The sequence below is a fragment of the Populus nigra genome, chromosome 1 (assembly GCF_951802175.1).
Source record: "Populus nigra chromosome 1, ddPopNigr1.1, whole genome shotgun sequence".
NCBI lineage: Eukaryota > Viridiplantae > Streptophyta > Magnoliopsida > Malpighiales > Salicaceae > Populus > Populus nigra.
In genome coordinates, this window is record NC_084852.1 from 38,178,628 (window position 1) to 38,250,716 (window position 72,089).

General features: G+C 32.4%; 4 protein-coding genes and 2 long non-coding RNA genes across 10 annotated transcripts; 3 read left to right on the forward strand and 3 right to left on the reverse strand.

Moving 5' to 3' along the window:
- The first annotated feature begins 15,763 nt into the window (after positions 1 to 15,763).
- On the forward strand, positions 15,764 to 21,042 carry LOC133674739 (probable ADP-ribosylation factor GTPase-activating protein AGD8). 2 transcript variants are annotated; one of them, XM_062095951.1, is made up of 7 exons: positions 15,769 to 16,150; positions 16,252 to 16,370; positions 17,062 to 17,494; positions 17,606 to 17,890; positions 19,418 to 19,540; positions 20,201 to 20,299; positions 20,444 to 21,042. In XM_062095951.1, exons 1-7 carry the CDS (start codon positions 16,082 to 16,084, stop codon positions 20,549 to 20,551), a joined length of 1,236 nt encoding a protein of 411 aa, XP_061951935.1. In that variant the 5' UTR covers positions 15,769 to 16,081; the 3' UTR covers positions 20,552 to 21,042. The 2 variants fall into 2 exon arrangements, with proteins under 2 accessions (XP_061951944.1, XP_061951935.1); XM_062095960.1 differs by lacking the exons at positions 20,201 to 20,299; positions 20,444 to 21,042 and having other exon boundaries at positions 15,764 to 16,150; positions 18,615 to 19,462.
- Positions 21,043 to 25,101: 4,059 nt separating this feature from the next.
- LOC133679920 (ubiquitin carboxyl-terminal hydrolase 21-like) lies at positions 25,102 to 37,688 on the forward strand. 2 transcript variants are annotated; one of them, XM_062102669.1, is made up of 9 exons: positions 25,102 to 25,532; positions 25,620 to 26,110; positions 26,221 to 26,335; positions 26,437 to 26,547; positions 26,881 to 27,053; positions 27,213 to 27,551; positions 27,876 to 28,001; positions 36,551 to 37,109; positions 37,193 to 37,688. In XM_062102669.1, the coding sequence occupies exons 1-9, from the start codon at positions 25,292 to 25,294 to the stop codon at positions 37,456 to 37,458; spliced, it is 2,421 nt and encodes an 806-aa protein (XP_061958653.1). In that variant the 5' UTR covers positions 25,102 to 25,291; the 3' UTR covers positions 37,459 to 37,688. The 2 variants fall into 2 exon arrangements, with proteins under 2 accessions (XP_061958653.1, XP_061958646.1); XM_062102662.1 differs by having other exon boundaries at positions 25,102 to 26,110.
- On the reverse strand, positions 28,319 to 36,182 carry LOC133679935 (uncharacterized). 3 transcript variants are annotated; one of them, XR_009836237.1, is made up of 4 exons: positions 35,934 to 36,182; positions 34,960 to 35,031; positions 29,375 to 29,446; positions 28,319 to 28,620 (listed from the first exon to the last, which is right to left on the reverse strand). It is a non-coding gene; the product is annotated as an uncharacterized LOC133679935 (long non-coding RNA). The 3 variants fall into 3 exon arrangements; XR_009836235.1 differs by lacking the exon at positions 28,319 to 28,620 and having other exon boundaries at positions 28,629 to 29,446; XR_009836234.1 differs by lacking the exons at positions 28,319 to 28,620; positions 29,375 to 29,446 and adding an exon at positions 30,415 to 34,199.
- On the forward strand, positions 28,912 to 35,743 carry LOC133679947 (uncharacterized). The gene is made up of 2 exons (XR_009836239.1): positions 28,912 to 29,030; positions 34,595 to 35,743. It is a non-coding gene; the product is annotated as an uncharacterized LOC133679947 (long non-coding RNA).
- A 4,300-nt stretch (positions 37,689 to 41,988) lies between the features above and the next one.
- On the reverse strand, positions 41,989 to 43,532 carry LOC133701732 (glycine-rich cell wall structural protein 1.8-like). Its single transcript, XM_062125785.1, has one exon. It carries the CDS (start codon positions 43,229 to 43,231, stop codon positions 42,170 to 42,172), a length of 1,062 nt encoding a protein of 353 aa, XP_061981769.1. The 5' UTR covers positions 43,232 to 43,532; the 3' UTR covers positions 41,989 to 42,169.
- Positions 43,533 to 48,806: 5,274 nt separating this feature from the next.
- On the reverse strand, positions 48,807 to 49,974 carry LOC133700857 (glycine-rich cell wall structural protein 1.8-like). The gene is made up of 2 exons (XM_062124560.1): positions 49,279 to 49,974; positions 48,807 to 49,152 (listed from the first exon to the last, which is right to left on the reverse strand). The coding sequence occupies exons 1-2, from the start codon at positions 49,952 to 49,954 to the stop codon at positions 48,959 to 48,961; spliced, it is 870 nt and encodes a 289-aa protein (XP_061980544.1). The 5' UTR covers positions 49,955 to 49,974; the 3' UTR covers positions 48,807 to 48,958.
- Positions 49,975 to 72,089: the final 22,115 nt, after the last annotated feature.

A 72,089-nucleotide genomic window follows, 5' to 3' on the forward strand; every position in this document is an offset into this window, starting at 1 on the left:
AAAATAGACGAATGCAAAATCAAGTGTCAAATCAATATTGAGACTTTTTTTTTAAACTATGATAACCTCATAGAAAGCAAAATGAAATAAATTATGAAATTGAATTTCTCAATCAATCTAATATTGAAAGATGAAAAAAATAAAATTTTAAAAAAAGTTAAATTCGCTAAACCATCAATAGGCCCATGAACTTTCTAAAATATAATAATATCTTTTTTTTGGAAACTATTTTTTATAACTATATGATAAAAATAAAAATAAAAGATGATAACATAATCAAGTTCAATTAGAAAAAAAAAATACTACACTACCTTGCCAAACTCGCAAACCAATCATCGACTCCACAAAATTTAATAACCTAGTTTTTTTAAAAAAAAAATTTTATTTAACTGAACTTTTTTTAAAAATAAATCATACATCGATGCTAGCAAATTGAAATAAATTATTAACTCTAAATTTCTATAAACACATCATATAAAAATTAAATAAAAAAATCAATAACCAAAAAAAAAATGAAAAAAAAAAAAAACAATAGCACCGTGGATTATCTTTTTTCACATCTTTTAGCTTTATTCTTAACATTTAAGGTGGTGTTGTTTATTCATGGCAGCTAATATTGGACTTTTTGACGAAGGGCTTCACCATTACAATTATAAATAAGGGGATTTTAGAAACTATTATAGATTCAAGAAAATTTAACATGGACATAACAATAAAAATGTAACATGAATAATTTTAGAATAGTTTTTTATACTTTCAAAATAAAAGATACAAATAAAACATCTTCATATACAAAAAAAAATTATTTCTAAAGTATTATTTTAAAAAAACCTTGATTCTAAAATTGTTTAAATAAAACATGTAAAGATAAAAATAGTTATTATTATAATTTTAAAAGTTAATATGAGAATTCACTCAAGACAAACCTGTTAATCCTGGTGTACCAAAAAAATTCTTAAAATACAAATCTAAATTATGTCATTTAGATCAAATGATGTGATCTAAGAAATACCAAGAGAATCTTTAGAAGATATACAAATGTAAAAAATAATAATTAAATATTTTCTGCATGATTTTGACAAAACTTACCATTGTTTACATTAATCCTATATGTTTCTTCTTCTTTTTTTTACCGTTTATAAATTTTAAAATAAAATAGATAAAAATATTAAAGTTGAAAATAAGTTTAAAATATAGGAATTTAATATATAATTCTTGAAATCATAAAAAGTAATCAATTAGTTTTGTTACACACACACACACAAAATATATATATATATATATATATATATATATATATATATAAACTAAGGGGAAGACAAAAACACTGCACTAAAATTCAGTTTACTATTATTCACTACAATAATAAAATGATGATTTTGTCATTCTAAAAGAAAACCTCTTACCTTTGATATGGGGATATATTTATCTTTCTACAAAAATGTATTAGTCATTGAAAGATTGTTCATAGGTATAATTGTATTTTCTATTTTTTAAGCACAATAAAATAATCTAATTACCCCCATAAAAAAATTATAACTTTAACAAAGAAGGCATAAATGTCTTTTCATTTATTCATGTATAGTAAATTGACAAGTATATCTTTGAAATAAAAAATTTAAACCATAGGTTCTAGTGCCTTTTGATCTTTTCCTTTAGATTATTTTTGTAATTACTAGGGTAGTCATGGATATTTTTTGTCTATTAACATCGATCAAATTTTATTTAACTATAAAAAGCTATAGACACCTACAATACATATGCCACTACGAGTGACATCTCCTAATAGTATAAAATGCTCTTTTATTGTGTTATTAGAGGCATTGCCTCTTCTTCTTTCTTCTAGTGCGGTATGTTTCGACAACGATAAGGTAGTTTATCGTCGGTCAACCTTTTTTTTTTCTTCTTCTTTTCTCTTTCACACCTTAAAAAACACAAGTTGGTACTCTTGTTGTTGATATTTCAACTTCAATTCTTATTTTTTTTTTATTTTATTCCTTGGCTCCTTTGTTAAAGTTTTATTTGTTTTTAAATTAATCCTTCAATTACATTTTATCATGTATAAGTTTTTCCATTTAGTCATTCTTTTTTTTTATTTCTAGTTTTTTTCTTGGTCCTTTTGTAAAAGTTTTGATGTTTTTAATTTTATCATTCAATACAAGTTTATGGTGTATTGTTTTTCCTAATTTAGTCCTTATTGTTTTTATTTTTTTGCTTTTTTGTCAAATATATTTTTCTTTTTAGTTTCTTCCAATAAAAAAAAGATTCTTACCCTCTAATTTATTTTTCATTTTGATTCTCACCCTCGTTATTTTAATTTCTTTATTTTATTTTATTTTATTTTGGATCCCTTTGCGTGGTTGTGTTTTTCTCTCGATTTCATCCTTCAACATTTAATTTGTTGGGGATTGAGTGTCGTGGTTTTTCCATGTATGATACTTTCAATTTAATGACTCGATTCATGAGTTTGAAAAATTATTTTGGATCGACATCCTCTTTGTTTTGACTTATTTTCTTTTTGATTTCATCATCCAACAATAGTTTTTTTTTTAAATAGCTCTTTTGTTTTCTTCAATTATTTTTCTATCAAGTTATCTCGATCTCATAACCTAAGCCAACCACGGGTTTTATGGTTTAACTTAGATTGGTTCGGTCTCTATTACTTAAGTTACATGTCTATCATACTACCTTAAGTTGACTCGAATTAATTTTTTTTCTCTCTCTTTTTTATCTAGTTACTTTCTTATGAGGTTTTTTTTCTTCAAGTTATTGTGGTTTTTTTCAAGAAATTTTTTGTCCATTTATTATCATTGCCAAAAAAACATTATCACTTGATTAAAATAAAACAAAGTTATTAGACCTAACTGGGGATATAACGAGTCATTTGTTTTCATATTTCTTTGAAATGCACTTACATCACCTAAACATTGTTTTTTATGCAAAAAAATACATACCCACAACGCAGGGCGAGCCCGTGTCTAGTTATACATACAATTAAAAGATATGGGTTTTCATAAAGAGCTTCATTGTTTTATATAAAGAGTTAAGCTCCTCAACTTTTTTCTCTTTTTTAAACTTTTTTTCTTCAGTTGAATCCTTCTTTGGCCTAATTACGTAAAATTAAGCTTGAAATCATGTTCAACATAGCAAATTAAAAGAAAGATAACTAAAATGTAAAACACAAAGAAAATTATGTGCATAATCCCAAGTTCTCAATAATTTTAATTATGGTTTAGAAATTCATTTTTGATTCCTTGACTAGGAGATGGGATAGATAAGTCATCTAAAAATAGCGAGGAAAGAGAAAGTCATTAGTTTGACTATTTTGCCATGATAAAACTCATCGTCATTAATGTTAGCGGATTCTATTCAATGAAAGGAGTTTGATGGTAATTATATTTTTCTCTAAACATCTCTTAAAAAGAAGATGGAGTCCGTTTTAGATTTTTTAATTTAGTTGTTTTAGTTTTTTTTAAGTGATTTTAAGGTTATTAGATGGCATGTAAATGGTTTTATGGTATTTTTATTTATTAAAAAATTATTTTTTTAATTTATTATTTAATATTTGATTGATTTTGAATTGATTTTTATAATTTTTTCTATGATAAAATAAAAAAATAATTGAATCGTCGATGACCCACTATCCAATAAAATCAATTACCCACTAGGTTTTAAAAAATATTGGTTAAACAGCACTATCATAAAATAAATTATAATAATTAAGTCACCACTATCATGTGCGTACCTGTTATTTGATTGGCTGTTCTATTAACGACATGGTGGAGAAAATAGACAAGAAAATTAGGGGCAAATGTTCCAAAGCAGTCGTTTTCCTTATTCCAAACCAAAGTGGTCCAACGGAAATCCAAAATTATCATTAATATGCTCCACAAAGGCGAAAGCTATTCACAAGTTTCTCCTGCAATTCCCACCTCATCGTCCTAATTCCTTTGCGGGCTTCATGAAATAGCCGCCACAACTAACAAGACTCAAGAACTCGGCAGCCATCTTCCAAATAATCGCCAGGACATGGGATCCTGATAAGCTCCAAGCTGATTGGTCTTCCTGTGCGTGGCAGTGTCCTCTAGCTGATAAAGACAACATTAAAAAAAATAAAATACAAACGGGAATTAAATAACTAAAAAAGAGTTTTCCACTGAAAGGAAAGACAAAGAACGCTTTGGCGTCACGAACTATGATCATGGCCCTTGATTGGGTCGTCTTTCATTGTCGGGTTATGTTATAAAAAAAAAATATATTATTTTCCGGGTTGTTTAATCCTTGTTTTATTATAAATCCAAGAATAAATTATTGAAGCACGTTTTGCTTGACGAGTATTTGCAAACCACGCACATACATGTTTTTTTGCAGTATTTATATTCTTAATTTTGTTTTTTTAATGCTAAAAAATGAAAAATATTACCCTCCCGTGATTTTGTTTATTTAATATGATGTCCTTACGGTCTTTCGCCTCTTCTTTGGAGAATATGATTTTGTTTTTTACTACTAAATATGCAAAATATATTATATTTTTCACAAGATATATACATGTGAAAATACAAATATCAAAGGTGGGTCTATTTGTACGAAAAACACTTAGCATATTATTTTCTCAAGTAATGTCTCGTCCTTTTTATTCTGTGAACTTCACGCAATGTCTTATATCCCATATCTAAGAATTATGAGAAATTTAAATTAGATAGAAGAAATAGCTAATAAATCTACGTGCGACAGGACATACAAATTCTTGAGATTATTATTGGTCTTGACTACTTAATAGTCAAGGCATACAAATTTGAGGTAATTAATATATAGATAGAAAAATAAAATAAAATAAAATAAAAAATAATATTAAAAGTATGTTTGACAGTATGATAGTGGTTGCTTTTCAAATAACTTTTTATGTCGAAATGCATGTAAATAATAATTTTTTATTTTTAAAAAAATATTTTTAATATCAGCACATTAAAACAATTCAAAATATATAAATTATATTAAATTTTTTAAAATTTCAGTTTTTACTGCGTTTCTAGATGATTTCTAACTGATTAATAAGACAAAACAAGAAAAAAAGAAAGAGAGTAGAATGTCTTCGATGAGGAACACGGCTAAATGACTGCTTTGGATCCTAAGGTTGCTTTTACTTGAGAGACAGGAAAGGGGAGGGATGACGGTTATGGGATAACAAATTGCATATTTTATTTGATTTTCAACGACTTATTAAAAAAGGCCCGTCAATCATGCAAGGCAACGGACGGTCCAGATAAGAGCATCACAGTACGACACTGTTTTTATTTTTTATTTTTATGTTTCAAAAATATTTCTAAAAAATTTAATTTTTTTAATTTTTTTTCTTATATTAATATTTTTTTAATCTTTTCAGATCATTAATAATTTTAATATATTAGTAACAAAAATAATTTTAAAAAAATAAAAAAATATAATATTTTAATATATTTTTAAATAAAAAATACTTTAAAAAACAATTATTATAAATTATTCTCATTGATTACCCTGCTTTCCATGAATTGGCCCCGGAGTCAAGGAAGTCTCCATCCTTCAACATCACTAGTTTAGATCGATTTTGGTAATGACTGATTTCAATCAAATTCTTTGAATTTCGTGGGAAAAAAGTGACTAGACTTGAGCAATGACTGCCACTATAGAAGAGGTTCAAACCACCATGCATATTGCTCGATCACCACACAGGTCCCAGTTATGATTGATTGCCCAAGCATGGTGGAACCTTCCTTTATTGTTAAAAAAATAAATCTTCTCTTCGGCTTTCAAGTGCGACGGTGTTACGCCCGTGAAGAAATCACAACCAAGATCTATTCTGTATCAAAAATCATTTTAATTAAATAGTTTAAGTATTAGATAAAATTATAGAATGTAATTTATATTATTTTTTAATATTTCTCTTGAATGAAAGTTCTTTAAATTTAAAACTTGTATAAATTCATATTACCTTATATTTAATTTTATCAAATAAATAAAAATGGTAAAATTTGAACTCATGACCGCTTGATCATCAAAACTTTGATGTCATGACAAAGAACCATCTCAACTTAAAAAATTAAACTATTAGGTAAGGTTCCAGAAAATAATTTATATTATTATTTAACATTTTATAATAAAAAAAATGAATGTTAACAATGGATGGAGAAGAGAGGAAAAAGAATGATTGAGTAAGCTAGGGATTTCTTGGTAGATAATGATGATATGTAATTTTGTGTTTGTTTTTGTATTTTGATAATATTTTTAAAGATTTTTTATTTTAAATGATTTTGATATATTGATATTAAAAATAAATTTTAAGTAATAAAAAAATATTATTTAAATATATTTTTAAATGAAAAATATAAAAAATATATTATGATTTTATTTTATTCATGTGGTTTGGTTGGGAAATCTAAGAACGCTCGTAACGACACAGGTTTCGATGTCGAAAATATATTTCCAGACCCCGCAGAGAAATTGACCGAAAAGGAGAGGACAGTTGCGAGAGATAAACGTGGATTAAAAGGGAAGCCTGGGAGAACCAAAAATGGTAGGCCCTACAAATTTATTTATTGACCCGTGGACGGCAGCTGCACGTGATTCACGACTTCTCTCTTTCTCCTTGAATTTTTTACTCAAGCGTGTCGTCAGCTTTTGCCACGCGCCTACTTGTCGTGACGCTTGTAGTCTTTACAGCCGCCTTTGTCACCTTATGGAGAAAGAGAAGCCTCTCATTCTGTTTACTGCAACCTCTGTACTGGCGGCGACGGCAAGTCTTTCGAGTTCTTTCGTCGCCTTCTGGAAAGAGAGAAGCCTGGATCGCTGATGGATCGATCTGCCTCCCTAATTGCATGTTCCCGTTCAGAATGAGCGCTATCATTTTCTGTTGAGGCCGTCTCGAGATGCTCCGCTTTCTCAATCTCTTAAGCTCCAATACGGTAGTCAATAGTAGTCTTCCTTTTTTTGAGAGTAGTCAAACGTCCTTAATTCTCTTGATGAATGCCGTGTTCTCTCGAAGCTATGAGTTGGGATTTTAGGTCAGATTTTTCTTCTTGACTTCTCAAATTTACTTGTCCTATTATTACGATAGAACTGCAAGGTGTTTAGTACAGGGTTAAAGGTTAAATCCTACCTTTCTCAAATTCAAGTGCTTTTAGTAAATTTATTATTAAGGTGCTAAGTAATTTCAAATGATGTTTTTGGAGAATAAACAATATTATCCTCCAAGCTCATAGGTTAATTATTACCCTTAAAGAATTATTAATTTTTTTATCCCTTTATTTTTATTTAAAAAATAAATCTAATTAATTTTTAAATATTTCCCACCAATCATCACTAATAATTTAGTTATTTTTTATTTTTAACTATTTAATTTATAAAAATATCAAACATGTTTTTTTTTTAAATGTACACTTGTAATTACTATTGAAACAATTTACCTTTATTCTTTTTACCTCGTATCAAATGCTACCAAGGAAGGTAAAAGTTTTTGCTAACTAGTTTTTTTCTATATATATATATATATATATATATATATATATATATATATATATATAACTAGAAAACTAGTTGGTGGAGTTCTGTCTAGCAAGGAGAAGTGGGCATAGGGTAAAAAATGGAGAACGAGAAATACGACCATCTTATTCTCCAGTACCATTTACAATAAATAATGCAAGGTAAATGGATAAATTTGCCCTCATACTACAACCATATTCTAGATCAAGTCCCTCTTTAAACAACTTTTTCAATTGAATCCCCCATGTTATTACACGCCGTCCATTTTCCCGACTAAACTTAGGGCCACAATTAAATGCATGGCTAGACTAATTAGTTAATGTCTAATTAGATGGAGGACTTCATTGAAAAACTGTTTGTTGGGGGCTAAATCGAGAATGGTTATTAGCTTCGGGGCATATCTGTTCTTTCCCCATAAGATAATTATTTAGCCGGAGTTTTTTTGTGGCTTCTCCGGCCAGAAAGGTTCCAAAATCTTTGTCTAGACAATCAATTAAACTGCTTCAAAATAGGTTTACCAACCTCATTAACTCAAGTTATTCAAGCTGAAAACAACTGATTAACTTATTATTAAGTGCGATGAATGAGTAATTAAAACTTAAAAATGTACAAATTACAGTCCAAAATTAGTTAATTTAATCAAGTGATGAAAGACCTTTGTTCATGCACCTTTCAGTGTCACTCCCGAAATGATAAGATCAGTCGGACCCATACTGGCAAGCCTCTCCTGCTTTGTCTCCTCCCACTTGTATACATTACCCACAACAACTCGGAACCCATATTCGGCCACACGTAGTGGATATAAAGGTTTCTTCATGTCATAGATATAACCGATCAAATATAAATTATTATGCTTATAATCTTAGCATATCTTGATCCATAGCAAGCTTTTAAAGAGAATGAGATTCTGGATATTATTTGATAACAAATATGTATTTCTCTTCCGACCCTCTTTTCCCCCCCAAGTACGTACGTTGATAATGGAAGAAAATATATAATCAAATAGAAAGGTAAATTATTTTTGTAAAAGACAATTCATATATCATCATACTGATTCAACTATATATATATACCAAATAGAAAGCTTAAAATATTAAAAAAAAATCATTTCATCATGTATCAAATGCATATTATCATAAAAATCATGACATAATATTAATAATAATATCCAATAATAAAAATTATTTCATCATGTTCTCAAGTTAATTTATAAGTTATTAATTAGGTCAATCTAAACTAAATATTTTTATTAAAATGATAAATTAATGTTTTTATTTGTGTTTCTGATTGCTTGGATATTCAAATTTGGCTGGGTCCAATAAATTATTAAATCTCTAATTAAATTGAATGGGTTTTATTAAGTTAACATTTTATTCAATTCAAATAAAAACTTGACTCTAGTTTGAATTTAAACCCTTATTTTCTCAGACAATTTACCAAATCAAATTGTGTTTAATAACCACGCTTAACATCACCATTCATTCCATCCATTATTATGATGTACAATGGCACATAGAAAACCATCATGACTCACCAACAACGGTAAGTGGATTTGTCGTGCACATTATTATTTTTGAAACATAAGCATGTTCATCATCAATTATCTTTAAATTAATAGTAAAAGTTTTAAAGTTTTTTTTTTCTAGAACTTTGATTTGTATTATTTTGAGATTTATTTTTTTAAAAATAACAAACCTCAATTTTTCTATACACTATGTCAAGAGTTGATTTGAATTTTTGTAAAGCTAACATGAAAATTGAGTAGAAAAGAAGGGAAAGGAAAAAAAAGCAAAAGGTCACGTGCGTCAAACCGATAACAATTATGCCACACGCATTGTTTTTATGTGAAGGGGACAACAGGATACTTCAACCGATGCCTTTGAAACAAGATTTTAGCCACTAAACGACGACGTATACGCCATTCAAACTAGACGACATTATCCACAAGCTTCTAGATTTTTTTTCTTTTACTTATTTATTAAATTATCATGTTGTCTCTAATGACATCTAACAACTATCAATTATTCAAATATAAAAGATAAAAATAACCCTATTTCAAAGATAAAACTTGTCAATTTTAAAGAGTAATGAAGTAATTTAACTGTTTTAAATAAAGTCAAAGATCAAAGAGCTCTTTGACCAAAGTTTAATTTTTTTTTAACTTTTAAAGGCAAAAGAAATAATTATATTGTGCAATAAAAATACAAAAAAGCTATTTAACCATATTTGTATCTATAATAACCAATGACTTCCATGAAATAGACCCCCTTCCCTTAAAACAAAGCTAAATGAATTTGTCAGCCAAAGGTAAAATGGTAATTTCATTTAGGAGCATCTTTGGACTGTTATTGTTAATTTGAGCAGCTTGGGTTTTTATCTGCCTTTTTCATTCCAAACACAAAGGGACTGTACTGTCTATGTGCGCGGTGGAGACATACAAAACTCTAGTTGAAATGGATCGCTTAAAGTTTCCGCTGCAATTTAAACGTGCATGCTGGTCGCATTTTGGGTCCGAGAAAAAGATTTCACCTGCTAACTATGATAGACCTCCTTTGTTGAGTGGACTTTAGCAGTGGGAAGTTTGAAAGTATGATATTAATTATTTTTTAAAATGTGTTTTTTATTTGGAAATTTTTATATTTTTTAAAAATTATTTTTAATATCAGTATATTAAAATAATTTAAAAATATTAAAAATTTATTAATTTAAAATAAAAAAATAAAACATTTTTAATTTTTTTTAAATATTTTTAAAACACAAAAATAAATATCCGACCAGTGTCATGGCACGTTTAGTTACTTTAACATTGCAACAAACAAGAGAGGACACCAAATCAAACGAAAAGGCATGAGAATATGAATTTCCACCATTCGATAAATGAATAATTGGGTGGCACGTGTTTTACCAGGCAAGCATGATGACGTGATAACGACGTTTACGCTACAAAAGAGGCGAGGCACGAACGCAATGAATAAACTGGGGCCCGGGACAGTCACAGCAAGGCTGTAAAAAAATGTAAAATCATTATAAAATAAATAATATGAAAATTTAAATATCTTAAAATATATAATAGAAATAAAAAATTATACATAGTTTAACTTAAAAATCAATAGAAAATAATAATAAGAACATACAGGCAAATATAAGAAGGGTTTAATAAAGATATTTCTTGGAAATTGTATACCGTTAATTCTATATATATATATATATATATAAATACATTTTCTTCAATGAATTATACTTTTAGGTTGATTGAAAAACTATTTTCCATTAAATAATAACATTTTAAAACTCTTTAAACAATGAGAAATGTAGAATAAAAATAATATTTTTAGAAAAACAAACACATCATAATATATTTTTGCAATATGAGGAGAATAAATGAAATAAGAGGGCCCCACAGGATTCTAAGGCAAAGTTGAAGAATCTCACAGGCCCTAGGGTCGCACTGTCAGGGCGGGCAGGGTGTCTATTGGGACTGGAAAGCATCTAAAGAAACAGCTGGCAAGCAATCAAATCAAAGGGAGGAAGGAGGCCTCTGTATCATCAAAACTCGTAAAATCGGTGCGAACTCGTGAGTTTATGTGATTTTATCGAGTTATCCGAGTTGATTCTGATTTTTAATTTTTTTATTTAATTCTATACATTAAATATAAATTTATTTGGTATAATTAGATATGCAAAATTCTAGAAGTTTGAAGCCTCAGAAGTGATACATATGATCCCTTTTACACGAACCGCATTGTATAGTGCTGCCATGGAAGGCCCGTCAGAGGCCCACGATGAACCAATATGGGTATGTGATTACTACCTTACAAAGTTACACCTCAGATTATGGGCCTTTCCGGCAACACACTAGGCTCGTCGTGCTTATGTTGTTGGACCAAGTTTTGATGAGATTTTTTTTCTACTGTGTTTAAATTTTTGTCTCTGATTATTGACTATCCGTTTACTACCCAATAATATTACGTAGGAGGGAGCAAAAGAATATACTAAAGCAATATGCGGTTGAAATGTGAAGTGATAAAAATTATTTCTCATATAGTTGACAAAACCATTCAGGCAAAACTTGTTTTAAAATATTAAAAATTCATTAGCTATCTTTTATTATCAAAAGAACTAAACCCTCTTGTGAGGGGAATCACTGTTTATTATAACAGTGATTATTTTTTTTAATCCTCTGATTTTCAATGCTTTCCTCCCTCAATTTCTTTGTTTTCTTATTCGGTCCTTTAAAATTGCTTGATTTGCGGTTGATTTTGATAATTTATTTTCTATATATGTGTACGAGGACCTCGAGGTGTCGAGGAAAATTTCCTTGTATGTTTAATTCTTGGCTTTGTAAAACAAAATTCAATTTAATTGATTTAAAATAATTAAAGTTTCAGCGTTTAAATTTAAAACTTAAAAAAATATTCATTTTTTTTTTTACCAACAACAATGACTGATTTGCATTGTTAAAGGGAAAGTTCATGTTATTTTTTAATTTTCATCTCTTTTTTTTTTAATCTGATCTCTTTCTATTAACTTCATTTAAGATTTGACTTGATAGTTTGTCTTGGTTACCATGATATGAAAATCCTACAACATCAAAAAAAAAAAATTTGTGCTCAGTTAATGTTCAATTTTGTAAAATTAAACAAAATTTGGCTAATTTGAAACAATTAAATATTAAAGAACCCAAGTTAAAATTAAAAAATATATGGTAACTAAGGTAAACAGGCAAAGCAAATAGATTGGTGTATGTAGGAAGCATCCGTGGTGTTCAAGCATCGCGTGAGGAGCTGTCAAGCGGCTTCCGCTGCAATGCTAGAAGTGTCACTGCACGCTCTTCCCTATGATCTAGCACATGTTGATGTATACACAGACGTTAGGCTCCAGTGGTCTTCATTTCATTCATTAGCATTGGTTTCATTTAATTCTTAAATTAAATTTAGTATTTATTTTTTTAACTGTAATTTTCTTTTTATCCTTTTCACAGTTGGATTTCTTTTCAATTCTATCTCTCAACAGTTGATTTTAACTTATTTTTATATCAAATTCGGTCTTAATTATTTTGATCACAGTTATTAAACTCGGATCAGCCTGACGGGTCAACCCAATGATTGGACCGGTCCAGGTTTGCCCAAAGACTGGTAGGTACAACGACCCGGTCGACCCGGTGGGTCGACCCATGACCCGGGTAAACCCGGTGAAACCCGATATTTTTTTTTTTCAAATGTGGTTTTTCTCCTATAACCCTCTTTTTTCATATTTTTTTAGGTGGTTATTAACACTTTTTGAAACTCACTATATAAATATTAGAAAAATATTTTATTTTTTCAATGTGAGATTTGAAACCCTTTAGTATATATATTCTATATTTCGAAGAAAAAAGTTATGTTTTTTCAATGTGGGATAAAAAAAATTTTGGTTTAAATACTTCAACTTAAAAGGATAACATAATATCTTTTCAATGTGGGGTTTGAAGTCCTTTAGTATTTATACTTTATGTTCACAATAAAAAAATTATATTTTTTCAATGTGAAATTTGAAACCTATTAGTATATATACTCATATGTTTCCAATAAAAAGTTATGTTTTCAATGTGGGATTTGAAGCCATTTCGTATATATACTTTATATTTACAAGAAAAAAGTTATGTTTTTTCAATGTGAGATAAAAAATTTATTGGTTTAAATACTTCAACTTAAAATAATAACATAATATCTTTTTAATGTGAGATTTGAAGTCCTTTAGTATATATATTCTATATTCACAAGAAAAAAGTTATATTGTTTTAATGTGGGATAAAAAACTTTTTTGGATTAAATATTTCAACTTAAAAGCATAACATAGTAGTATCTTTTCAATGTGAGGTAAAAAAAATTTTAAAATATTATTTTAAACTTCATTATTTATAACATGTATAGCCTATATTTATATAGATTTTTTTATTAATTTTTTCATATGAAGTATTAAAACTTTAAATATTTCTTTTTAAATTTTTCCAGGTTAATCCCAGTTAACCCATGAAACCCGGGACCCCACCCCTTGGTCGGGTCAATCCCTGGACTGGATTTGATAACTATGCTTTTAATTGATCTTTTTTGTTTTTTTTATTATTTTCTTTTCAATTTTATCCCTTATTTTTTTTATTGATTGAGAATTTAGTTTCATGATTTTTTTAGTTTGCCTTATTTAGGGTTAGTTTTGGTCTTATTACTCAAGTCACAGGTTTTTGAAGATTAGCTTGAGCTGATTTTATACTTTTTAGGTTTTTTTTAAATTGATTTTATTTTCAATTTCATTCTTCAACATTGGGTTGATTAGGTATTGAGTTTTGTGATTTTGTTTACTTTTTTTGCTTTGGGGTTATCCTGATCTCATATCTTGTGTTACTGGCTTAAGGGTTTAACTTGAGTTAACTGATCAGGTTTTTTTGTTGTTTTTTTTCTTACGATGAAAAAAATTGGATTAATAAGATTATTATACAATAAATATTACCCTATGCTTATTATGCATTTTAAGAATAATTGTCAGATTTAGCAGAGTTCAAATAATAGGTTCAAAAATTAATAACTAATCATGTAAAAATTAATAAAAAAACATTTATTTAAATAAAATAAAATCTTATTTATTTATGAATAATATAAGAAGTTTATTAAAAATAAAAAATTATACATATACTAAAAGAAAATAATCTTTTACGGTAGGAAATGGCATAATTATAAATTTTTCTGAATTTTTTATTGTAGCAGTGGCAAATTTATAGTTTTTGGGTTTTCTAGAAAAAAAAACGTTTTTCTTATATATTGTTTTCCTTGTACTTAGTATATTTATGATTTTTCACTTGACTTATTTATTACCATTTTTTCTTATCTTAATTTTTTTGTAATAAGTTTTCAGTTTTTCCTTTTTATATATATATTTTTTTGGGAAAAAAATATTATTTCTTGGTCTTTATGCTTGGAATACTTTTCACTCTACACTTTTTCTATCTATACCATTCTTTTTATTCTTATATTCATTCCTTTGTATTTTGTTTTTTAATTTTTTTTTCTTCACACTTTTTTTTTGAAAAATTATTGTATAAAAACTAAGAAAATGATGTTTCACTATAACAATTGAAATATTGTCTTGTTTTTCTACTATGTTAAAAATTACCTTAAAATCTTATATATTTTTTATTAACGTATATGATATTCTCTATATTTTATTACATATAAACATCAACTTTTTAATTCATATTTATATTTCTTATTTGATATCAAAAAACATGATAGTTAGACATACATGGTAATTTGTTTGAGGTAGAAAGAAATTATATGTTAGCTAGACATGCATGGTAATTTGTTTGAGCTAAAAAGAAATTATTCAACATGCAATGCAATGAGGTGAGTCAAAATAAACATGTTAATATTTTTTATATTTATATCGACACAAATAGTCTGGATTTATTTAAGTAAATGCATGCAAACGCTTTTTAAGTAGCAATTTTTTTTGTAAAAGTATAAATTTAAAAAACTTACATATTTATTTTTTCTCAAAAAAAATATTTGATCCATGACATCACTAAGTAGGGGTGAAATAACTAGTTGCGGGAAAAAAAGATAAAATGGCAGAAGCTTGGATAGACCCCAGGGAGGCCGAGGTAGGCCTTCGACACCATGGCCCTTTCAGGAAGAGGAAAGCAATAGAACAACATCTTGGGCCCATTGCTCGTTAGATTCGCAAATAAATATTTTAACAAGAAACTTTTGTAAATGTAGTTGGAGCTTATATCTAATTATTGTTGGGCCCATTCTGGAAACCTCCTCTGTCTTCAAACAAAGAAAGAGAAAAGAAAAGGAGAAAACCTCCCTCTTGTTTTTTTAAGAATGGATCCTATTTTAAAAAATAAATACATAAATAAACCATATTTTATGATTTTTGTAAATAATAATAATAACGCTAGCTTCATCAAATAATTTGATAAACTAGATGACTGAATTTATTTTTTAAAAATACCAGACTGCAATTAAAAATAGAGAGAGAGAGAGAGAGAGAGAGAATCTAACATAGTAAATTAAGATTCCGTGAAAGCACAGATACTGTATTTGTTGGCTGTGCTTTAACGTCTCACCATACGACCTTGGGTTGACGGCCTGTAATACTCAACAAGCACTGACCGCTACCCTCACCCCCAACCGTCAGCACACACAGGCCCATTTAAGTCATTTCGTAAAAAATAACCCTTTTTTTAACTTTTTTAAACAGACAGAGGCCCTCGCAGACGGAAACAAGTCACCAGAAATCATCGTCCGTCAAGCAAACACCTTCCAGGGGCATTTTAGTAAATAAAAAAATATATATCTCCAATTCATATCTCCCTGTCTAATCTGTTGTCGTTGTTTATTAAATTGAAGCCGAAGCAAACGAACTCGCTCTCTCCAACTTTGCAATTTTATTTCGCTTTATATTTATCTCTCCCTTCCTCTATTTGCGATCTACTGGTTTCAAGCTGAGGCGGAGGCGGTGTTGCAGCAATTCGCGTCACCTCTTTGGGATCACTTTTCGTCTCTCCCTCCCTCCCTAAATTAACTCCATGGCGTCGGAAAATTTCACTGACAAAAACGTGGTGTTCAGAAAACTGAAAGCGAAATCGGATAACAAGGTTATTCCTTATTGATTTTGTTATGGATCTGATTCAGATCTGGAAATTTTATTGTTATTATATTGGATCTGGAATTTACGATTTCGTGTGTTTGTTATTAGATGTGTTTTGACTGTAATGCGAAAAATCCTACTTGGGCTTCAGTAACGTACGGGATCTTCCTGTGCATCGACTGCTCTGCTGTTCACCGTAGTCTCGGTGTACACATCAGCTTCGTTAGGTAAATTTATTCTATGTTTTTTTTAGTTCCGTGTTTAATTATCCGATTGTGCATTTAATTTAGATTTAAATGACAGTTTTGTTTTCTTTTTAAAGTAGAATGAAGCTTGTTGATGCACAGGATTGGTGCAAAAAGTTAATTTTATTTGGATCAGATAATGTGAAGTGAGAATCGTACGTGATAGATTTGGATATTAACCAATATGATTTTTTTTTACTGAGAGATAATGTGATCATTGCTTTGGAAAATTAAGAAGGGAACAATCAAGCATCACATAAAAAATGAATGCTTCCTCTTTAAACTGCCTGGCATCTTGTCAATTAGTTTGGACTAGGTTGTTGGGGTAGTTTTAGTTTTATTTCACTGCTGGATCAATGGTAGTGTATGGATGATTCTTTTTGCAAATAGACCTTTGCATTTTGGAAATAATGGCTGTAAAATTTAGAATGCGGTTGGTAGGATGTAACCAATGGCGGTAAAATTGAGATCTCAATTTGAGAAAATTTACTCTGGGTTTCTCTGTATCTATAGACTGGAGAGACATGTTCCAACTCCAAACCAAGTTTTGGTGATATCTTTGCTCCCATTAGAGTTATATATATTAAAATAAGGGTTTCTGTTTATCCTCTTTTCTTCTAGCATTTATTTTTCAGGAACGACTGTGATGCAATGTTATTTCCTATTCATATAGGTCTACGAATTTAGATTCATGGAGTCCAGAGCAATTGAGAACAATGAGCTTTGGGGGAAATAATCGCGCTCACGCTTTCTTTAAGCAGCATGGTTGGACTGATGGGGGGGAAATTGAAGCCAAGTATACATCTAGAGCTGCAGAGTTATATAGGCAAATACTTTCAAAAGAAGTTGCTAAGAGTATGGCAGAAGAAGCTGGCTTGCCATCATCCCCTGTTACTTCTAGGTCAGCCCAAGCAGCAAATGGACTTCCTGATGTCAAGATTAATGATGCTCCTAAAGAAATCTCATTAGGAAAACAAGAAACACCTGATATAGTTCGTTCCCCAAAAGCTTCTCACTCGGTTATTACCAGTTCTGTGAAGAAGCCGCTTGGTGCAAAGAGAACTGGGAAAACAGGGGGGCTTGGTGCAAGAAAGCTTGCTACGAAGGTAGGCTTTTGCCTCTAACTTGTAGAATCATCATCAGTTATCTTAGAAGCATATGTCAGCTTGGCATTTTTTACCTAGCCTGCTTCTTAATAGTACAGCCTTCAATTGCAGCCTAGTGAAAATCTCTATGACCAGAAGCCTGAAGAGCCAGCACTTCCTGTAACTTCCACAACTAACAACAACAACAACAACAACAACAACAACAACACAAAAGCTGGCACATCTTTTGCATCTCGCTTTGAGTATGTAGATAATGTTCAACCTGCTGAGATGATTTCTGGTGGCCCACAAGTGATTAGTCATGTATCTCCGCCAAAGTCATCAAGCTTTTTTGCAGAATTCGGGATGGAAAGCGGTTTTCCTAAGAAAGGAAGCTCAAACTACTCAAAAGTTCAAGTAAGCTCTTTAACATGCATTATCTGCTTATGGTCAACTGTAGAAAACCAGGCAATACTTACACTTCCAGCAAATAACCACTAGTTAATGCAATATCACCTAACTGTGACTTCTCAAATCTAGAGAATGCAACCTTTGAAAGGATCCAGGTGTTTATACCAGGCAAGAGTCTGAAAAAAATGGATGTCAAAATGATATTGAAATTTTTGGTTTCATCGACCAACTGAATTTTAGACTATTAATTAATTTGTTAGATTTTAATTCTCTTCCCAAATCTGGTTCAAATTTATGGTAAGTTGCTACCAATCAGCTTTTTTTTCCCACACTATATTCAATGCTTAAACAAATCAAAGCATTTCATATGCAGAGTTGAAAAGGGGAAAAAAGCCATTTACTTAAGTAGCACAAATTGAGAGTTTGTAAAATTTGTGAGGAATGTGAAAAGCATCTATGTCCTTCCATTATGTGCTTGCTAGTTGTTCTGTCAAATTGTACTCATCACTTCTGAGTGTTTGATTTTCAACAAAAACGAGGCATCATGACATTTAGCTTGCGATGACACTTCCAAACTGGTTTAAACTCTCTCATAAGCTAGTAAAATTGAAATTTCTTTTGAAGTTGTAGGGTTAAATTTGCATAATACCTGTGCTTAAGCTGCTATTTCTGCATTGTAATAATGTTGTGACGTTTTAGTGACTTTTTCAATCTCTTTTTTATTTTTCAGCATGCAAGTCTAGATTTTGCAAATTATGTCTGTCCAGTAAAAAGAAATAAGGGTCGTCAGTTCTCATGGAGTATTTGTGGGAACATCAATAGAGTGACAGCTTTGTGTTTTTACCTGAAACTACATAGTGGAGTTTTTAAGTTAATTTTATTTTGTATTTCAATGTCATTGTTTTGATTTCACTAGGTTTTTGTGTTGGTATTATAAAAAAGTCTTGAGTTGATGGGTTTCCTAATTCACTTATGTGCAAGTCTCGTGGTGCTTACTCTTACCTAAATGCTTTTCTTTTTAGCATGATTCTGTACTTACTGAATAATGGGTATATTAAATTTGTATTTTACATCATCAAAGGGGTGTTTATATTCTGTTATGAGATTACCTGTAAGTCATTCCTTTTCAATAAGAGGATTTAAAACACAGTTGATTTTGTCTGAGAGTTTATGTTTAAGAACCATGAAGATAAATATCATAGAATAGGTAATGTTTCTGCAGAAACCTTCTCTCTGTTGGCTGTGACACTTTTGTGTATCTCAATTTTTTCTTCTCTAGCTGCATATAAAAAGGATCTTGATATTAGTGGTGTTTTTCTTGCTCAGTAACAGTCTTGATATTTTATGTTTTCTATTATTTGTTAGCATTCTTGTCATCAATCACTTTACTTATGTTTTGGGAATTGCATGTGACATTGGAGATGTTATGCCCATTGTTACTGGAATTTTTCAGATGACACTAGTGATTTAGTCAGCAAGGAATTTGTTTGTTTAGTTCTGTACTTGTTTGTTCATACATCCTGTTATTATCAGATTCAGGAAACAGATGAAGCAAGAAAGAAGTTCTCAAATGCAAAATCAATCTCATCAGCCCAATTTTTTGGTGATCAGAACAAAGCTGATGCTGATGCTCAAGTTTCATTGCAGAAATTCTCTGTATGCCCTCTTGCTACCACTATCTAAATATATGTAAATTTTATTTTGTTTATAGTGACAGGTTTCAAGAATTTCATCCCATTCTCTCTGTTTGTTGTGATTTTACTACCGTTAGTTCATCCTTGTCTGCTCTGTCGGTCACTAGATTGAAATTATGGATCATTTTTTTTGTTCCAACCAGAAGTTTCTTTACTCAGCCAGGGATTTTCCCCCCCTGCTAACATCTACCCTTATCTGGGAAAAGAACTGTGGTTTTTGGATGATGTGAGTGAGAATTCCAAATTCTTACCCTTGCCTCCCCTTCCCATTCCAAACTTAGGTTCTAGCATGCAGGAAAAATGGCAAAATGCCGCGGTTACATAGAAGTGCTTTTTTTGCTGAACCAGTAGGCAATGAGGAGTCGAATCACCAATGGCTCCATGGTCTTCCGTGCAGTATCTCTCATATCAAACCTATACCACATGCCAGACTTGATGGAACTGCCTCATAAGCTAGACAATTCTTTCCACATACCATTGCATACATCCTATCTGCTTTAACTGTAATTGGCATCGACCAGCTCATTTCTAATGAAGGCCACGACCAACCACTAAAATCTTGCATTTCTTTCTTCTGAAATTTTATTTAAGGTTAAAGGGTGTAAGTTTTATGCTGTTTCAGGGCTCCTCAGCTATATCAAGTGCTGATCTTTTTGGTCAAAGCGATGATCAGTCAATTGATCTTGCTGCAAGTGACCTCATCAATCGGATCTCTTTCCAGGTAATGCTTTGCATGTTTTGGTGCTTAAATGTTTGAATGAATTTCTGTTAAGATAGGAAACACATGGTTTCTTTCACTTTTTTTTGTTTTTTTTTCACTTTCCTATATTTATCGAAGGTTTCTTCCCTTGTTTAACCTTCTCAGGCACAACAAGATATCTCTTCCCTAAAGAATATTGCAGGAGAGACTGGGAAGAAGCTCAGCTCCTTCGCATCAACCTTCATAACTGATCTTCAGGACAGAATCCTCTGAAGTTGATGGGCTGTGTTAAAAAATCTGCAAGTCTGCTACATTACCAATCAATATCTATGCAGTGGAATGTAAAATGAGTCCATATAAAATTCTTTTTGAAGAAAAATGAAAGTAAGACGTTTTCAGGCTTTTGATAGGTTTTCTATTATTATATTGTAGTGCAGGTTTTGGGATCCTTCCTGTTTTAGTTTCTTGGAGTGTACTAAAGAGATTTAGGAATTGATATTATAGACAAAGTGTTCTGTTGAAAATTAGCTGCATTGTCGTTGGGGCTAATATTAGGACACACGGCAGAACATTACTGGCCAATCCCAAGGAAACAGCAACTAATGCCTGAAGCTTTGTGACCTAATATTACTGATGGTGCAATACTTCCATCCTGCAGGCACTGTTTGGTTTGTTATGTTCTAGGTGTGCAAAATTGTGTTTAGTATATTTTAGCTAATACGATCGCTGATAATTTATGATTATTAAGGGTGTGATTTCATGTAGATCGTGGGTATTTTGATGATGGTGTTACGGTGTATAATGCCAACCTGGAGTGTTAGGATGGTGCTATATGCACGGGAAAGGGCAAAAAGAAAAATGATAAACAGTTGATTTACAATAGCAACTCTCTCTTATTTATTTTATTTAGCATAAATACTTACTTTATATTTCTTATAGCGTTTGGAACGAAAAAACAAATATATTTTTATCCAAAAATCTATAAGCGTATATATTTACTTATGGTGTTTAGATGGCTTTAAAAATGACCTCGGGTTAAGGTTGGAGATTCATACCATTTGTAGTGCAATATCATGAAGTCTAAAAAATTCAAATAGTTTAGGAATAGAGCTTCCGGGTTAAATAATCAGTTAATTAATTGGTTCTAGTAATTTCATCTATTTTTTTTAATCAAGGTAATTGATAGTTTATACTTAGTACTTGATAGATCAAGATGACTTGTGGCTAGTATTTGTAAAAGTTTTTTTTTTTTTGTGGAGGTGAAAACTCTTTAATACTTAAATAAGTATCGTTTTAGAGAGAGAAAATACAAGAATATGCTAGAGAGAGATGCTCTAAATATATATGTAGTAAATAATGAAAATTATGAACCTTTGATTTGAAAGTTTCATGGTATATTTATAGCCCATAAATTTTATCTTTTTGTGAAGAGGAGGGTTTGAAGTTTAATTTTATCCTGATAACATATAATGAGGTATAAATATCCATGACATCTATATTAATGTTTGATATAAGTATGGTGAGTTCCTAGAGGACTTTTATGCACCTAAAAGGTGTAGGGAGATTAGGGTCCAATAAGTCAGATGTAGCTGAGCCCGTGGAGGCTGAGCTCTTCCCCTAAGCTAGACCTAAGGGAGGAGGGTCATCCTCTTGGCCGTGCTCTAGGTAGAATGGTTATTCCTTTGAACGTGCCAAGGAAGGATGGTCGTTACCTTGGACTTGCCGGACTGTCAAGTCTAAATGCCTTGGATTTGACATGTTTACCAAACCCACGTTACCTTGAACTTGGCTAAATACCAAGTCCAAGTATCTTGGGTCTGACATATTCGTCATACCTACATTACCTCATTCCATTAGGCATGCCAATGGAGGATGGTCATTCTCTTGGGCGTGCCCAAAGGAGGATGTGCATTCTTTTGGGTGTGCTTGGGACTTGGCACGTTGCCAAGCCCAGCGCACCTTTCACTAGAATGTGCTTGTTTTCCTGAAAATTTATACCCGTAATTTTTTCTTGATCCAGTGTTTTTTTAGGTAAAGATATACTGATAAAAACTTGGTTCATCGGTAGTCTCCCAGTCTTTGCGATATAATAATATACAAGGACTTAAATTAATCTCCCGGTTCAGGTAGAGTAATGAGTTTTGCCCGTATAAAAAAGGGGGTAAGCTAGGAAATATGTAGAGAAATATGCATCTGTACTAAAAGAAATTCTTTTATATATAAAAGAACATGAAGTTGTAATTAGAAAATTTCTAAGAGATTGAGGGTACTATGCCCATCATCTATATAAATTTCTAAGTGGTTTTGTGAGGAATCCAATAAGGATGAACCTATACTTAGAAACTTCTAAGTGATTATAGGTTCTTGGTGAGTGGGAGCCTGTAGTTTTCCTAGCATTGTCATGGGGCTTAAAAACCATCTAATAAAGAGTACTCATTGTGATTTTTTTTTACGGGGCATGAGAGCTCTCATTAAAAGTGGCGATTACATGATGTTGTTATTTGTACTAGGAAGACCAATCACATCCATCTCTTGGAGATTGGTGCATACAACATTAGAGAGATTACATCTACTCCTTGGAGATTGGTGCATATAGCACCGAGAAGACATTTACCTCTTGAAGATTGATGCATATAACATCAGAAAAATTACATTTACCCCTTGGAAATTGATACATATAGCACTGAAGATGTTACATCAATCCTTTGAAGATTGATACATATAGCACTTGAAAGATTACATTTACCCCTTGAAGATAGATGCATATAGCATTGAGGAAATTACACTATCCTTTAAAGATTGATGCATATATAATCGGGGAGACAAAGTCAATCCTATTGAGAGTGGAGCATATAACACTGGGGAGGCCAAGTTCATGCCTTTCAAGGTGCATTATTGAAAGGCTCTTAGGCATCACCTGGAGAAAATAAAAATAGTCATTTTGAATAAGTCATTTATATATAAGAAACTTTCATTTTTATTCTTATTGGTTATGGTAAATTTTTATTTGAGCAGATTATTCGACATGAGGGAGACTCTTCCCTTTCCTTTAGATAATTGTAAAAAATACTTCACATGTTTTACGGTTTGAACCAACATTCCACTTGTATTTATTGAAAGCTTTTCAAAACCTTAAGGCTTCAACTGCATTTGTGAAGTTAGTAAAGCATAGCTCAAATTTGCTTGTCTCACCTTGAGTGGCTAGCACTACCTTAGTGAGGAGTCGGACTTGATTACAAAGTTGTTGAAGCTTTGTCTGGGCAGGAGTGTAAGTAGCAAAGAGAAGACTTGTCTCGCGTCGTAGCCTAGGTAGGTATTAGTTGTGTACCATGGAATGGTATAAAAATATCAAAGCAAGCTTTATGAAGAAACCAATGGTTTTTTTTTTTATCATTTTCCCACAGATGGCATCATTGATGAAGTCCTAAAAATCCAAATAGCCCAGGAATAAGGCTCTCGAGTTGGATAATCGGTTAATCAATTGGTCTTTACAATATCATCCATTCTTTCTAACTAAGGCAGTTGATAACTTATACTTGGTGCTTAATAGGTCAAGGTAGCTTGTGGCTAGTACCTATAAAAGATTCATTTTGGTTGAGGTGGAGGCTCTCCGATACTTAAATAAGTATCTTTTTAGAGAGAGAAAATACATGAATATTATGGATAGAGATGCTCTAAGAATATATATGCAATAGAGAATGGAGATTATGAACTTTTAATTTAAAGGTTTCATGGTATATTTACAGCCCATGAGTCTTGTTATTTTGTGAAGAGACGGGTGTGAAGTGTAATTTTATTATGATATCATTTAATGAGATATAAATATCTCTTACATCTATATTAATGTTTGCGAAATATGGTGGGTTCCTAGAGGATTTTTATACACCTAAAAGGTGGAGGGAGATTAAGGTCTAAGATGTCAGATGGAGCTGAGTTTATGGAGGCTAAGCTCTTCCCCTAGGCTAAACCCAAGGAAGGAGGGTCATCCTCTTAGACGTACCCTGATTATAAAAAAATCAAAATTCAGATTTTAATCTTTTTTTCACAAAAAAATAAAAAATATCATATTTTCAACCCCAAAACATATTTTAATCAACGTAAAACATCAAAATTAAATTAAATTTAAAAATAATTTTCAAGTTCCAATCTATTTTTTTCAGCTTCAACAAAGTTTGGAACCACCTTCATTAATTTTCTCTCTCGGACAAGAATTTATAAATACCAAAATCAAAGTTTTTAATGGTAAGAATTTTACACTTAATAACCTTTTCTTTTCTCAACTTCTATACTAATTTGTCTCTTTCCTTTTACAATTTATAATAATTGAAACATAAAAAAAATAAAGATTAGAACCAAAATGTAATACACTAAAAGAATAAGGACTAATTATAAAAAAATTAAAACTTAAGGAATGGAATTATAGTTTTGCACACCTTGTGGAAATGGCTGTATTTCATCTTTCATGTTGATCATTCATCTCTTAGTTTTTTAAATAATAAATAAAACTTTATCACGTAAAATTGACTGTTAATTTATAAATAATAAGTTAAAACTTTATCACATAAAAGTGATTGTTAATTTAATATCAAGATATTTAAAGTATGTAAAGTAAGTAATAGAAAATAAATAAATATTTTAACGCATAAAACAATAAAAAGTGTAATTTTAAAGGAATAAACTGAAAATAAAAATTAAATTATTTTTTTTAGAATAATCCGAGGCATTTAGAAGGAAAAGAAGAAGAAGAAAAAACTAGTTGTTTACTATAAAAAGAACTTCCTTCCCCTAGTGAAAGAGAGCACTCGGGGAGCCATAAAGAAAAATTAAAAAAATTTTAAAAAACAATTGGCGCCTCAATTTTCCCTCCAACACCCCGTTCTTGACCTTTTCCTTTTCCCTCCTCCTTCCTTTTTCAAAATCCTAACAAAATCCCCCAAATTATTTTCAACTCCAAATTTTCTCTGTTTCTTCTTTACCCAAACAAACAAAATCCTTTCACTTTCTCCTGGTTTAATGGAGGTTTCAACTGAAGCAGCCGTTGATGTGTTTTCACTGCCTTCTAAAATTGAATCCCTAGAGTCCAAATCTCTTATTGTTGCTGATGGGTTTTCTTCAAAGTCTCGGGTTGAAGCTCTAAATGACGAACTTATGGAAGACTCACACGACGATCCAGTGAATTCACCTGATTCTCTCAAAACCTTACCCGAGTTAAGCTGTGGAAAGCAGTGTTTGGTTTCTATATCGTCAAATTCAGGTGGGTTATCACAAATTTCGACTTCAACGCCTCAATCTGAAGAAACCCTAACCATTTCCTTGCCTTCTTCTCATATCGTATCCCCAGGTAACCAGATTTCGGTTCCTTCACAGTCAAATCAAGATGGGTCTGGGTCATTTTTAGCTAATGGTAATGAAGATGGGGTTTTATTGGATTCTGGCCACCGTTTGGTCGCTAGTTGTGATAATGATGATAGTGAGCCTAATTCACCTATGCAATTAGCACGTGAAAGGCTTGCTTCGAGCTCGTCTGATTCGAAGCTTGCTGATGGAAATGTTGAGGATGAGGAAGAGAGTTTTGGTAATGATGACGAGAAAGAGAATCCCAGGCGATTTTTTCATTATGACCCTTATTATCACGCAATGTATCATAATCAATGGGGACATTTTGATCCTGGGTTCCATGAGTATCATCCGGGTTTACCTCCTCCTTGGATTAAGAGGTTTCGCAGACAACCATGTCCTCAATTATGGAATCGTTGGGATGACAGAGAGAAGAGAAGAAATCAAGAATACATGCTTCCTGGTTTTATGCAGGAAACTGGACCTACTGGTGTGGTATGTCTAAGAGGTTATTATTTTGAATTTATTTGATGTGCATGTGTCTATTGATGTTTATCCTTTGAGATATTAAATTTTTGTTTTGTTTTTGGGTGTTGGTTTTGCAGGGTGCTGCGCTTTTTAATAAAGGAAACACTTGTTATATTAATGCAATCCTGCAATGCTTTACGCATACTGTGCCTCTTGTTCAGGCTCTTCGTTCTTGCAATCATGAAATGCCCTGTGAGTACCAGCTGTGGATATCCACTTAGGATCTGAATTGTTTGTACTGTTTAATTGAATTTCAGTTTTGGTATTTACTGCTGGACATTGGGAGTTTTCAGGCATTACTGAAGGGTTCTGTGTTCTTTGTGTTCTTCGTGATCACATTGAACTTTCTTTATCTTCGTCTGGAAAGATTCTTGAGCCTTTGAAACTTGTCAACAATTTGGAAAGTATCCTTTGCACTTTTGTTTATCATTGAGCAACATGTGGCAGTGGATTAATTATCTTAAGTGCATTATGAATTACTTTGGCCATTACATTTCTTGTGCATCATCATTTCGTGTAATTGTCATTTCTGTGCTACTGAATAAGTTTCAAGGGACTTTCAAGTACTCCCAATTGACCTTTTAGTATTGTGATTTTTCTCTTTATTTTTTTTAATACTGTTGGTGTTTTGGATACTTTGAACTTTAGATTTCTTCTGCAATGCCTATTTGATATTTTGAGGAAAATTTTCTGAAAATTTTGGACTTAAATGTGATTCTTAACCCATGAATAATTAGATATTTCATCTGTTTTTTGTCGATACCAGCAGGAAGATGCCCATGAATTCCTCCAATGTTTGTTAGAAAGACTTGAAAGGCATTGTTTGGATTCAAGCCTAACTGATGACAGCGCATCCTCCCATGATAAGAACATAGTTGAGCGGGTATTTGGAGGTCGTCTTGTTAGCAAAGTATGAGTCTGAGGAGTGAATTTTCCCATTTAATTCCCTTTAATTTGCATATTGCTGGTGTACAAAGGAAGTTTGAAGTATTCATTTCTCTACTTTCAATGCGTAGAACAAATGTCTATTTTGTTTATTATTGATTCTTGCCTTGGCATTGAATTTTAGTTACGATGCTGCAATTGTGGTCACTGTTCTGATAAATATGAGCCACTGATTGACCTGAGTTTGGAGATCGAAGATGCGGACTCTCTTCAGAGTGCACTGGAGTCATTCACCAAGGTGGAGAAAATTGAGGATTCAGAGACAAAGTTTACATGTGAAAGCTGCAAGGAGGAAGTTTCTAGGGAAAAACAGCTTATGCTGGACCAGGCTCCTTCAGTTGCTGCTCTTCATTTGAAGAGATTCAAGATTGATGGGACCTCTGTTGAGAAGATTGGCAAGCATGTACAGTTTCCACTGGAGTTGGACTTGAAGCCCTACACCAATGACAATGAGGACAGTGATGTGAGTCATGGATTACTAGTATCACTGAATAAGGATCACTTCCATTTTAAAAAGGGATAAGTGATCTTAACAAATCTTTAAATGGTAATCAAGATGAAGAGCATGGAAAAAGGCATGCTAAGATAATTTAAAATTGAAATCAAACTACGATTAGTGTCCATTTAATTGATCTTTTTACCTGCAAAGGTCAAATACTATGCTAGTCTGGGAAATAAATGATTGAAGACTCGACTCATGTCACATCAAAAAGTAAAATTTGTTGGTTTTGTTGTATTAGTTCGTGTTTTGTGAGCATTTAATAAAACTCTTCCATTTTCTTGACAGGAGGTGGGTTTCAAGTATCAACTATATGCGGTTGTGGTGCACAAAGGAGATTCACTTATGTCCGGACATTACTTTTGCTATATAAGATCCTCTCCAGACACATGGCACAAGTTGGATGACCCAGAGGTAATAAATACTAGATTCAATCTCTTTGCTGTTGATTGTTGTTGTTTTGCTTCCAATCTCCTTATAGAGTATGCCTCTGCTTACTTTTAAACCTATAAATGATAAATGATGAATGAGATTACATCATCGCTGGGTTATATTGTGTTATCATGTGGTTATTTTTAACTTCTGTCGGTTAAGTCAGGGTTTTTACCTTTTCCTGAGCACGGATTTGTCCTGAAGTGAAATTGTCACGACCCGAATCCCGGGTCCGTGACCGGCAACGCAGGAGCGGTGGCGGAAGGACACCCCTCCCGCGCTAAGCCTCAAAACAGACATATCAAAAGAATAATTTATTCAAAAATACGCAGCATTTCATAATCTTCAGAAATATTATATTTTTCAAAACTGATGAAACCAAAAAAATAGTTTAAAACTCCTCATCAGTAATTAAAACAAAAACAATAATCCATAACACTCATTACATTGTCAAAAATCCAAACTTAATTAAAATAAGGTAATAGTGGAGCGCCTAAGACATCGAATCAAACAGCCTTGAAAGATAAGCAAGGCATACCGACCCAAAACTGAAGAAGCAGGAACACTCAACAAGGTTCACCTGCTATCAGAAACTAAGAACCTGAAATAATATTAAGAATGAGGGGTGAGTTCAACCAACTCAGTGAGGGAATAATAATTAATATACATTTTAGATATTCTTGATATTAATAGTTTGCAAGATGATTTATCTTGATATACATATACATATACATACTGAACATATCATATACATACTAAACATATTATCATAACGTAGTGGAAATTTATCTTCATAGACATATACAGATACAGATACAGATACATACTAAACATATTATCATAACGTAGTGGAAATTTATCCTCATATACATATACATATACATACTAAACATATTATCATAAAGTAGTGGAATACATGTCAGAGATCAGATGACACCCGAAGGTGACCAGATGACACCCGAAGGTGACCAGACCAGATGACACCCGAAGGTGACCAGATGACACCCGAAGGTGACCACTGTGGGATGATCAGTCGCCACAGGCTGATGCCTCTCTCACCAGCTAGGTATACAGAATACTATGTGCACATAGGCTAACTACTCTCCGTTAGCATGGAGTTACTGACAAGTCCGATATCAAGGCATAATAGATATTTACAGAATCATCAGAGAAACGTATATCATATCAAATAGAATCTAGTTCGACAGATTGCGAATGCAAATTCCAGAATAAATGAGTACTCGGAAAATAAGCAACATATATAAATATTCAAGAAATTAACTAGTTGTACTCATTGTATAATCAACATACATATTTACTTATCATATATGCATATTAAAGATTATCCCACTCACCCGGAAAATATAGAACTAAAAGGAATGTCAGATGAAAGACCCGAAAAATCTATTGAGGATCGTTAGGAGAACCTACAATAAATATATGAAATATACTTAAAAGCAACTCAAAGAAACACAAATAAAAGATTTCAATGCATAAATGAAAACCAGGTTTAGTCTCCTAGGTTTAGGGACTAAAACAACAATTATCCAAAACAGGGATCAAAACGTAATTTTACCAAAACTGGACCAAACTGTAAATACATAACCATACTGAAATTTATCCATAATTCATCCTTATCTTTGTCCAGAATCTCGAATTATGCCCCAAGAGCCAAACTGTGATTTTATCAAAATTTTAGGGGTCAAATCGTAATTTGTCAAATTGGAGGACCAAACTGAAAATATCATATATTCCTAATTATACTGGAATTTTGCCCTTAAATCATCCTCAGTTCTGTTCAGAACCTCAATTTATGCCCCAGGAACCAATCTGTAATATTTCCAAAGTTTGGGGACTAAACTGTAATTTTCATAATTTGAGGGACCAAACTGAAAATATTCCAAATCAATTATCAAACTGAGATTCATCATCCTTAACCTCATAATAACACTGTCCAGAGTCTCAAAATACAGTTAAGGATCAAATTATAATTTTCCCAAAGTTTAGGGACCAAACTGTAATTTCACAAATTGAGGGACCAAATTGAATTTTCGTCATCTTCAACCTCAAACCCAGAATTTCACAGATTACCTACTGTCATCACCTGATTTCTAACACAATTTCACCATTCAAATAAAATCATAACTCAAAATCATCATCTTTACCTCCAATCTCTCACAATCAACTAATTAACCAATTACCCACAACAATCAACCCATAACCTTTCAATTAATTCATCAATCAAACTCAAAACACAATATTCAAAACCCTAACATTTATCAAAACAGAAATTAAGGCGTAAAGAACACAAATTTATACATAATCTTATCTTTAAACTTATTTCCTCCAATTCTCTTCTCCTCTCCTTTCCCTCTTTTCTCCTCTTCTTCTTCCCTTTTTCTTCTCTTCTCCCGTCAGTTTTTCACACTTAAAACACAGCTCTCCTCTTCTATTTTCTTTTCTATTTATATTTATCAACTCTTTGTTCAATTACTATAATACCCCTTATTCATTTATACTCATTTTTAGCCTTTAAGGGCTTTATTGCCTTTTACCTACTCATTCATTTACAAGACATCACAATCTCCCCACCTTATAAAAGTTTCGTCCTCGAAACTTAAAATTTAAAAACCAAAGTCTTACCATCATGATCAAACAAATTATTTAAAACTTATCTCTAAAATTGTGTTTCTTAAACTATCATTTAGAGTCCACTTCAAAAATCAATAAATAGCACCATGCTTTCGTTGCGCACTCTGATATATCCAATTATAAAAATATATCTCATGTATAACTTTTCTTAATTCATATCCCTCAAAATCAAACAACATACCCTTCAATTTCTCTTGAATCAAATTTTCTCAAACAACTTATCCCAAATCATATCTCTTCAAAAAAATCAACTTGGAAGAAGCTTAGCTGGATGAAAAGTTGTTATAGGGTTTCTAATATTACCTCAAATGATAGTGCTTCTCTTGAAATTGAAGCAAAAACATGTTCAACAAGAAAGAAAGAAAAAAAAAATTTTTCAAAGATAACATGGGACTTAAGATACCCTACTTAAACTTGACATCTCAAATTTCAATTAATGATTGTGAAAACATAACGAGGGAGCAAGTAGCTAAAGAAAACATAGATGCGGATGATCCCAGGAAAAAATGAAAGGCTTCAGATGTAATTTATGAATCCAAAGATCATGGTATTGAAGAGCTAATCATAAGCAAGATTAAAAGAGGAAAATGAAAAATCCTCAGAAATAGTTGAATTTCTAGGTGCTGAAGCAACAATAAATGAAGTTGTTATCGACTAAAATTCTCCAGAAGTCATATAAAAAAAAAAGAGCAAGGAATTTCAACAACAACTAATAGAAATGTAGAAAATAAGAATGTGGAGTATCTGAAGATTATTTGAGAAAAACAAAAGACATATCCTTGCAAGAAGATGATCGTAGGGAATATGACATCTCTCAATTGAAGCTTTAATATAATAAAGATATACAAAATCAAAGTCCAAATGAGGTACTATAAGAAGAATGTAGAACTCCTGATGAAATTAAAGAAGAAATTAAAAACGGTCCAAAATTAGTATCCATGACTAATTCTCAAGGTTTGAAGCACTAAAAGAAGATGAGAGTTTCAAGTCAAATTGTCCCAGAAATTAGACATTGGCAATGACATTTCTTTGGATTGCGAGTCTGAAATGATTATTAAGAATATTAAAGATTGTGTGTAAGTGAAAATACCAGCTGATTCATAAAATCGATCTCCACCAAAGATAACAGGAGATATATGTTTGCATAAGGATGAAACCAATGAGCTTGAAAACTCAGGATTTGAGGTTGAACTCAATACAAACATACAAAAGGATAGTATAAATAAAGTCCAAGTAAAAGAAAGCAAAAGCTCATATAATGCCTTAAAATTACAAACTCCAGAATATGGAACAAGCAAAGCGGCTTTTGAATCTATTTTAAAAGTTCATGACCACAAAGCCTTCATTGCATAAGAAAGAACTGACGTCAACGAAAATCATTTAGAGGTAGAAATAACTGATTTGGTGGCAGAAGAGAATTAGAGTAAGAAAATAATTAATATAGCTGAAATCATACTTATGGTTCAGAAGTTAAATGCAATGCAGATATGCAGAGAACTATTCAAATGAATTCGATAAGAAAGAAGGCAAAACACTAGATGAAGATTCAACACCACAACCTCAATGATGTGAAAATAGATAAAAGATAAAGAATATCTCTACCGGAAAGTAACAAAATGACAGAAAGAAAAGAAACATAAGCTTTGAAGAAGAATTTTTTTTTTTTTCCAATCTTAAGGTTGAGACGAGTGAAGATGGGTGTCATACCCCAAAGCCGTACCGACACAATTGACATATAATCGAGAGGATCACCATAGACCATGATAACCATGTAAACCCCTTACATACATATCATACATAACCCGAAAGGAAAACTTCAAAAATAAATTTTATTAATCAAATATCGTAATCCAATATTTCAAGTCTGTACTAGATTGTACATATAATATTCATACCATCAATATACCCAATTCAAGATAACCATATTAATCACCATATAGATCATAATCAAAAGACTATAATAACAACCTTAATAAGAAATTCTCCAATAACTGTCTCATCATCCATAACTGATTAATCATATTTCAACTTTCTCTTACATTCAAAATAAATATTGTGAAAAGAGATGAGCTTCTACGACTCAAAGAGTAATCAAAATAAATACACTTGGAAAAATATTATCAAACATATATATTTCATAGAATATTTCCAGCCATATATATATCATAGAAAAAGACTATTAGACATTTTTTTTTTTTTCAGAATACAAAATACTATAAGTTGTTCAAATACTCAAAGCACATACTTACATCCAATATACACTCATTAACATTATTTGTTCATATACATACTTTTAAAGCATGACATGTCAGAAAATCAAATATAAATAGAGTATACAAATCCATGTGAGGCCTTTCACACAAACTAATATTGATATTCCAACTTGTTTAACTCAAAAATTCATATCGATTTATATGTCAAAAAATCACTCAAAAATTCATGTAAATTTTATATTTCAAAATCATACAATAACAAATCAGATATACAATATAATATTATTCTTCTAATAATTCAAAGTACTTTTAAATAATACTTATAATAATTACTCACTCCATATCACACAAACATATCCACATACACATATTTCATAAATACTTACAAGATATATTTCATACTCATATGCGTATATTATACAAATACTTCCAAAAATATACGTATACCAAATACTTATGCTTAAGTATTTCCAAGAAATATTATTACTCAAATACATATATTATACAAATACTTTCAAATATATATTTATATCAAATATTTTCACACACACAAGTATTTTCTCACACGTATGCAAAACACATATACCACATATATTATATCCAAGAATATACTTATAACAAATATTATCACATGTATGAAAAACACATATATTATATATAGTATATTCAATGATATATTTATATCAAATATTTACATACATGTATATTTCCTCACATGTATATCAACACAACAATAAAAAAAAGTTCAAAACAAAAAGACAAAGAGGAATCACAACTAGACGAGAAGGATCCTAAGCTCCACATATTACGGGGGTTTTAACAAACCAGATTACAAGGTTTTAGCAAAACCAGGGTACAGGGTTTTAACAAAATTTTTTTTTTTTTTTATGAGATTTTAATAAAACCGAGCTCTGATACCACCTTTGTCACGACCCGAATCCCGGGTCCGTGACCGGCAACGCAGGAGCGGTGGCGGAAGGACACCCCTCCCGCGCTAAGCCTCAAAACAGACATATCAAAAGAATAATTTATTCAAAAATACGCAGCATTTCATAATCTTCAGAAATATTATATTTTTCAAAACTGATGAAACCAAAAAAATAGTTTAAAACTCCTCATCAGTAATTAAAACAAAAACAATAATCCATAACACTCATTACATTGTCAAAAATCCAAACTTAATTAAAATAAGGTAATAGTGGAGCGCCTAAGACATCGAATCAAACAGCCTTGAAAGATAAGCAAGGCATACCGACCCAAAACTGAAGAAGCAGGAACACTCAACAAGGTTCACCTGCTATCAGAAACTAAGAACCTGAAATAATATTAAGAATGAGGGGTGAGTTCAACCAACTCAGTGAGGGAATAATAATTAATATACATTTTAGATATTCTTGATATTAATAGTTTGCAAGATGATTTATCTTGATATACATATACATATACATATACATACTGAACATATCATATACATACTAAACATATTATCATAACGTAGTGGAAATTTATCTTCATAGACATATACAGATACAGATACAGATACATACTAAACATATTATCATAACGTAGTGGAAATTTATCCTCATATACATATACATATACATACTAAACATATTATCATAAAGTAGTGGAATACATGTCAGAGATCAGATGACACCCGAAGGTGACCAGATGACACCCGAAGGTGACCAGACCAGATGACACCCGAAGGTGACCAGATGACACCCGAAGGTGACCACTGTGGGATGATCAGTCGCCACAGGCTGATGCCTCTCTCACCAGCTAGGTATACAGAATACTATGTGCACATAGGCTAACTACTCTCCGTTAGCATGGAGTTACTGACAAGTCCGATATCAAGGCATAATAGATATTTACAGAATCATCAGAGAAACGTATATCATATCAAATAGAATCTAGTTCGACAGATTGCGAATGCAAATTCCAGAATAAATGAGTACTCGGAAAATAAGCAACATATATAAATATTCAAGAAATTAACTAGTTGTACTCATTGTATAATCAACATACATATTTACTTATCATATATGCATATTAAAGATTATCCCACTCACCCGGAAAATATAGAACTAAAAGGAATGTCAGATGAAAGACCCGAAAAATCTATTGAGGATCGTTAGGAGAACCTACAATAAATATATGAAATATACTTAAAAGCAACTCAAAGAAACACAAATAAAAGATTTCAATGCATAAATGAAAACCAGGTTTAGTCTCCTAGGTTTAGGGACTAAAACAACAATTATCCAAAACAGGGATCAAAACGTAATTTTACCAAAACTGGACCAAACTGTAAATACATAACCATACTGAAATTTATCCATAATTCATCCTTATCTTTGTCCAGAATCTCGAATTATGCCCCAAGAGCCAAACTGTGATTTTATCAAAATTTTAGGGGTCAAATCGTAATTTGTCAAATTGGAGGACCAAACTGAAAATATCATATATTCCTAATTATACTGGAATTTTGCCCTTAAATCATCCTCAGTTCTGTTCAGAACCTCAATTTATGCCCCAGGAACCAATCTGTAATATTTCCAAAGTTTGGGGACTAAACTGTAATTTTCATAATTTGAGGGACCAAACTGAAAATATTCCAAATCAATTATCAAACTGAGATTCATCATCCTTAACCTCATAATAACACTGTCCAGAGTCTCAAAATACAGTTAAGGATCAAATTATAATTTTCCCAAAGTTTAGGGACCAAACTGTAATTTCACAAATTGAGGGACCAAATTGAATTTTCGTCATCTTCAACCTCAAACCCAGAATTTCACAGATTACCTACTGTCATCACCTGATTTCTAACACAATTTCACCATTCAAATAAAATCATAACTCAAAATCATCATCTTTACCTCCAATCTCTCACAATCAACTAATTAACCAATTACCCACAACAATCAACCCATAACCTTTCAATTAATTCATCAATCAAACTCAAAACACAATATTCAAAACCCTAACATTTATCAAAACAGAAATTAAGGCGTAAAGAACACAAATTTATACATAATCTTACCTTTAAACTTATTTCCTCCAATTCTCTTCTCCTCTCCTTTCCCTCTTTTCTCCTCTTCTTCTTCCCTTTTTCTTCTCTTCTCCCGTCAGTTTTTCACACTTAAAACACAGCTCTCCTCTTCTATTTTCTTTTCTATTTATATTTATCAACTCTTTGTTCAATTACTATAATACCCCTTATTCATTTATACTCATTTTTAGCCTTTAAGGGCTTTATTGCCTTTTACCTACTCATTCATTTACAAGACATCACAGAAATTGTGGTGTCACTTCCAACAGTTATCTTACAAATTTCTATTTATGTTTTTTCATAGGCCATCCTTTTCTTGATTTAAACATTTTACCCCTCTAAAGTCAATTGTTTGGAAGGTATCAAACCAGCGAAGTCCTCAGGCTTCCTATCTGCTGGATAAATAATATTTTTGAACAAATTTTACCAGCATCATTTGTGTTGAGCATGGGTGCGTTCCTGTGTGTGTTTAACGGAAGAGATTGGAAATATTTATTCTGTAATTCTGCCTGTAATACCTTTAGAGGGTTGATTGAGTTGGGTGTATTAACTATTAGTTCTGAAATGATGGTATCTCACAAAACTAAATTAACTGTCATATTTTTCAGGTCAGCAAGGAACAGGAAGAATTTGTGCTCTCTCAAGCTGCCTACATTCTGTTCTATGCTAGGGAGGGTACACCCTGGTGTTCAAGTTTGATCAAACCACAAGAGCTTTGCTCAGATCCCAGAAATTCAAATACATCACCCAAGTCAGTTCTAGATAATGTTAACCGTGAATGCATTGGTGTAGGGAATAACAAAAGTTCTGAGACCAATGTAATTAAGGATGCCATTGAGGCAACTTCAACTCACATCTCTTTTGAGAGAAAGTTTGAAGAGAGTGAATCTAGAGTTGAGACTAAGGGAAATTTTGCTCAGATTTCCCCTGCCAATAGACCAAACTTTCATCGCATTGTGTCTATAGATGAGACCCGCATGGTTGATGTTTCTGTGCCACTTGGAGTAAGTGATTACCACGATGGAGTTTTGCATGATGAGATGTTATGTTTTCCACCTTCTGTTGAAGAAGATAACTGCAATCAGGGTGCTGAGAAAATTGAAATAAATGGTGATCTGCATTCCCCAACTCCACACAGATCACCCACTCCAGATAAAGGACTGCCAGGTAAAAGAGTTTATTCCATCAAAGTCTTTGCATAGTTCTTTCCAAGTCAATATATCTGAAATGAGATGAATGGAACTTTTCAGAAGCCAGACATCGTATTCTGCGAGATCATCAGAAAGGGGAGAACCGGTTGAATTGTAAAAGATCATCAAAAAAGGTCACAAAGGATTCACAGACAGCAGAAGCTCTTAGATGCATCAAGAGAATGCCAACTGCAAGGGGCATGAAACTTATGGCTGCCATGCTTCCTAGGAATGACAAGATAAGACCAAGATCATCTCCATGTAAAAGGGCCAGCCCTCCTGGTTCTCGCTGCAAACCCAGCATACGCATGGCAGTTATGCGTTGAATAGTTGAGGATTGTTTTATTTTACTGGCTTGGTCTTTGGCCAACATAGAAGCAATATACTTCAAATGCTAAGTTAATGCCTCATAGTGATTATTGCCTTTCTGAGCTGCATGTTGACTACTCTGTTTCCCATGTGTTGGGAAAGTAGGTACTCTGGTCTCTTAGGTTTGGCTATACGTTTGGTCTGGGAAATGTAAAGTTCAATTGAAATGAAGTTTACTCTTTTGCAACCTTGCTTTCGAATTTAAAAGTGGCCTCTGTTACTAGCACTTTGAGCTTTGAAGCACACATAAATATGGCGTAGAATTTGTGTTGGAAATAAATGATAGAGCACTCGGCGCCTGTTCAGTTTGTATATGGGGCTGTTTACTGTTTTTAGCTTCTGATCAAGCTAGTTAGACTGAATGTCAGGGTACTTGGGACTCAGGAGGGTTAGGTTTTTTTTATTTTATTTTTAAATACCCATCCATATTTATACTCAAGACATTTATGCAAAAAAAAAAAAAAAAAAGAACAAGATTTAGGGTTCTTCCCTATTGAAAAAAATAATAAAAAAATTCAGGTCCGAGTTTTTTCTTCCCAGAGTTGACATGAATGAAAGATTAACTTGAAATAAAAAACAGGTAACAATACATGTTAAAACCGCTATTTGACATGCTTTCTCAGTCATCTTATATACCCATACAAAGTTGTGAGCTGACTTCAATCGTATTTGCTGATAAAAGCTTCTAGTTTCTTTCTTTTTTGATTAAAAATAAAGCTTTTAGTTTCTTTCGTCACCGATAATATCATGGCAAGGATGTTTCACTGTTGTGTCACGATCCTTTTAGCCTTACTATGGTGTATCTGTACATCATGCCAGCTGCAGACAAACTACAAGCATGTAGCCTTGGTTCCATGTTGAAATTTAAAGATAAGCATCATGGAATATGCATAGGATGCCTTTGTTCATATCAAGAACTTAACAAAGCTGATCCTAGGTTCCATCTGAATTCTAAGGCCTCATTTTGGTTGTTCCGCTACAGACAAAAATGGAACTAATTATAAAAGTATCACAAGACCTTCATCCTAAATCTTTCCTTTTCTTCTTTCCATAAGGAGCGTTTGATATATTGGCAAAGCAAACGAAAGGCTAGTCAAGGTGTCACGGCCACCAAGTTTAGTTAATTGACATGGCTGATTCATTCACAAGGGGAGAAAGTAGTCACCAAGGAAGGCCAGAACCTTTGAGAAGCAGCCAGTTGCCGGAAAATGCTAGCACTACCACTCAGGTGGTCCTAGTCATGGATGGACTCAAGGAGTTCACCATAAAGCCGCTTAAGTGGGTTCTTGAGAATATTTCAGCATCCGGTGGCATTAATGTCACTCTCCTTGGAGCCATGCCGTGGCTCAATATTCCTTGTCAGTATCTAATTTATTCTAATCTTCTTGAAAAAATTCATATCTTGTGCTGTTGCATATTGTTTGAACAATTGATGAAATGTTTAGTTCATAAGGTGTATAACCCGGGGCTTAATTTTGCCTTCTTAGTATCTGCAAAGACGTGGCAAGGTATTTGGGCCGTGGGATTTGAAGAATTAGCTATGGCCAAAGAACAAGGTGATGAATGGAGGAGTGATTCTAAATATGTAAAGCTTCAAGCAATTCTTGACCTCTGCAAGAGATTTGGGGTATGAATTAGCCATGCCACATCACTCATTTTATATTGAAATTCCTGCTAATTAGTTCACATGTAATTTATGCAGGTTAATGTGCCACAGAAGGAAGTTGTGATGGGTTATCCCTTGAAACTGATGGTGGTTGAAAAACTTAAAAGCCTTAATGCATCATGGGTGGTTTTTGATAGGTAAAAAAATAACGAGATACGGTCATTGTTGTACATTTTCTCTAGGGCCATGGGGATTTTTGCTGATTTAATCTGTTGTGCTTAGTAACAGGCATCAGAGAAGAGACATGGAATTCATTGCAGATAAATTTCCATGTAACATGGTTATGATAAATGAAAATGACGAGCCTGTTATTATCAAGATGCAGCCACTGACTAGTGGAGAGTTCACTTCAGGGGGATCACCAGCATCTTTTCTACCTTCTCCGCTATGATTTCTCATTATCCGTTGGAAGTTCTTGAGGAGAAATTAATCACCAGAGAAACATGAAGATCACTAACAAGAATGTTTCTATTTGATTAGTTATGGATTTGTAATTTAAAGATATTGGGTGGAAGTGATGCAGAGCTGATGATGATGGTGAAATTCCTTGTGGGACGTGGGCAATCAAGGACCAAATCATAACTTAGTTCTTCAGCCTACTTGGAGTTGCACTTCAAAACAGTTCCTCCTTTTCTTTTTCTTGTAATAAAGCGCAATTTCACCCTTTTGGTTCTGGCTGTACGTTACTACATTTAGCTCTTGGAAATGGGGGGGCAGTTCCCCATGTCATGAAGTTATTTCTGTTAGGATTGATTTAGCAAGAACATAATAACATGCCTTGGCAGGAAGTTTTAATTATGATTTACCTACTGTCAAGACATAATATTCAGAAAATTGGATAAAGTGCTGCAAGCCTGCAAGTATAGACTGAGGAAGAGTACGGTAAAAGTCCATGAAACAAAGTTGTGCCCGACAATAATAGCCTCCGTATAAAATCTTGTGGAGAGTTACATGGACTTTTTGCAGACCATTGATGATTTTGCTTAAAACTGCAATGTAAAAACGAGGGAGTAGAAATGCTTTTTGTGGCCACAATCTCAATTCTGTGGCAAGAAGGGAATGACTAATATAAAGAAGTCAACAGTAGTTGACCAAGTGTGCTGCGGTTGCATTTCTTGTATATACGATCCTGATAACGGGGAAGAAGAGAGCCCGCAATTCTAGTACCCAATACCATCCACGTTATAATTTAGAGCAAAGTTGGCTCAAGAAAGAACATTTCGAAACATTGTTACTGAAATTCCTTCATGTTTTCTAGCAGAATAAAACTAGATTATATATGTCACCATGAATCCCTTGCTAGAGGGTATGAAACACTTTTGACCTTCATTGGGCTAAAACCTATTATTGATGACTTTTAAAGAGAGAAAGGAAGGATGCTGACATGGTAGAGACTAGAGAGAGATGAGACTTCTGTGCCAGAACGAAGAAATAGAAAAAAACACAGTAATATATACAAGGAAAACAACACTAGATGCTTAATGAGTCATGGATGGCCATGATAAGGGATCTTTTGGTTTAGAATGGAGGTGCTTCCTTTAAGCGCAAGTGTTTTGTTGAGAAAGAGTGGTTGATCTGCTAGGAACATGCCACATAAAAGTTGCCTCCACATATAGTGGTCCATTACACAAGCTCACATGCACTCTAGAATGCATGCAGTCTCATCCACCCTCTGGCTATTGTGCAAATAGCTGTCCTCCATATCTGTGTGTTGACTTGTGCGCTTAAAGAGTCATAATTTCTGAGAAGCATGAACCTAAAGACCCAAATCGTCCCCATTTCTGTGGTAATTATTGATGTTCAATTTGAAGCTCTGGACAAACAATATTTTCCTGCAATATCCCATCAATGTTATCTTGCTTCAGAATGTTCCTAGCACACTATGATTTGGCGTTGACTTGTTATAGGACCACATCCACTAAATATATATGCTACTATTCAATTCTCTCTTTCTTACCACTTTCTATTCTTATAATGACAATGTGCTCAATTTATTAGATGGACTGTTGCTTATTCTCTCCTTGTTCTGTGTAAACTAGACCTAAATAAATTTCCTTTTGTTTTGCGACTACATTTTCTCCTGTCATAATTAAGCTAACGAGAATCATGGATTTCCAGATGATTAATCAATATATCTACAACAAATGCAGAGATAGCTCTAGTAATTTAGGTGGGCATAAGCTTAGATAAATGCCAAATAATTTTCACCAATAGTATGAATCATGGTAATGAACTGTAAACACCGAAGCAGATTGTGCACCACTGCTGGACTATCTGTGAACGCAAAACAGATGCCGCTGCAATATCTTAACTGCAGTAAGTATATTCATATATATACACATCACAGAATCTACTCTGTTGCATGCACAATTAATTAATTAACAAGCCTGTTCTTTCAAGCTAAACCAGAGTGGATCAGGCAAGGAACATCGAGGGAGTGCTCAGTCTGGTGTGGGTCTTGAATTATATCTTTTCTGCTTCTCTGTATCGTTGCAATTGGACCAGGACATCCGACAACACAAGCTTCTGCCCACTGTACTCTAATTAGCATGCAAAATGACAAGCTTATAATTTGTTCTTTGAACTTAATTAGATTGTAATTGAGAGAGTGTCATATCACTAATTCCCTAGAAAGAAAGATGGCTAAGAGCATGGCCGTTCCCTTTACGATACAAAATCATAGTTGCGCCAATAGCTTGGAATATTGCTTGATATTTATCATAAACACAGACGGCATGCAACGTGATTACTTATCCAAGTGCTCTACCCACAGAAGCGCCAAATTCTACGTGCTTTTCACGTCAAAACAATAACTAAAACCGACCGATAAAGAAGAATTTATATTACTGATACAAAATACGAAGTGCATGAGTAACAATCTTCATATTAATTATATAATAGTAGATATTATTAACATATTCTTAACCAGATTACTCTTATTTCTCGCACCACAACGGATGGGTAAATTTTTCTTAAGGTTGGTGTAATAACGAGTTGCATTCTCAAGGAGCATAGCCACCAGTACCGTGGCCTCCACCTTCGCCTCCACCGCCTCCGTACCCAACTCCATGCTCACTACCAGCACCATAACCACCACCGCCACCACCTCCAAAGCCGCCGCCACCACCACCAGCATGGCCACCCTCTGCACCACCACCATGACCACCACCTTCTCCTCCACCATATCCCCCTCCGTGTGCCCCTCCAGAAGCATAGCCTCCTCCACCACCTCCACCGCTCCCACCCCCACCTCCATAGCCTCCACCATGCTCTCCACCAGCACCATATCCACCCCCAGCACCACCACCTTTTCCACCTCCATACCCAGCACCATTATCACCTCCAACACCATACCCCCCACCGCTACCCCCTCCTCCTCCACCACCAGCACCATATCCAGCTCCACCACCTTCTCCACTTCCACCACCACTTCCATACCCTGCACCGTGGTCGCCACCATAACCAGCTCCTCCACCACCACCACTTCCACCACCTCCACCATGTCCAGCAGCAGCACCATAGCCTGCTCCACCACCTTCTCCACTTCCACCACCACTTCCATACCCTGCACCATGCTCACCACCAGCACCATAACCAGCTCCTCCACCACCACCACTTCCACCACCTCCACCATGTCCACCACCAGCACCACCATAGCCAGCTCCACCACCTTCTCCACTTCCACCACCACTTCCATACCCTGCACCGTGGTCACCTCCAACACCATAACCAGCTCCACTACCACCACCAGCACCACCACCTCCACCATGCCCACCAGCACCACCATAGCCAGCTCCACCACCTTCTCCACCTCCACCTCCATAGCCTGCACCATGCTCACCTACAGCTCCATAGCCACCTCCTCCTCCACCACCTGAACCACCCCCACCCCCACCACCATAACCCTCAACACCCCCACCACCAGCTCCATGGCCGGTTCCATAGCCAACAACTGGAATGTGACCAGGTATTTCTTCAAGATTAAGAAGGGCTCTAGTAGCAGTACATATACCCAAACCTAACAAAGCAAAGAAAACTGAACAAAGAACTTTGTAGGTAACCATATCAGGACGTATTTAAATTCACAGGAAACTTGTTTTCAGTATGCAAGTGAAGGTGGTTATTTATAGGAATGGGAAGGGGTCCAAAGCCGCGTTTCTTTGCTCCAGGAGTGGTTGAGGCACATGCAAAAGCGAAGAAGCGTGCCCCCACAGTGCTGTCCACCAAACATATACACAGAGTGCCGTCAATCACCCAAAGGAGTCTCGCTCTAGCAACCCAAGGGAAGAAAAAGACATAAATAGTCTCCCTCTCACTCACTCTCTAGACTGTGCTCATTTACTGTCCTCCATATTCTGATATAATTCGTGCGTTATCCATATTTGGAGTGGAAGATTGTAGGAGTAGACCTAAAACCTAACCTACCCACTTTCCCGCCTAGCTAGCTACTGACAACCCCCTTTCACACCAACACTTGGCTAACATTTTAATCAAATTCAATGCAGATAATATGCTCTTGGTAGATGTTGTATATTTTTCATAGTAATCATAATAAACATCGGCTACATTTCATTAAGGCTGGTAAGTAATTTCATTTTCCCTAGTTAGTTACTGTTGGAAAGCTTTAAAAAAATAACATAAATGTCGATGGAAGATATTCCTTCGCAATTTACTGATGGAAGCTAGACGAAATTTTTTTGTTAGCAATCTAGATGAAAATGGTGACAGAATTTTAAAAAAAAAATCATTGACAATTATGGTGGCATTGTTGAGGTGTTAAATTACTCATCTGATTTTAAGAGATAATGGCTTTTTTCAACTCATTTTAATTTTTTTCTTTCAGCAAATAACAGTCGACAACCCTCTCCTCTCCTTACAAAAAAAATCCGACAACCTCATTCACAATCTCGACAAATCCAACCACCACAACTTGCTAGCCCCGAAAGAAAGCTTCTCTTTGTTGATGTTCTATTTCTTGTTAAGTTTCACTTCATTAAATAAACAAACTTATTCATTTATGTTTAACTCATTTATGTTATAAGTTAATTTATTAAAATTTATTTGTATTATTTATTTATATATTTTTTTGTATATATAAATTCTTTACTTATTTTATAATGATAATTTTGTTGTATTAATATATAATTTATATTTTATGGTTTGTTTGGGATTTGGAAAAATTGATTTAACTTGTCACTTGATAAAATTGAGTGTGATATTTTATTACTTAGGTGTATGTTAGAATTGAAAAAATAACGTGTATCAATTATTTTTTTTATCAATTTTATGGTTAAGTTAAAAACCTAGAGAAAATTAATTTTGGGTATAATTGATAATAATTAAAGGTATTCATTTAGGTTGAATAAGTTTGAATTGAAGAAATGATGGATAATTAGTCGGGTCCAATTAATTTTAGTCAATTTAAGATTTTGTTAAAAAAATGTGGTTTAGTTAAGTTAATGTATAAATGTTGATAAATTTAGGGTTAAGTTAATAATTATTTGTTTTTATTGAGTTATTTTAAGTCTTACAATTATATAAAAATGACTTTCTTAAATTAATTTTTAGGTTTACCAATATTGAAGCTGCTTGTTTCATCATATCTATATCTATGATGAAATGGTTGTTTGAAGAACCATTGTATCAATGGAGGTAGCTCGATGAACATCTGAATGGATGTATATAGTAAATGCTTGATGATAAAAAGTTTAATAATAAATAAATAATCTCAAACTCAAGTAACTAATTTTTTAAATTATAAAAGTGAATTCATGTATGAAATCAATTAAGAAATTTTTTTAGTGAATTGAGAGCAACAAGGGACTTGTGAGGAGAGTATGAAAAAACCATAATGCAACTCGATAAGTTTAATGAACTAATATTTAATATGTTCTTATAATTAAGTGTTAAGTTAACATTATAATATTATTCTAAATCTATTTTCTTTTATTGGTTGCACCAAGTTGCATGATTTGATACGATACCCACACGAGAATAATGAAGAAAGTTAGGTCGAATGACATAGAAATATGAAAAATGTATAAACTAAAGTATGTCATATTGAGCAATGCATCTTGAATTTATAGTATTATGAAGTTTTATAGTGTATCTTTCAATTTTGTTTGAGAGACTTATGTATTTTATGAATGATGAGACATTTAGTTATGGATGTTATTCTTATGTACTTTGAGAGCTATATATTTAAAGAATAATGAGACACTTAACTGTGTTTATTGTTCTTGAGTTTGGTATGAGAAAACTATGTATTTCTTGTTCACCTTGTGGTTATGGATTTATTGTGACCAAGAAATTATTAACTTAGGGGGATCATAACAAACACAAAGAAAAACATTAAAATATTTGACACAATCACCAACGAAATCAATATTCCATCATTATTTTTGTTAGAAATTCCATTAAAATGTTCCAAACCATTATGGAACTTTTTTAAAAAACTTACAGAAGGTGTGTATCAACTGGATGATGGAATCACTGATAAAATTCTTTATCGAAAAAATACATAATAAGTTTTGATGGAAAATAGACAGTAAAAGCAAATTTTTAGAAGCAAATGATGTTACCATATTATTCAATAATTTTATCTATAGTTACCTAGTATTTTATCCATGTTTTATATATAAAATGCATTGATAATATTTGTTTTAAGTTTTGAAAGCACATTTGGATGTAAGATTTGAAAAGAAGTAAATTAGAGATAAAATTCAGATCATATTCCAACCCGTGTCGAATATTGATAGATTTGATCTCTGATTGATGTTTTATGCATAATTTAAGTTGTAGAGGTCAAACTGAAGTGAATTTAGTAGAATTAAAAAACTAACATCCATACCTTTCTATACGTATATGGCAAGAGAAATAAAAAAGAAAGGGTATGAAAATCGCAGCTTTTAAAGACAAGTCTTGCATTTTGTCAATTTTGACTTGAATATCTTGAGTTAGAGAAGTTCATTTGATGCAAACTCAATTTTGTTTGATTCCTAACTTAAAGACCTATAAACTTACCAAATTTCAGCAGAAAAAAGAGCTCGAGATAGTAATTAAACACATGTCCTTCTTCTAAAATTAAAATCTCAAGATTTGAGTCTCTCCTCTTTTTTATGAAAAAAAAAATAGTAATTGAACAAATTATAATGATAGAGTTTTTTGGTTAATTAATAATTTATAAATATATCTTTTTTTTCCATGATTTGTTATCCTTATCACATAATTTGCTTATTCTGATTACTAATTTCATTGACTATATTGCATAATTTCATTGATTTGTTATCTAATTTTTTATTTATTGGTAACAGATTTTTTATTCAAATATAAATACACATAGTTCAGAATGTTTTTTTTTTAATGAAAGTCGATGATTTGTTGAAGAGCTTAGCCAGTTAGAAAGTGACTAAAAATAATTACAAGGGACAGTTTGAACAGGAAAGAAAAGAGAATTGCTATGTCGAACATATTAGTGTACAATATTTTACTTCATTAAAAATATTCATGTGATCTATTCATTTTGTCAACTTAATTATATTTTGTTACATACCTAGCTTCACAAACCTACATAATTTAAGATAAATTAATATTCCCTCATTATTTTGCTGGTGTTATTTTGTATGTAATTTGTTACCTTCAATAATTTTTTGTGATGACGTCACACCATCTACTTACTTATAATGAGGGAAATGACATAGTTATTAGATAAAAAAAAAATCCAACAAACACCAATATAACAACAAACAATTATCATAACTGCCATCACCAATATAAATAATTATAACAATGATTAAGAGTTCATTTATTTTTTTGTTTTAAAATTGTTTTTGAAAAAAATAATTTTTTTATTATTTTATTTATTTCAAATTATTTTTTTGGTGTTTTTATATCGTTTTGATTTACTAATATCAAAAATAAATTTTAAAAAATAAAAAATAAAAATATTATTTAGATATATTTTTAATAAGAAAACACTTTAAAAAATAACCGCTACTACAATACAAAACAAGCTCTATAATTATCACCATAACTACCACCACCCCATTACTACTATAATCTACACTATCTTTTTTCTTATTTCATTTTTACCACTTCACAAATATTAATGGAAAATAAGATTTTATTCTTATAGGAAAATTTATTCCTTAAGGTATCAAAAAAATTAAAAATGACTTATTTTTCAAGAAAACATACCACCTATAATTATTAGTATTAAAACACAATTTAATTCCCATAATTTAAGTCAATATGATTCAATTTTTTTTATTAAATTAGTGTTAGTATATTGATATTTTTTTTGTAATTTATTTTTAACTAACATGTTTTCATTTGTTTTTTTAATTGTATTTAAAATTTTTTTTTCTTAAAAAATATTTTCACCATTTTATATATACAAGTAACTTTTCAAAAGAGTAACCAACACTTCAACCAAATGTTAAATAACTTTTTATTGACATAACCAACACTTTATGTTGGCTATTTATTTGATCAGTGTAGTCTCATTTTATTAATGAATTGGAGGCTACTTGTCATCATCTTATCAATAACAAGTGTTGTAAAGTTATGACATGCATTTAAGAATTAGCCCATAAATTACCTTCGATTTGTATATCACAAGGTTGTCAATTTTATTTCGGTTGGTATTTTGTTTTTTCAATTGGAATGAAATATTTCAGTTTTAGAATATTTTAACGTGTCGTTTTGGGGTTGTACTGTTCTCACATACACATATATTTAACAAACATAATTGAAATTTAAAATAAATTAATTATAAATTATGCAATACAAACACAATGCCAAATAAACATAATTTCAAAATTTAAAATATTTCTAAATAGTCAAGATTAAATAGATGTTTAACTTAAAATAATTCAACTTATACAAAATATCAAAATATTATGAAAGTAAAATATTTTAACACAAATATTTTAAATATAAAGTTAGGTTAATGTTATCAAGGCTAATGGAATCTAAAGCATTTCTTGTTTTGCTCAAATTCTTACAAAGTATAAATATGAAAAAACCAACATGAATATAAACTATATATATTAGTGATAAATCTAATTTTAAAAAATTAATAACATTGTTAATAAAAATAGCAATAATAATTTTCAATATTATTATTAATATCATTGTTATTGAAAATAGTAATGAAAAATATCTTTTTATACTTGGGTGATTTAATTAATTAAATTGAACAAGATTCAATTTGATTCAATGGCTTTTAAAGAACGGAACGGAATATATTAAATAAAACCGGAACATACCGACTAAAATTTAGTTAAAAAATTCAAAACTAATCAAGATTTTAAATAAAATAAAAATTTTTCCGTATCAGCCTCGAATTTATTACTATCACCATTGTCAAGGACGCAGGGACCTAGCCATTGAAAGCTGACTCTCAAATTCCCAAAATTGCTGGGGACTAGCGAATTATCCAACTTGGAATTCCAATCATTCAGTGAACACTAGCATAAATTAATAACTGGGCTCCCCAATTTTTCTCTGGAAGCTCTGAACTTGATTTTAAAAAAGTGGACTTGGACGTCTTGAGGTTAGAAATTAAAATAGAAAAAGAGGATAATGCTCCAAATGGAAATTATACGTGTTGTAAACTATCAATGGAGATTTGGCATGTAACGAGACAATGCAACCATTTGGCTTCATTTAACCTGCATTATAAATAATTTACAGGCATCTTCTTTAATTTGACCTTATTTTTCTTAGCACTATAGGCTAGAAGACACGTAAACGTATTTAGAAGATCATAAAATAGTGAGAGTGCAGTATCAAGGCGCATAGCCACCACCTTGGCCGCCACCCTCACCCTTCCCACCACCTGCACCATACCCGGCATCATGTTTACCCGCAGAACCATAACCTCCTCCACCACCACTACCGCCTCCCCCTCCACCACCTCCACTAGAGCCACCTGCTCCACCTCCATGGCCAGCTCCTTCTCCTCCACCACTACCATAACCTCCTCCAGCACCGGAACCGCCTCCACCTCCCCCACCACCACCACCACCACCACCTCCAGAGACACCCACTCCACCTCCATGGCCAGCTCCTTCTCCTCCACCACTACCATATCCTCCTCCATGGGCACCTCCAGCACCAGAACCACCTCCACCACCTCCACCACTGCCGCCACCTCCTCCTCCATTTCCTTCTCCATAGCCTCCACCAGATCCAGCTCCTTCACCTCCTCCATAGCCAGCACCACCAGAACCTCCTCCACCTCCACCTCCAACCCCACCACCACCACCACCACCAGATCCTTTCCCTCCACCACCACTTCCATATCCACCACCACCACCTACACCACTACCACTTCCATATCCAGCACCGCTAGCTCCTCCAGCATAACCAGCACCGCCACCACCACCACTGCCTCCTCCACCACCACCTGATCCTTTCCCTTCACCACTTCCATATCCACCACCCCCACCTTCACCACCCCCACTTCCATATCCAGCACCACTAGCTCCTCCAGCATAACCAGCACCACCGCCACCACCAGCACCACTGCCTCCTCCACCGCCAGCACCACCATGTTCAGCAGCACCACCATAACCAGCACCACCCCCGGCACCTGAGCCACCTCCACCGCTATATCCTCCACTTACATCTATACCAGCACCAGCCCCAGCCCCATGGCCACTTCCATAACCACCTGCTGAAATATGTGCTTCAAGAGTAAGGAGGGATCTTTTTGCAGAGCATATCCCTAATAATCCTATGAACACGAAGAAAACGACTGCAAGAACTTTGTGGTTAGCCATGGGAATGTTTTTTAATCCCATCAACTTGGTTTTGAAATGAAAACCAGTGGCAAGGTACTTATAGGGATGGGATAGGGGTCCAAAAGCGCGTTTACAGCATAGAAAGCAGTGGTTGAGGCACAATGTGATATTGGCTTGATGCCCCCACAGCATCCACGAAGTAAAACACTCACTCATACTACTAGATCCACGCGAGAGTGCTTCTTGCTGTTGCCCACATTTTGATTACGTAATGTACATGAAATTGTTTGCCTAAATTAAGAGTTAATTAGTTGGCCTAAAATCTTCTTATCCCCTAGCAAAAGATTGAGTGATATCCGACTACCTCGTACTCTTTTCACAATATCAATTGCTAATGTAGTAAAAATTGTCATATTCGCCTGAAACCTCAAATTTAGCAGCGTGTTGCATTTGTTGTTAACTTGTATATAATACTTGAGCCAATATTTTACTTTGCCTTTTTGTTACCAGTCATTTTACTCCCATTGAAAGGTGTATTTTAGCAATTTTAACATTTCTTTTTGAACACTAATACCCATTTTACTCGATATATAACAAATTTATGCTCTTTTAACTTGATATAAAGTATTGAATAATAATACGCTTATTCTAATCAGTGCTGACTTTTAAGACAAAATTTTAGGATGATTTCTCATAATAATATGAAATTAATAATATTTGTCTACCATGTGTTCTAAGAGCATATGTCCCAGTCCACCGTTAGCGAGCTATCCCATATAGTGGTCGAAGAAAACTTCTAAAATTTTAAATTTACCAACTTTCTAATATGTGCACTGAGGATGCATGTTTCGCATGGTTGCTACGACAATTATTCCAGTCGAGCCAAATAAGAGAGAGTTTTGCAGAGATAGAAAGGTTGACAATATCTGATCTTCCGCCGTTGTATAATTGATTTTGAATTAATATATATAGAACTTATCCTATTGGTGAGCAGTGATTTCAACCGTTACTTATAATTCTTCGGCCATAATCATTATAAAAATGGCTAGTTCGGCATTGCCACTACTTACTTGTCCGGAGATGAGTAGGTATCATCTTCAAGTCATTAGTGTGGTTTTTTTTTTTTAATAAGCTGAGATTGGTTAATAAAACTCTTAAAAAGAATGAAAATTTGAACAAAGCCCCAAAGTACACCAAAAGAGGAACTCTTTGTATGGTCTTCACGGCTAGAACTAGCATAAGAGAGGGAAAAAACGTAAAAAAACATCCCCACCTGCATCTCTTCAACACCTAAATCAGACATAGTATAAAGACTAAATTGCTTTGCTTGTTTTCCATGTACTTGACGACCAACTTAATAAAACCTCTCGTCTTTTATATATATATAAAAAAGTACAGATTGAGTTACTTCCAAGACTACAAGTCCAGGTAAAGGGTTCTGCTATCAATGAAGCTTTCATTATATCTTTTATGTACAATTAATATGGAAACAACAACAAAGCATCTACTTATAATCCATTTCTCATTTGCATGGAGATTGTGGACTAAGTTTATAATATAGTGGGATATCTCTTGGTGCATTTCCAAATCACTAGATAACTTACTTTTTTAATGGCCTCACATGGTTTTTTGAAAAATTTCAAAAGAAAGCATGACAACCCTCTATCTTTTGGCATTTTTTTGGAGCATTTGGCTAGCTAGAAATGACTTGCTTCATCTTTAATGAGGCTCAACCTAATGTGAAAAGATGCTTTTCTATAACTTTGATTCATGTTTCTTTATGATTATAAACTAGTGAGAAGTGTTTCACTTGTACATATGATCATGATTTAAAGATAAGTACTTCTGCTTGTATTAGTGCATGGTCTCATAATATTAAGTCAAGATAATTAAGGAAATAGAGATCTTTGTTTTTGTTTTTTTTTATATTGTTTCTTCTATAATAACTTTTAATATTAACTGTTTAGTTTGTCATTATTGTTAGAATTTATTAGCATGCAAAATTTAGCATGGCAAGTTCTTGCAATCCTTAACAATATTGTTCTGGCTCGATAGTACTGATCAACAAAGAATCCATGGCTACCATTCGAGGTCTTGCTGATGATCATTTAGTTTTTCACACATGATTAATAATTAAAAAAAAAACAAAAAAAACGAAGTTTTTCACCCATTTTCTTTATTCGTTTCTAGAATCTAATACTAAATGAACTGTAAGCCATCTGACAAGGACCACCTTCTCAAATGGGCTATAAATTCTGTCACCAGATTTTCCTAGTCTCAATCTAAAGCCACTCACTCATTTTCATTATCACGAATATTATACTGTCAAAAGTCCCTCACTTTCTTATTAATATCATTGCATATCGTCAAAGTCGGTACATTTACATGTTCCTCTTTGTTTTCTCAGCCTTTCATTTCCTTGTGACATCGTCATGATTAGAGTTTTTAAATTAGTGCAGTCCAACCAAAATTCCCATGTGGGCTGTAGCTATTACTTTTGTTTAATTATAGCTATACGTGTAATCTCTAAACTATTGAACAATTTTTTTTTCCCATCATGTTTACGCAGGTCCTTCAGTTTTTCTCCCTAAAATCCCTCAATAACAGATGAACCCTGCCATTACTGCTTAATGCTTATGGGGCCAACACGGCATTGCCCAATCACGCACTTTCTCGCCACTAATAACAATGGCCGTTCATATATATTTTAATTAAGAGAATGGAATGCCTGTATCTTAATTATTATTGTATTTTTTTTCAGTTACAAACGGGACCCTAATTAAAGCCCAGAGAACGAAAACAAATCTAGCTGCTTACAGAACCTGTAATTCGCTACTGTACAAAAATATTTCCACAAGATCTCCCTAATAAAACTTTGAAGCTCTGGGAAGGATTACGTGCATCTATCTTTCACTTGCCTTTTCCGTTACTAGTTACTTTGCTATGCCGATATTTGATGCATTGGCATGCATTATGCAATGACGAGTTGTTATTGTAGGGAGACTGTAAGCTTTATTTATCTTTTTGTTTAGCTATGCAGTATGGTGAATTATGCAAACATTCGATATCCATGCATTACTTAGCTGCTAGCTAGCTTCATGATATAGCTGTCTACATATAGCTATCATGGCTTTCCTCCCCATCTCTAGTTATTTCTTCATTACACGGATTTATCAAGATACTGTCCACGGCAGATCCTACCTAGCTAATTAAACTGAAATACAGAAAGCATGAAGCGGATGCAGTAGATGTTTTACACTTTCAGGTGCAATGTCCAACCCTTTTCTTTTGATTATATATATGTATATCAAGGTTGCTGCTTACCTATTATCCCCAGGAACAATACAACTGCTTCTACCTTTATAACATAAGCATGCAAGAGTATAGTGGGAAATCATGCAAGCGCCATGCCTCTACTCTTGTCTTCAACGAGTGGGACCGTTCCAACCCATTTTGCTTACCAAGTGGGATCCTTCTTTTCTCCACGCCTATGCTTCCCACCCAATACATCATTGGTGACGTCCACAACAGATTATAGGTGCGTGTGTATACGTATAGAAACTCTAAAAATATTTTAAAACAATTAAATAAAAATTAAGAAAATTATAAAATTACATTGAAATTTATTAAATTATTAAATGAGGTTCTTATTAAAAAAAAAACAGAGAATCCATGATTATTGTATTGATAACCTTTAACTTTTTGAAAAAAGGATTCATGCAATTCTTATTATTCTTTTCAACAAACTTTACTAATATTAAAAAAATATATGTTTTAAACAAAATGATCTATAAAATCGAGAGTTACATATAATTTAAATAAAATATTTTAAAATCAAAAGATTCTTGAATAATATTATATTGATATTAATATTTTTCATATTAAAAGATAATAGCATCCGAATAAAACTTTTAATTACCTCTCATACCTTATTTATTCATGGTATAACAATAGATTTTATTATAAAGAGGAATTATTTAAATAAAAGAGTCTATAACATTATAATACTAATAGTAATTATAGTAGGAGATCACATTGCAAATTTTTCAAATCAATATATAGTATTAGTCTCTAACATTTAACATTTATTGAGTTTTAGATGTCTCTTTCAAGTTATATCAATCATAAATATTTATTAAATGTTATTATCGTAGAAACATCGAGATGAACTACATATAAAAAAAAGTAAAAAAGAAGTTGCTATCTTGTTTTATGGTAACTGTCGCACCCGACATCGCGGCGGCTCTAAAATTAATCCTCGATTTATGAAAAAAGAACAGATTTCTAGCATCTTGTTCTTTTAGGAAAAATGTCTCTTATTTGAGGAGTCGCCACCTAGTATTATGATCACTAGAAACCCTAACTGGTCAACAGAGATTCTATGGCTTGGGATTGGTTACGTAAAAGGGAAGATATTATCACCCCTTAAACGTTCTATCTAAGACAGACTGCATTGTCGGTTTTGTCTTAAATTGCTAAATATTTTATTATTTTATGCTATGATGATTTGTTTATAATATTCCTGACTTTGGCGCCAGTGAATATTCGAGCTCGAATAATTCCAACTCTGGCGTTGGTAAAAATTCGTAGCTACGAAAATAAATTAGATCAATATTTTTTTATTCCTTACTCTAGCGCCTAGTGAATAAATAAATAAAAATAAATTTATTTTTACGAATGCACATATTTTTTTATTTTTCTAGCTAACTATACTAAAATACAACGAATAAAAATAATATAAATTTAAACTGATATTTTTATTCCTGACTCTGGCGTCAGTGAATAAACCAATAAATGTATATTATTTTTATTAATGCATACAAGTTTTTTATTTTTTATTTTTTCTACTTTTTATTTTTCTACTGTTTTTTATTTATTTTTTTGGGCTGAGTCCACCTCAGCCCATATGGGCTGGGCTGGACCCAGCCATCCCGGCCCGGTCACTGGCCCACGCCAGTGACCGGGCAAATTTCACCCGCAAGCGTGCGTGAATCACGCACGCTTGCTACATTCACCACTTAATTAAGTCTCTAATGCACAGTGTTGATGAATTATTTTAAAGAGCTGGAGACACTTGCCTGGGAGCAGAATGAAGGCGATGGAGACGGTGGCGAAGCTCTGACTGGCCGACTACCTCCTCTACTCTGCTCCTTCTTCTGCTTTCCTTTGTTTCCTTTTGATTCTGTGCCCGTATACTTTAGTTTTCCCTCAGCTCCTGAGATGATGAAGGTGCCGGCTTTCAGTGATGTTTTTGGGCGTTTTCTTTTTCTGCAGGGATGTCTGCAAAGATGAAGGCAATGGCCTTAGGCTGAGTTTTTTAGCTATGGTTTTCGGTTCGTGCTCACCCAGTCTCCCCTCCTGCTAGCCTCTCTGTTTCTTGGAATTTCCTCTGTTTGCTCCCCTGTTTTCCCTGCTTTTCTTCGGTTTCTGGTTACTAGCCTCTCCCCCTGTTTTTTCTTTTAGTTTTTTTTTTCTCTCGGCCTCTCTCTCTGTTCTGACTTGGCTCTGCCTTTTTCTTCCTCCTTTTTTTGTCCCCCCTCTACTCTGCTCCTTTCTCCTCTTCCCCTCTCTCCTGGGTTCTTTTTTTTCTCCGTCTCTCTCTGCCCAGCCTCTGGCTTTTTTTCTGTTCCCCACCTCGCGATTCCTTGTTTTCTCCGGCTTTATAGCCACAGAATTCCACCGTTACTAGGTAATCAATCGACTGTTATTGCTGGAGTAATGGTGGCGGCCGGCAGCTGAAGCGTTGAAGAAGATGAAAAGTTCTGAGAAACGGCACCGTTTTTGGTGTTTTGTGTTTTGATCCTTGATATTTTGAATTTTTGCAGTCCAGTCCTTGGGTAAATTGTAATTGAACCCCTGCATCTTAGCGCCATTTACAAATTGATCCTTGGGTTTTAATTTTTTTCAAATTTGACAAGAATCGGCCCTATACTTTGATAAGTTTTCAATTAAGTTCCTGATTTCATTAATTTAATTAAATCTAAGTCCAATTAAGTCTCAAAACTTATCAATTCTCCAATTAAACCCTTAATTGGATTAATTAAATTAATTATAAGCTCAATTAAGTCTCAAAACTTATCAATTCTCCAATTAAACCGTTAATTGGATTAATTAAATTAATTCCAAGCTTAATTAAGTCTCAAAACTTATTAATTCTCCAATTAAACCCTTGATTGGATTAATTAGATTAATTCTAAAGTTTAATTAAATCTCAAAACTTATCAATTCTCCAATTAAACCCGTAATTGGATTAATTAAATAAATTCCAAAACCTTTAAACTTCTAATCATGTTGCCTTTAACCCAAAATTTAATTCATTCTTCATTTATTTTATTTTACTTGTTTTTTCATCATTATCATCATTTTTTTTATCATTTCCAGTAAATAAAATAATAATAATAATAATTAAAATAAAATGGTCAAAAATTGGGTTATGACAGTTGCCCCCTCTTTATAATATTTACTATGCAAAGATATTGGAAAATTTCATTTTCTTTTAGCTTTGTGTAGTAAATTTATAAAGAAAAGTAGATACAAAAAGAACCTTTGCTTCTTTTTTTTAGTCTTGAAAACCTTAAAAACAGTAGATTGACACATAACCTTTACAGAGAGATGTAGAAATCGAGAAACAAGTCATTTGGAAGACGACCCACCTTTTTTTTGTTTTTGTGTTTTTTTTTCTGTTTTTTTTTTAAATGGATCAAATTGTTTTGGGCAACCTATCTGATGATAAAAGAACGCGAAGAATTTCGCGAGTGGTCTAATTGTTCCAGGCGACCTGCTCGATGTTTGAAAAATACAAGGATTTCTCAGATTGGTCACATTGTAATGGGTTACCTGTCCAGTGGGAAAAAATACGAGAATTTTTTTCAAAGATGGTCACATTGTAATGGGTTACCAGCCAAGGAAAAAAATACGAGGATTTTTCAAAAGTGGTCACATTGTAATGGGTTACCTGCCAAGTGGGGAAAAATACGAGGATTTTTCAAAAATGGTCACATTGTAATGGGTCCAGTGGGGAAAAATACGAGGATTTTTCAAAAGTGATCACATTGTAATGGGTTACCTGCCCAGTGGAAAAATACGAGGATTTTTCAAAGATGGTCACATTGTAATGGGTTACCAGCCCAGGGAGAAAAATACCATGATTTTTCAAAAAATGGCACATTGTAAGAAAAATACGAGGATTTTTCAAAAATGGTCACATTGTAATGGGTTACCGGTCCAATGAGAAAAATACGAGATTTTTCAAAAGTGGTCACATTGTAATGGGTTACCTGTCCAGGGGAAAAATACGAGGATTTTTCAAAAAATGACATGATAGGGCTTGAAGGTGCACTATTCAAATGATGGAAGCTCGAAGGAAATGAGGGCTTAGAAGCGTGCTGAAATGAGGGCTCGAGGGCATACTCAAAAGGAGGTAGGGTTAGGAAACGCACTACCTTTGATGGTCGAGGGCTCGAAGGCGCACTCGAAAAGAAATGAGGTGAGTGCTCAAAGGCGCATTCAAGTGGAGGTAGGATAGGAAATGCACTACCTTTGATGGTCGAGGGCTCGAAGGCGCACTCAAAGGAGGTAGGATAAAAAATGCACTACCTTTGATGGTCGAGGGCTCGAAGGCGCACTTGAAAAGAAATGAGGTGAGGGCTCGAAGACGCACTCAAAAGAAGGTAGGATAAAAAATGCACTACCTTGGGAATAGAAAATGAAAGGTGGTGGAAAAATACAAAGATTTTTCAAGTGACCTAATTCTCATGGGTGGCCTGCCCAGGTTGAAAAATTCTCAAAAGTGAAAAATTTTCAAAAACAATTTCAATCTTGGCCATTTCAAGTTGGCTTTCTACTTTGATGGATTCCGTCATAATTTTCTCTTATGAAATTTGCAAAACTCATTGTCCAAAGTCTCAAAGTTTAGATGATATGCATGCATCTTTACTTGATTTGAAATATAGGCCCCCCATCTCTTCCTAGTCTTCTTATTGCTTGATTGATGAGGACTCGCTATCTCTGATTTGAGTCATCTTTGTTGTTTGGCTTCTAGCCTACTCGAGTTGGCCCATGTAAGTTTATTCCCAGATTTATTTACACAACTCAACCTTTGTGGTGCCCATCATGACCTACTTGCTTGCTAGAGATTTTCTGTCTCATCAAGTAATTTTGAGAGGATCATGTATTACTCCTCGTCTCACTGCTAAAAACATTCAGTGTCACTTGCTGAAAGGATCACGCTGTCTTTCATAATCTAGAATGCCCCCTTGTCTTGTTGTAGAAAATGTTCCTCTCTTTTTCTAGAAGAGATAGATTTTTTTTAAATACAATGTTTACCCCTTGTATTGGTCATGGCCCCTAAGTGTGCTCTGTCAGCAACTTAAATAAATAATGGTTTTAAGAAGCTATTCTCTCATTTCTCTCCTTTTCAGTTTGGTGAAGGAGTATGGGCTGACAATAAAGCTTAAAATCTTGATCTTGCATTTTGAAAACAAAAATTGTTTCGATGTAAGCGTAAAACAATTTTCTTTTGAAATCTTGCAACTCCTTGGTTATTTTCTTTCTTAGAAAAGAGATTATATGCTCATGTGTTTGGCAATGAGGTCTTTGGTGAAAATACATTATGAGGTGACCCTTTTTTTTATAGGTTTTCAAAGTGAAGGGCTCGAGAAAAAGCTCGAGGTTTTGTATGAGAAAAACTTGTCTCTTTTTGAACATTCATTTTTATTAGCATGAATAATAATGAGTATTTTATTATTGATGTCATGAATCTTATGAAAAAGTATTCTTTGCATTTTGAGATCATTGTTTATTGTCCAAGGTTGCTTGCTTGCTTGATTAGAAAGGACTTCTACAGGCACATAATGTAGACTGTGGTTTTTGGCTATGAACGAAAAGGATTCATAAGGTTCAAAGAGTGTTTCAGGGTTTCAAAAACTGTAGATCATTATCAATAGTTTGACTCTTGACGTCATTCATATTTTCTTTTGCCGCTCTTCTTTGATTTGCCCTTTTTTCTTTTCTTTTTTTTTTCATTGCTTTGCTAGAGCAGACTCACTTTATCTTGGTTATCACTTTTTCTTGTGATTTGGGCATGCCCCATAGCATTTGAGTTTCTTGGGCCCTTTTGACTTTTGGCTTTCTCACGAATAAAAAAATGACAAATAAAAAAAATAACATAAAAAATAAAAAACATCACTAAATAACATTACAAATAAAAAAAATCAACAAAACAAATAAAAAAATAAAAAAAATCATCACCACACAACATAACAAATAAAAAAAATGCATCCACAAAACATAAAAATTAATAAAAAAACAACATCAACATAAAAAATAAAAAATAACATCACCACAGAACATAAATAAAAAAAACAACATTCACACAAAAATATAACAATTCAAAACCAACATCAACTCATATTAAATTTCACAAAAAAACCAAATTATTATGTCTTGGATAAACATGTTGTAACCTAACCTCCCAATATTATAGCGAGATATTGATTTTGATCTTATTCAATATTAAAAAATAAATTCTCTCGAAGTTGCCCCATAACAGTAGAAACCCATACTTTTAATATTCATCACAATCATTAATCAATAATACATTAAAAATCATATTTTAAAAAATAACATATATTCATTTAAGGTTAAAAAATAACTTTTTAGAGCGGCTAAGGTTGATCGAAAATTCCTGGGACAAGGAATGACAATGTTAGCGCATGGGGTTCATCAGAGAACGGAGAGATTAACAGAAGTTAGATAAAAATATTTCTTGTAGTCGTCTGCTCGTTCTTAAAGGTATATTTGCCTAAACAAGTATATTTGTATTTGTTATTAAAGGTAAGATACAATTATGGATAAGGATAGTGATTTGACACATGATCTTGGTAATAAGCCCTAATGCTCACTTTTGAAAAGCAAGCATTGGACCCATTTATATGTTAAGCAATTGATAATATAAATCTTTTAAGATTATGTTGATTGAAATAGTTTAAAGACCAACACTCACACTTAATGGGTCTACGTGGGATTACAATGATCAAACTTAAATTTACTCGCATCATCAAAGAAAGGTATCCTAAAAAACAAGAACATGAAATTAAATTCATACATATCAACATGAATATATAGGTTATTTACAATTAAATTTTAATGTTAAGGTTTTACAAATATTTACATTTATAAATTTAAAAACACTATTGTCATTATAAGTGACTTTGCTTCTTGAAGGCCAGGGATTGTGTAGCTACAACAATAGTTTTGAAGGGTATTGTCATGGATACCCTTGAACCCACAAATCCATATTCACAAAAGAAAAAATAAATTATTATTACTACTACTATTGCTATATCTTTTTAAAATAAAATTACAAGAAAAAAATGATATCTTGAAAATATCTTGAACACAATAAAATTATTTATTAAGAATTTTACTATCTACTCATCATTAATCTAGGAAAATACTCAATGACGATTCATTGATCTTATGTGGATTTGTTAATAATAAAAAACTAATACATAATAAAATTGCAAGAAAAAAATAAAAAAAAACATTTTAGAACACAATAAAGTCATGTATTAGTCAATTCATTACTCATTTATCATTAATACAAGACAATGCCTAATGAAGATTCATTAATCCTATATGGATTTGTGAATAATAAATCAACTAATACATAATGAAAACATGTCTTAGAAAATGTATTTAAACACAATAATATCATTTATTATTCAATTTATTACCCATTCATCAATAGCCTTAGACAATGTCCAGTGAAAGTTCATTTATTTAAGTGAACTCATGGATAATAAAGCAACTAATGCATAATGAAATTGTATGTTAAAACCATGAATACACAACATGACAAATAAAAAAAATCACTAAATAACATAACAAATAAAAAAAATCAACAAAAAAAATAAAAAATAATATCATCACCACACAACATAACAAATAAAAAAATAGCATTCACAAAACATAAAAAATAACATCACCACACAACATCATAAATAAAAAAAACAACATTCACATAAAATATAACAATTCAAAAACAACATCAACTCATATCAAATTTCACAACGAGACCAAACTACTATGTCTTGGATAAACATATTGTAACCTATCCTCCCAATATTATATCGAGATATTGATTTTGATCTTATTCAATATTAAAAAATAAATTCTCTCGAAGTTGCCCCGTAACAGTAGAGACCAATACTTTTAATATTCATCACAATCATTAATCAATCATACATTAAAAATCATATTTTAAAAAATAACATATATTCATTTAAGGTTAAAAAATAACTTTTTAGAGCGGCTAAGGTTGATCGAAAATTCATGGGACAAGGAATGACAATGCTAGCGCATGGGGTTCATCAGAGAACGGAGAGATTAACAGAAGTTAGATAAAAATATTTCCTGTAGTCATCTGCTCGTTCTTGACAGACACTTGATTGAGAAAGGAGAAATTAAAATGTGGTGATTGTGTAACTATCTCAGGAAATTTCGTAAAATGGGCTAGGCTGAATAAGGTTCTGTACACATAGTCGGTAGAAACGTTGGAGTAGGTGGGCTTCATCTTGTGGATGCTGCGATTCATTCAAGTATAGAAAAACAAGAAAGCCCTTCCCTCTCCAAAAAGATCATCCTTTGTAGTTTGTATAACTGAAGTTAATATATATATATATATATATATATATATATATATATATATATATATATATATATATTCGTTTTAATCTTTTGTTTTTCTATTATTTATCATTTTCTTGATAATTAATGATTATTTTATGAACTCATTAACTAAAATTAAACGTCCTTCTAATGTAGGTTGATACCAGTGTTTTAAAACCCGGACCGGCCCGGCGGGTTGACCCGGGACCCGGCCGACCCGGGCCTGGAACAGGTCCGGGTGGAGGCAAAAACCCGCTCGGGAATTGGCCCGGTGAAACCCGGTCGACCCGTCGGGTTGACCCGGGACTCGGTCCACCCGGTTAAACCCGGGTGAGACCCGACTGTCTATTTTATATACGTATATAAGCTAAACAACGTCGTTTTTGGCTTTAGCAGAAAACCTAATCCCTATCTCTCTTCAAAGTTCACAGCAGCCATATCAGTTGCAGATTAGTTGTAGATCAGTTTAAGCCGCACGCAAGCCGTAAGTCCCCATCTCTCTCTCTCCTTCCAAAACCTAAAAAATAACACAGAACACTAAAGTAAAAGAAAACAAAACCTATTCTTCTGTTTCTGTCTCCAAAAACCCTTGCTTCTTCTATTATGCCTTCATAACAGTAATTGTAATACGCAGATCCAGTAACAAACCAGAAGAAGAAATAAAGCCCGAACTCTTGAAGACCTGGAATGGCTAAGTTAGGGCAACAAAATGTGGAATTCTCAATTCTCGTGAGTCGAGCTGCGGAGGATTCATTTCTTTTTTTGAAAGAATTGGTGGACAAATCCAAATCCACCCAACAATCTGATTCTGACAAGAAGACAAGAAGACTACTCTTTTGAAGTAATTGGTTCACACTCAACACTCGATGTCATTGCTAAATGGTGCCAACAGGTCAAGAAGATTTTTTTTTTGATTGGTTGGGTTTTTATGTGAAAGAGTTAAAGAGTCAATTTGATTCACGCCTCAGCAATGTATGCTTAGATATATATTTTTTTGGGTTGACCCGGGTTGAACCGGGTCAACCCAACTGACCCGTGACCCGATCATTATATCGGGTCGACCACCGGGTTGGGTTTAAAAACTATGGTTGATACAGCTCCCTTTTAATATTGTTTTTTTTTCTTTCCAGTTTTTAGATTATTGACTTTTTTAATTAGATTTTTTTGTAAAACAAATTATTCATTGAGTCCTTTTTTTTAAATATAGACATGAGTAAAAGTTTTATTTTATATTTAACTAAATAGTTCTTTTATATATATATATATATATATAGACACACGCGCACGCACTAATAAAGTTTATCAAAAGGTATAAATCCTTTTCTCTAAATGACTTAAATATAATATACAAAAATAATCATTGATCCTCTCTCTCTCTCTCTCTCTCTCTCTATATATATATATATATATATATATATATATATATATATATATATAAAGGTGTGATTTAATAATTTATTGATTTTGATGAAATTTTATGATTTTTGGGTTTTAGGAATAGAAATTAAGTCTATAGCCATGGATATAGATTTTTAGAATGTTTTGCTTAAAAGAGTATTCTTTTTTTATATAATTAAAGTGGATGTACGGGCTAACTTGCGTGCACCTTGACTAATCCCACGAGCCCTGAAGTTAACAACCATGTAAGCCTTCAGTGACTTTGAGATTTGTGAAACTCAAACTGGTGATCTGTAGAGAGCAAATTTAGAACCTGACTAGTTGAGCTACACCTTTTAGAGTTTTTTAAAAAATATTCTTAAATTTAGTAGCGATGGAAAAAGGGAATAATAGTAACTTTATAAATATTTTTATATAAAGGAGTAAGAAATAATGCAAACAATAACTAAGGATCTCATATATCAAGTAAATAAAGTAAAAAAATACTATGCTTCGGAATAATTTTTTTAGTGTTTAATTAATGTTTCAGCATAGAAGAGATGAAAAAAGTTGGGACAGAAACTCATTTGGTTGTGGAGATGAAGATAAAAATTGAGTTTTTTTTTAGGGATTCTTTTTAACCAATTTTATATCCCTTTAAAAAGGAGGGACAATGATACACATAGAAACAATTTAATTTTTTTTTCTCACAGATATCACTTTAAATATTTATAATTTGAACCTTTATCATTAAATTCAAACATGGACCATTAATTATAAATATTTATAATTTAAACCTCTCTCATAAGATTTTAGATTGACTTTTAATGAGGTTAATTATTTTGCATGAAAAATAGTTTTTAATTTTGACTAAACAACAAATATTGGGAATAACAGTTTTGTATAAAATTAATATTTAGAAATGCAGCTGCTTTTTAAAATGTGTTATTTTCTAAATACTTTTTTAAACTGTATCATTTTCTAAAGAATTTTGTCAAAAATATATTTTTCAAAAAATAAATCACAAAAAGGAATGCACTTGAAGGTATTTTTGTAAATTAAAAAAAGACACATAATAATAAAATTGATATAATAAAATAATTATGAGACTTGACATATAACATAGCCATGCGGGGTAAATTTGAGGCTATACCTTTGGTAAGTACTAAAAAGATGTTGCATCCGTGTGCGTTTGTCTGTGGGGTCGTTGTACTAATTCGCAAGTCCCAAAAAAGCGTTTTGAGGAGAGAAAGTTTTCGAGACGTCCAATGAAAAGATTTTAAAAAGCAATAATAATAATAAAAAAAAAGGAAAAAGCTTAAGGTAGCATCAATATTCCACCTTTTCTTTTCTTCTTTTTACGTGCGATCAAATTGGAAAACGACACCTTCACGTGTACGGTGGGCTATTACACCACATGAGTTGTTCCTCTTACGTGGGTCCAAACTTGACAGCCGCGGGAAGAGAAATTCAGGTAGCGTTTATTACAGTGTAATTGTTTTTTTTTTTAATATTTTTTATTTGATAGTATATTAAAATAATATTTTTTATTTTTAAAATTTTATTTTTTATATCAATATATTAAAACAATTTAAAATATAAAAAATTATTTTTTTGAAAAGCAATAAACAAACTCTTAACATCTTTAAAACATTTAAAATTTAATTAAGTAAAAATGTTTTTTTTTTATATAAAAAAAGTGCATAAAAAATAAAAAAAACTTGAAAATTACTTGTTATATGTAAATATTATTTATTCAAAGTTTTAATTGCGTTCATCATATATATATATATATATGTATATATATAACACTTGCAAATCTTTGAAAATACTAAAACATTAAGAGAACTTTATTAATAGAACTTATTTGGATAATAATTTAAAATTTTGAGTCCTAAACTATTTTTTTTAGGGACAACAGATTTGACAAGCTAACACAAATTGATTATAATCTATGTAGTATGCTGTTGTTTTAAATTCTTAAGAAAATATTGTTTTGATTTTTTTAAGTCGAATTATATTTTATCGGGCATCCGATTTTTTTATGGACTTATCAAGTCAACTAGATCATAGATCAATTTTTATATAATAATATTAAAATTTATTAACAACACTTAAATATTTGTTTTACATAAAAATAATAATGATATGACTCGCAACATATTACTAGTAATGATATAATTTGTTACTAAACAAACTGCTCCTGTGAATTTTACAAACAAACAACAAAAGAAAAAGGTTTCTTTACTAAATAGTTTTGAAGTTTTGAGGTTTTATTTCATGAAATGCTTTAATAAAAACTCCAAAATTATTTGCCATATAAAATTTTTAATTTAATAAAAAAGAAAATGATGAGATTTTAATTTATAATTGATTAATCATTAAGATTCTAATATAATATTAAATGATATTCCAATATATAATTTATATTACTTTTTAATATTTTATATTTATTTAAAATTAAATAATCAGCTTTAAATAAAAAGATAGGGAGATGATAATATATATATATATATATATATATATATATACACACACAACACACGTAAAAAGTGAGAGGAAATAATTTCTGATCTGTAATGTTTTTCAAACTTTTGGAAACTGATGTTTTTGAAGAATAAATTTTATAAGTCGAAATAGAAATAAATTTTATGATGCATGGTCATGCATGACATCTTACCGACGCTAGTCTAAACCCATTCATCATTAATTAATGTGCATGGATTGAAAAGCTGTCCGTCCAGGAAAAAGTGTATGAATTGATGATTTCAATGGCCAACCAATTTATAAAATTTATGTACTTCTAAATCAATGTTGACTGCTTATATTCTCTTGTTAATTTGTTCTTCGGATTCTTTCAAGCTCGACGGTATTGATTTGAAACATTCAAAAACTCTCTCTCTCTCTCTCTCTCTCTCTCTCTATATATATATATATATATATATATATATATATATATATATATATATATTGCATGGCCAATATCAGTATTGAAAAGTACTGAGGTGGCAAGCATGGAGTTGAAGGTACATGTTTTCTACGGATTGACTAATTCATAGTAAAAAGCTTGTTCCTAGTCGAGCTCCTTGATGGAGCCTTTTTTTTAAAAAAAAAAAACAAAAAACAAAGAACAAAAAACAAAGTGTTTTGCTGTGGTTTTTTCAATGTAACAAAAAAGAGTATCTTTCCACTCTAGAAAATTTGCCACAACAGAATTGTGGATGAAAAAAATATATTTTCCGTGATTTATGTTATATCGATCAATAATATAATAATAGATGTATTTATAGAAATAAATAGTGCACCAAACAAAATAAATTTTCCAACATTAATTCTGTCATTAAATCCATTAGTGGTTATGGCTTGTTATCGATAAAATAAACTATCGGTAAATCCATCGGTAATCATATGCATATTAATTACTGACGTAATTAAACCGTCTAAGAATTACATCTAATAGTGGCAAGTCTTGTAATTGTTTTCAACTCTATAGAACTTTTTGAGTGACTTAATTCATCGGTCATTCCGTCAGTATTGTATTTAATATTTGTTTTCAAAAAATAAAATAAATAAACAATACAAAAAAATTAAAAACCAAAATTTTATTATTAATTTAAAAAATATTATTGAATACAGTTTTATTTAGTGGATAAAAGATAGAGGAGGAGGTGGAGGTGGATCTTCGCTGAAACCAAGAGGGCGATGAGGGTGACCATATGTACTAATCAGGGTTTCCAAGAGTTACTCGAGGACATTCACTTTATCCCTCAGACGGCCGTCTCAAACCGAAGTTGTGTCGTCTAAACTTGAACTTGTTCTCGTATAATCACTTGGACGACTAAAGATTGTTGGCTTGATCCTGATTGCAAAGAACTAGTGGTTGATACACTATGACTCATCCACATATCTTTAGTTGTAGTATTGGAGATACCGTAAACTTAATTTTTATCAGGTCCACCAATAGAAGCAGCTTCAAAGCACAAATTCATATCGAGTTTTGGATGGATCGAAAGATTATCCATGTATCTCTCATGCATTCAGTGTTATATGTTTCTTGGGAAAAAAAACAAGCAAATTAAAAAAAACGACTTTCAATTTTTTTTTTGTTGAAATCTAACCTACCACAAACTTTTGATCTTGGCTATCCACAAGCTACTGCACCCCTTTTCGATTGTCATCATTTCATACGTGGATTTCAATAAAGAGCTTCATTAGTCTTGGATCACGTCCAAGCATTGCAACATGTAAAAGAAAGCTATTGTTAGTTAGACATTTTCATTCAATACAATAATTTTTTTAAAAAATATCTTATAAAACATAATCGATCTCACCATCCATTTTGCATTCAAAACAAACTAAATGGATCTGTCGGTGTGTGTGGTAATGAAACCATGAATCTTTCTGGTTCAATTCTCCACACCAGACTATAACTACCACAAAAAACACTTAAATGTCACGTGCTAGATATAAGCATTGTTTATGTCATAGTTCAAGGTTAAAAAAATTGTTTATGTTAACCTTGAACTTCCTAAACCACACCTGGGTTGCTTGGGCTTGGCTTTTGGTGGTAAGAAAGTTGAGGTTCTAGGTTTTGAATCCAAAAAAGCCATTTTAATATATTTTTTTCACTTAAAAACATAAAAACCCAAAACCTTAAGGACCTCAATAAACTCATTGTAAATCTTAAAACATACTTAAACCTATTTAAAAACTCAAAATCAAACTGAACCAAATAAGATTTTCAAAACATGACCTATTTTTTAAGTGACATGAATTGTAAAATAAATACCTAAATGAAAATCTTCTTGGCAAGAGAAATACATAGACATCAAAATTAATATTTTTAGTGGTTGGAATGTGTCCAACCACTATTGTCTTTTTTCTCTCTCATTTTACATCGACTCTCTTTTCTTTTAAATTTCAGAAACAAAAAAAATGTAAATCTAAAGAAGTTTAGTATTAAAACATGAAAACATTTAAAAAAAACCGAAAAGGAAAAAAAATTATAAAAACCAAATTATAGTTTTTAGCGCCTATAATCAGCATAAAAGAAATTAAAGAAAAAAGGGTTCTAGTTTTTTTTTTGGTTAAATTTGCTCTTTCTTGTTTTAAATTTTATAAGTTGATAAAATAAAATCTTATTTTACAAAATTGATCAATTTAAAGTGGACACGTTTTTTTTTGATATCTTGAATATGATGAGAAACGAAAACTGAAGCAAATAATTAGCTTAAAACCAAGTGAATATATAACGGGGGTGTGAAATTGAAAAATAAAAATATTAAGCGATCTAAACGAATATTTTTTTAACGAAGAAAAAAGGGACCATAATCAAGCGCAGTGCAGTCACCAGTCAGAGAGTCTGACATCACAGTAAAAAAGACAGGTTTTCGCTTCCTCTTTTATATATATATATATATATATATATATATATATATATTTTGTAAAGTGCAGTATTGTAATTTTATGACCTACAATATGAAATAAAATAATTGAGCTGGGAGATGAATGGCCCATGTTATGTGAGTTGACCAGACGGGCGCCATTGTATATTGGCGTCATTTATGCACGTTAAAGAACCTCGAGATAAGAAGACAACGGGTTTAAAGTACAGTAGAGATTAATGAAATGATTAAGGGGCTCTTAGCTTCATTAGTGTTGAAACTTGAAACCATGCCAGCGGTTTCGGAATCAATTCTTTGTATCATTTGGAGAATAATAATCACGAGATCATTTGAGGAGATAATTGCTGGCAATGTATCCGTGGAGTATATTTCCTATTTTTAATTTGTTTCTGGCTTCGAAGAGAAGCTCGTGGTGGCAATTTCTTGTGCAGAAGTTAGGGTTGGTTTTATGATTATGTAGGTTAAAGAGGAAACAGTATTTTGTGAACTTGCATTCGAGGATCGGTTTTTTCTCCCTCTTGAGAGAGAGAGAGAGATTGATTTTTTCTTCGACCTTTTCTTCCTATTTTTCCTTCGACACTTGCTACGTACGAGAGTTGGGGCTTGTAGGTGAAAAGCAAAAGCAACAGCAGCTCCACTCACCAGCCAATTTGCTCCTCAACAAAGAAGGAAGGAGTAGCTTTCTTTATGATCCAAATGAATGAATGAATGAAGTAGGACCGATGATGTACTTTCACTTAAAAGTACGCATTAAGCAAAGAAAAAGGCACTTTAGAAGACTAATGTAATGGCTGCTCTCCCTGTTTTAAGATCTTTCTTATCATTATACACAATCATCAAAGTAAAATCCCAATCCAAAAGCATAAGCCAAAGGGATCCATAACTTGCCCTATCGTTTAGCAGCTGTAATGTCACTTCAAAGCTAGAACTTGATCGATCTGCCTTATACTTTTTGATTGAAGCATGTCTCTACTGTGGCTTTGAAAATTTGTAGTGCTATTTCTTTTTTAACAGAAAATTTTGTGTACTGCTTTATTCCTTGTTAAAGTAATGCATGTGCTCAGATTCCACGTCCCTGTAAGAAATCCTCGAATCCACTTGCAAGATATATTCTCAAACCAGCCAAAAGTATACTCATGAAATTAAGCTTAGGATTAACAGAAACGGCAGTTAGATCTTCTTAAAAGAGAATTATTTTTGCCAAAAACAGTGTGATAATATTCAAGAAACCGAAAACAACTGAAGTTTCTTTTTCAATAAATATATAATCGAAGAATAACAAGGAGTTGACGTCATTGCTTCGGCTGACTGATCTGGTGAAGTTATGGAAACCAAGATTTGATAGAAAGAAAATAAAAATAAACATCATTTTTAATGTATACAGTTCAAGAAACAAATGATACTTTAGAAACTCGACCAGGATTTTGGGGATTTAGATTCCTCATATAGACAAGGGCTCATCACTCCCTTAATTTCTTAAGTCTTTAATAATTGTAATAGACAATTATTAGCAAGGTCGAACGTAAAATCATTTGTTTTCTTTGCTGGACTGGACCCACACCTTTTATTAATTTGATCATTTGCAGGCCACAAGGAAGCAGCGATGTGCTGTCCTAAACCATTACTATAAACTGATGGCTCTGCAAATTTGTTAAAAACTCAATTACAGCACTAGGTATAGCGAGATGCCGTTTTTGAACCTCAAATAGGAAATGAGAGGAAGGGGAAATTAAGGTCTTAAAACGAAAAAGTTGTACTAATTATTAAGCTTATAATTATACCTAGTATTTTTCTTACTGTAAGAAAATTAGTAAATACAAATGAACACATCAACAAAATAATTCTATCAATATATTGTAATAACATTTATCGACAGAATTTTTCATCTTTGTATCCATCAGAAAACATTAATGAAAAATTTCCTCGGTATATACCGAGGGAATGACGAGAGATAATACAGTGGGATCGAAAAGGCAAATCGTATGATGACATGGTATTTTCATCGATAGAATGACCGACCGAGTTACTGATAGAATAATTCTATCGGTAATATTGTCGGTGATATTTAAATTATGACATGAAAATTGACTCACCCCTACCCCTCCCCCATTTCTCATTTTACTTTATGTATTTTCTTTTTGCAACAACCAACCACCTCTCCCTCCCTCCCCAATCTCAACGCAATTCAACCTCCAACAACAAATCTAGCCACCACAATACTCAGTTTGTCAGCATCTGTGTTCTGATTCAAATTTTATTGAGGATTCTCCACTTTAAGTAAACAAATATACCTTTTTTTTATTAAACTCAATTTTAAAATGTTGATTTTGTTTTGCATATTTTTTGTAGTATATGTGTTTTGTTTGGGTGTTTACTTGTTTTATAATTTTTTCTCATACAACTTTGTTGTATAGATTTATGATTTGTACATGTTAGGGTTTGTTTTAGATTTTATAAAATTATATTTGTTTGTAAATTGATGAAACTTATATCAAATTTTTTACTAACATATTTTTGTGATGAAATAAATAATAGCATATTTAAGAGTGCAATGGTTCGTTGATAGCCGAGTTCGACACTTTGTGGTATATTAGTTTTCAATCATTTTTCTTCTTAAGGTATTATTTCCTTGAATTTGATGATTTTATTTTGTTCTTTCAATGATATATATAACAGTCGGTTGAAGGAGAGATACGGAGACAATCCTTTGAACCATCCAGATATCAATCCAAATTTATGATTAGAGGCAGGATTGTTCGATGGACCCAATAGAAATAAGGTGTACGAACTCTGTAACACAACAGCTGAGAACTTGTGGATGACTCGTTGTGCTTTGAAAATTGACTCACTGCTGATTATGAAGAATTCCGTCGATTGGTAATGGAGATAAGATCACATATGTGAATTTTATGTTTGTATACCCCCTAAATGGCCTCACGGTCCCAACGACGACCGACCTCCTCCTCCTCTTCCAACGTCGCTTTTTTTTAGATTTATTAAATTTGAACATATAAATTTTTAAATTTGTAATGAATATTTTATTTATTGAGGATTCTCTACTTTAAGTAAACAAATATATGTGTTTTGTTTGGGTGTTTACTTGTTTTATAATTTTTTCTCATATAACTTTGTTGTATAGATTTATGATTTGTACATGTTAGGGTTTGTTTTAGATTTTATAAAATTATATTTGTTTGTAAATTGATGAAACTTATATCAAATGTTTTACTAACATATTTTTGTGATGAAATAAATAATAGCATATTTAAGAGTGCAACGATTCGTTGATAGCCGAGCTCGACACTTTGTGGTGTATTAGTTTTCAATCATTTTTCTTCTTAAGGTATTATTTCCTTGAATTTGATGATTTTATTTTGTTCTTTCAATGATATATATAACAGTCAGTTGAAAGAGAGATACATGGATAATCCTTTGAACTATCCAGATATCGAACCAAATTTATGATTAGAGGCAGGATTGTTCGATGGACCCAATAGAAATCAGGTGTACGAACTCTGTAACACAACAGCTGAGAACTTGTGGATGACTCATTATGCTTTGAAAATTGGGTGCTCACAATCGATTTTAAGCATTCAAACTTGGAGTTTGCGGCGATGTTAGACCAACAAGTACAGGATCAGACGACCTATCTTAATGGTAAATATAAACGACTAACTGCTGATTATGAAGAATTTCGTCGATTGGTAATGGAGATAAGATCA

What these genes read in the sequence shown, in the direction of transcription:
- LOC133674739 (XM_062095951.1), top strand. Translation starts at nt 16,082, where the DNA reads ATGGCGTCGGAAAATTTCACTGACAAAAACGTGGTGTTCAGAAAACTG. An exon ending in GTACACATCAGCTTCGTTAG is followed by an intron (nt 16,371 to 17,061) that starts GTAAATTTATTC and finishes CTATTCATATAG; the next exon opens with GTCTACGAATTTAGATTCAT. An exon ending in CAAACTACTCAAAAGTTCAA is followed by an intron (nt 17,891 to 19,417) that starts GTAAGCTCTTTA and finishes TGTTATTATCAG; the next exon opens with ATTCAGGAAACAGATGAAGC.
- LOC133679920 (XM_062102662.1), top strand. Translation starts at nt 25,292, where the DNA reads ATGGAGGTTTCAACTGAAGCAGCCGTTGATGTGTTTTCACTGCCTTCT. An exon ending in TTGCAATCATGAAATGCCCT is followed by an intron (nt 26,336 to 26,436) that starts GTGAGTACCAGC and finishes GGGAGTTTTCAG; the next exon opens with GCATTACTGAAGGGTTCTGT. An exon ending in ATGACAATGAGGACAGTGAT is followed by an intron (nt 27,552 to 27,875) that starts GTGAGTCATGGA and finishes TTTTCTTGACAG; the next exon opens with GAGGTGGGTTTCAAGTATCA.
- LOC133701732 (XM_062125785.1), bottom strand. Translation starts at nt 43,231, where the DNA reads ATGGTTACCTACAAAGTTCTTTGTTCAGTTTTCTTTGCTTTGTTAGGT.
- LOC133700857 (XM_062124560.1), bottom strand. Translation starts at nt 49,954, where the DNA reads ATGGCTAACCACAAAGTTCTTGCAGTCGTTTTCTTCGTGTTCATAGGA. An exon ending in AGGTGGTTCTGGTGCTGGAG is followed by an intron (nt 49,153 to 49,278) that starts GTGCCCATGGAG and finishes CCGGTGCTGGAG; the next exon opens with GAGGTTATGGTAGTGGTGGA.